Here is a 71,371-nt window from a genome sequence, read left to right on the forward strand (position 1 = left end):
AGTAGAAACCCCGTGCTTCAAACCACCCATACACTCAATATTGGCAATCACACTCAGTCCAAGCCAAATGGATCCGATCATTGCCTATTTGGAAAATCAAGTTCTGCCTCTGAACAGACGCGAAGCACATAAGGTCCATTGTCGAGCAGCCAACTACTTCTTGGATCTGAACGACAATTTTTACAGAAGAACATTCACCGGGCCTGACTTGTGTGTTGTTCATGAGGATCAGGTAGAAAGCGTCTTGGATGAGCTCCACTTTGGTAGTTGTGGAGCATATTCAGGCGGACGAATGATGGCCCAGCAAGCGTTGACGCAAGGCTATTGGTGGCTCTAAATGGTCAAGTAGTCAGAAGACTATGTGAAGCGTTGTGTTCGGTGTCAGCTGCAAGCATCGCTCATCCACCAACCTGCCTTCCCTCTCAAGATGATCAATAGTTCGTGGCCGTTCGCGGTTTGGGCTTTGACATCGTTAGCAAAATGCCAAAGGCACCTGGACGATTCGAGTACATGGTCCTCTGGAAGCACATTATTTCCAAGTTCGGGGTTCCCTACGCAATTCTTTCGGACAACGGTTCCCAGTTTGTTGCAGCGGCCATCAAGACCTTTTACAGGAAGCGCCACATCACGATTCACAACTCGTCCGTGGCCTACCCACAAGGCAACGACCAGGCCAGGGCCTCCAACAATACTATCACTCGGGGGCTCAAGCGACATTTGGATCGAAAGCTTGGACTCTGGGTCGAGAAGCTCCTTCAGGTTTTGTGGTCTTATCGCACAACTCCTTGGTGATCCACAGGCCGCACTCCATTCTCCATGGCTTATGGCATGGAAGCTGTCCTTCCTCTCGCCACCTTGATTCCAATGGCACGAACAGAGAACTTCATTCCCGTGGAAAACAATGCTCTTGTGGGTGCCGAGCTTGACTTCCCCGAAGAGCTTCAGGATAATGCCAATCTTCGGCATGCCGCGTATCAGCAGTAAGTCGCTAGGGGCTACAACAAGAATGTTTGGACTCGTCCATTCAACGTTGGTGATCTCGTTGTTCGGATGGTCACCGAGGCAGCCAAGTTGACCAAGCTCAAAGATCCGTACGAGGGCCTTTACCAAGTGGTACAAAAGATCGACCATGGCATTTACAAACTTGCTGAGATGGATGGCACATCGATTGCTAACCCTTGGAATGCTCAAAAACTCAAGAAAGTTCCACGGATAGCCTTGGTGTCTTCCTGTTCTCTTTCGTTTTATTGTTCGCTTTTATTTTTGTTCGGAATGTAAGCCTTCGGGTGTTTTATTCAATGCAAGTTTCTCTTTTCTTTGTTTCCTCGGATTAACGTTTAGTTTGTCGGGTATACTATGTATCCCGAGTTACAGCCTTCGGGCTCAGGCCCTTTCACCCAATGATCCTTCGTTTGGGATATTTGTTTGCCTTCGGGCCCTGGTACTTTCACCCAATTCTCCGTCGTTAGGAGAATTGGTTTGCCCTCGGGCTCAGGCGTTTCTATCCCATTCCTTTGTGTTCGGAATAATTTTTTGACCTTCAGATAAGGTGGTGTTACGCTCAGGAATTGCATACGGCGAAATCCTCGTAGCCTATTACTCTTCAGCATCCTCCCGATCGATGGGGCTCGGGACTCTGTGTTCTTTTACCCATTCTTCTACCTTACTGAATTTTTGATTTTTTCCTCGGCCATCCACTAAGGCAGGGGGGCTACTATATGGGTAAACATGTAAGCACCAAACAATTAGGATGCCAACACAATACACCTATCACATCCAAGAATTATCAAAAAAATGAGTAAAAATAGTTGTAAATTTAGCAAAACTTTCATCAATTAACTGGGGCATGGCGGGGGGTGCATCATTCGGTGCCATCCCCTAAAAAACTTCCTAAACTCACTATCGAGGCGTGGCAGTGATAGATGGTTCGGTGCCACCCTCAAACCTGTATTAATTACATACTTCGATGTGGCTAAGGCCTAATGTTTGGCGCTGACCGTAACCAATATCCGAAAAACAAGTTCGAAAAACTAAAACAAACTAAAACTTGACGTTTTAAACTTCGGAAGGAGGAAAGACTGGGGAAAACAGCACAGGTTTGCCGAGGGAGCTTGGATGTTTGTATCGTCAATAGCAATGGCAATCGGCTCCTCAGTGTTTGGTCTTTCTGCTTCGATAGGCACCAAGGCGGAACTTCAACGAGAGTCCTCCTCTCGTCATTCGATTCAACTCCTGCATCGTCCAGGCCCCGATTGTAGCCAAGCATGAAGCTCTCCTGGTGCTGCGTCTCCTTGATCTCTATCTATAAGGCCAAGAGTTGATCCGCAACATCCTCTTCAGCTTGATAGTAGCCCTTATCAAAAGACTCTTGTAGTTGTTTCTTCAACTCTTCCTCCATCTCTTTCCTCCCCAAGGCTCTTCCCTCAACTAATCCTTCGTCCTTGCCGTCAGCCCTTGTTTGCTCGGCCGAATCTTGAAGCCCCTAGATCAAGTCATTGAGATTTGCAATTTGTAGCTCTGGGGACTACCGAGTAGCATTGGATTGCTCCAAGCTCTTGTTATAGTCTTCGGCCAAGCCCTGGTTGTATTCCACCGACTGTTTCAGCAACTTTGTTTGCTTATCATGTTTGGTTAGGTACTGTTGAGCACTCATAATGGATTGGGTGGCCTGCACAATACAAGTTAACACTATCCGAGGGAAAAAAGAGTAGGCAAACAGGAAATTTATTGTAAGTATGGAGAGAACTTACCCTCCCAACATAGAAGTAGTAATCGCTCAACGCGGCCTTCAAGGAGAGGGGGTTCTGGATGTCCCTCGGGAGAGCTAGCCCAGATTGGAGGGTAAAGGCTAGCGATGGATCCTCCTGTAGGCTATCGGACTTCAGGACCTGCTTCTTGTTGGGCATGATGAAGTTCAGGATCCAAGGTGTATTGAGATCCGAAGTAGCCTCTTTCTCTCTCTCTCTCTCGGTATCCTTCTCTCTCTTTTTCTTCGCTCCTCGGAATGCCACCACCAATTCCTGACGCTTTTGAAGCAGTGGATTTGACCCTCTTGCTGGTCGGTGCATCTTGTGAGGAAAAAGGGGGCGGAGAGAGGATGTTTCTGTGATAACGGGGGAGTGGAACTTTTTGCCTCGGAACAGAACCCGAAGCCCCCGAAGCTCCGGACTTCTTCCTCTCGGCCTTTTCCTTCTCTTGCCTCTCTAGCTTCTCATGGAGGACAGCCTTCATGCTTCTAGGAGGCATCTCTTCTTCTTCTGCTTCTTCTGAAAAAGGTATTCCCCCGATTGGCTGACGCAAGACTCTGCGAAGAGGTTTGTCTTTGCCCAATCGTAGTTCTTCGGGAAGCTCAGTCAGATCTACTTGGGGAGCCTCTTTCTTCTCTCCTTCGTCAGTTCTCTTCCCTCGGATCCTTCCTCCGTAAGTTGTTTCGTAGTCAAGGATTGTTGGGGCTTCCCTTTCTTCCCTGGGGATTGTAAGAAGGGCCGAAGCAAGCCCACAACCCTTTGCTTCCTTTAGGAGGTCTCTATTGAGTTTGGAAGCATCTGCCGAGCACAAGAGGTTGAAGAACAGAAACAACAGCAGCTATGAGTAATAACAAACATGACAGAAAGAAATAATGAAAGCTACCATGTGATCTATGCTTACATGGGTTACTCCTACGCTTAGCAACTTCAAAATGCCCATATTCCCCCGGAGGATACTGGTAATTTCCCCGAACTTCAACATAATCTGAAACCTACCTCTCTGAGTCATACATTCCCTCGGGAATTATTTTTTCCATCTTCCTACGGGAACACAAGTAGTATCAAGAAAACCTTGCGTTCCGAGACATCATATAGTTTTCAAATATATGGTGGGCTTGGAGCCTGAACATCTTTACCTCAGCCAGTTTGATGATCGAGTGAATGATGCAGTACAAGTTTACACTCAGTTGGCATGGGGTAAGCTCGAAGTGGTAAAGGATCTCCCTCAGGACCCTATGCCTCGGGAATCTGAGACCTCCCTCGGTGATGGCCATCAAGGGAATCGTGATGTGTTAATCACTAAATCTTATTCGGTTACCCTCGATGGTCGAGATCGCAACGTCGTCCGAAATTTCATAGGTCCTCTGAAACAGGGCAATACCCTTTTGGTCTTCGAAGCACTCCCAGTAGGGGCAGGGGTCTTTTCCCGTTCGGTCGGGAATAATGTCGGGATCTAAGGTGACGATTTTCTTCTTTTTCTTCGATGCCTAGGAGGACGATTCACCGCCGGCCCCAGTTTCCCCCTCAGCCCAGCTCGTTGAGGCAGTGGGGGTCTCCTCGTCAATTGTTCACCTATCGGACTCGCCCTCTTCGGCCCCATCCTCAGCCTTGGCATCCTCCTCTTCCTCTTCCTTCGGATTCTCATCACCTTTTTTCGAAGGTTCCTCGTCTAGGTTGATGATGTCTCTATCTGGTTCTATTGACCGAAGGAGAATTACCTGAGCTGGGAAGTCGATCCCTTTGATCCCCTCAGATTCTTGGCCATTTTCTCTGGTGCAGTAGCTCCGAGCAAGATGATGAATGGCTACGGAGATCTGAGGTGCGACTCTTTCGAGGTGAGAAGAATTGCTTTCCACCGAACGATATGACTCACCCGATGAAGTTGAATCTGACAACTCCATACCTAAAACACAAGTGCAGCGGATAAGACCGTCAGCGAGTTGCATGGTCAAAAATTCTGAAGTGCCTACGTTCGGTGTTCTAATCTTACCGAGCGTTCTATAGCTCTCTCGAGCGACGATATGTCAAACGGGGACTCCGACCGAGGAACTCTATCGTGCAACGGAAGGGATTTGGGATTACGTTCAGATACCTATGTGTCTTGGGATTTCAGAGCCCTAAGTTTTGTTCGGGGTCATTTGGTAATATATCATTAATATTTCCCTTTGGAAGAACACAGGATGTTCGGAAGAACACAGGTTGAAGATGTACATGTGCTCGGAAGAACATATGAACATCTTCAACGTGATCTATAGTGTACAGGCGAACAAACTAGTCGAAACGAGAGTGAAAACCCCATTTTCAGGTCAAAACATACACAAAAACTATCCAAATGCTGAGAAAATCATGGAGGATCGAGAAATACCTGAACAAAACAAGAAAAATCTGAAATCAAATAGCAAAAATCTTTGAGATTCAAGCGATTTTTGGCGATGAACAGGGGCACACCAGTTGAAACGATCGAGTTCGAGAGAGAAAAAGTGATTTTCTCTCTCCCCATTTCGCCTTTTATACCTAGGGCGGAATTCGAAGCGGTTCTGAGCTTCCAGCCGTTGGATTTGAGCAGGAGACTGATGTGTCGTTCAATGGTCGACACGTGGAGACTGATAGGATGCACCATACCATTACCCAATAGCGTTATGACGCATGGCAAATTTGAAATCGGCGGTTACAGAAGCATTAAATGATAGCCTAGAGCGAATCAGGCGCAAAGTTTGGATAAGCTTTTGTTCGGGACAGCCCATTCTTCGGTTGGGTTTAGCGTTCGGATATTTCGTAACCTTGATATTTATTGTTCGGCCACTAGTTTTCAACTCCTCCTTCCCAACCGAGCGTGGAAAGCAGGAGTTGAGGGGTTATTGTAGTGGGCCGAAATATCCGAAGGTTCAAAGGGGTCATAAGGGTGACACCACTGTGGATCCATCGTTCAGTTGTCTCAGTTCATCTGTATGTCAAGACACATCTTGACATTCCATATCATACGTTTCCTGAACAAAAGGTGGACCCAGAGTGTCTTGCCGAGCTTCAGCTGTACCTTCGAGCAGTAAGGCATTCGTTTCGTTCGGTAAGCGTAACCATCGCCCGATGAAGTCCCCTTGCTAGGATCTTTTAATGTTCGGCGAAGGCTACTTATGCTCGGTGAGTCATATTTCGTTTAACAATAGCTTCACTCGGGCAGACGTTCGGACACCGCCTTTGTGGAACATTCTAGAAGCTTCCAGTGATACGCAAGTTGTCTTTTCTGAAAATCAAAGTGACATCTCTGCTTGATGTGACATGCCTGACATTGACTATTATGGCTCTGCAAAGCCTAGGAAGCGGCGCTCATTAAATGACTTTGACACGTGACGTCATCCGAGCATGGCGACATGCGTGAAAGGCGGAACCGACTTGCTCAGCACTCTACATCTCTGCCTATAAATAGAAGAGTACCCCTCCTAGGACAAGGGTCTGAATTCTTCTAAACCACACTTCTCTTTCCCTAGCAAATATTTCTTACTAAACTTCTTCTTCTTCCTCCACCTATTGACTTGTTCGTCAGAGCGTCTTCCCGGAGGAACACCCCCTCTCCGATTCTGCAGGTACACGAAGGTCGATACCACTTCACCACGGTTCAACAAACGGGAAGAAAGGCTCAAGAAGATCACGGTGAAATCAGGCCCCCACAGAATGTGAGCTTGAAAACGTAAGCATCGAGTCACATTTAAAATGTTACGATGTTTACGTTTAGCAACGCTATTTTGTTGGGGCGTATCGGTACAGGTTAATTATTGTAAAATCCCATTGTCATGAAATAATTTTTGTACCGGATGGGACAAAAAATCAAGGGCATTATTTGAACGAAAATATTTAACCTTTGCATTGAAATGTGTTTTGACCATGTTGATAAAAAATTGAATCTTTGAAAGAGCATCCGATTTGTAACGCAATAAGTACACCCAAGTATTACGTGTGCAATTATTGACTATTGTAAGAAAATAATGAGCCCCATAAGTTGAAAAAGTATGATAGCCATCACTAATATCAACAAATATATCAGCAAAAGGGACAACACTTTTATTGAGAATTAATGCAAAAGTTAATCTAGTGTGTTTACCACGCTAACATGCATCAAAAGGAGAAATTTTATTTATGCGACAAAAAAAGGAAGGAGGTAAGCTAGTAGGGGCTGGATGGCCTAATCTTTGGTGCCATAGAGTAGAGTCATTGAACAGGATTGTAAGGGCGGTGGAAGAGGAGGTGCAGAGGTAATATAAGTCATTGCGTGCCTCACCTGCTTCAATCACAGTCTTCGATTTGAGGTCCTGAAAAAGTCAAAAATTAGGAAAAAAAGAAAACAATGCACTTAAGGTCACGAGATATTTGATGCACAGATAATAAATTGAAACAAAAACTGGGTACGTGTGATACATCATTAGTGTGATGGAAGGAGTGACAGTTATATCTCCTGTATGAGAGATAACATGAGTAGAACTAGAGGCAAATCAAACTGGCAAAATATTAAGAGCAGCTATATATGAATTAAAAAGAGATAGGTGAGGCATCATGCATGTGAGACGTTAGAAAAAGAATTGGTATTACCAGTTGAAAAACAGATGGATTATCATAAAAGGCATATGCTTGGGACGCCTCGGTGGGACTCGAGTGGGGACTAGAATCCAAGAACGACAACTGTGCTGCATGATTGGTCCGGCTAGTTGACTGATTCGAGATACGATTGAAGAACCAATCTGGATATCCAATGAGTTTAAAATAGCCCAACTTGTAATGACACGTACGGTTGCAATGAGTACAAAAGGCATTTGGGTCATTCCGAGGTTAGATTGGTGGGTTGGGCTGCTGGGCATGTTGTGAAGAGACAGATTAATGCATGCAATAGGTTGTGGTCAATTAGGTTACTGCTGTTGGCACTGGGGGGAACCGGATAGAGGGGAGATTCGTGTTTGATTCTGCGGGAAAAACCTTTGAGATGGTGAGTTTCTTAGCTGCCCATAGGTGGGTTTGGGGCCTTTGGGCCAATTGTGTTGGGGCTGAAATCTTTGACTGACATTGCCAAGTCTTCTTGTGTCGGTTTACTGGTGTTGATGGGTTGAAAGATTTGGGTTTGTTCTTCTGAGATCAACAAGCCATGAACCTTCCCTTGGTCGGGGAGCGGATCCATGGCAAGAATCTAAGAGCGAAGAATGTGAAATGGTTCCTTGAGGCCCATCAAAAGTTGATATATACGTTCCTTCGACACTATTTGATGCCATTTCCTAGCAATGCCACACGTACACTCCGGAAGCGGATTGATACCATCAAGTTGATCCCAAAGCGTCTTGAAGGTATTATAGTAAGTAATTTGTGATATCAAGATTACCTTGTTGGAGATTAGAGAGTTCCCTTTGAATTTTGAAGATGGTAGCATTGTTGCCTTGAGTAAACCTTGACTCAAGGTCACACCATAATTCATATGGCGTGCGGCAACTGGCCAAACTAGGTGTGATAGTGTTGCTGATGCTATTGAGCATCCATAAGAGAACATTGTTGATACGCGTTTCCAAAGGGGTTGAATGTCTGGATCACTTGGGTTTGGCAATGAGTTGTCGATGAAGCACAGTTTATTTTTCGCGCAGAGGGCCATGGTAACGGCATAGCTCCAAGACCCATAGTTGGTGTGGGTCAATGCAATATCGACAAGAGGGGTGCGAGGATGATCTGCGGAGTGCAGAAATTAGGGAGAGGAAAGGTCAGTGTAGAGACCCGTAATTTTTTTTTTAAAATGTACGGTGTAGATATATCTGGTGGGGTGTATGTACAATATAGGATATAGGCGTAACCATGTGAGAGGTGCACGTGTGTGCGTTTGTGGTGTGAGTGCATGGGATAATTTTTTCCACCACTCCTTCAATTATTCCAAGAGAACTCTTTCCCTATTTCATTCTCATCTCACTCTTCGGCTCTCTCCCTCTCTCTTCTGAGTCTCCCTCTCTTTTTCTCTTAACCAAAAATCCACAAAAACCACTTGAAATCTATACAAACCCACCTCCAATTTGTCTTCTATACGCGATTCCGACCTTGAATCTTGTGGGTCTTGCTTGGAGAAGGATTCTTCGGTTAATTTTAAAGATTTCGCAGTCTAGGGCTTGGATAATCTTAGGGATCTTGCTCTCCGAACTTGAGGTAAGGATTTCTTACTCACTTTATGCGTTTATACGATGTTTATGTGCCTGGATCGTGCTTATTTTTGTTGATTGAGCTGGATTTTGAGATCTGCTATAGTTTCTGTTTTCTACTCGTACTTGGTTGCAAGTGTCGCACGTCGTTCTCCTTTTTGCACGCGCGAGTGTGCTTCCTGGCAGTTCTTCGTTCTCATTTGCTGAGTTAGGATTTGTTGTTGATCATTGTTGAGATTGGTTCAAATCCAAAAGCTATGAAAGTCGCCTGCGAAACCCAGTTCTCTATCGGTAGGACTCTATTCCCTACCGGTAGGCTGTGTGTTGATTTTATCGTGCAAATCTTGTCCACCGTCTGCCTCCTATTTGTACCGGTAGGACATCACTCCCTACCGATAGGGACCCTGTTTTATACACTTGTGTTTTAAATCAATCTATTCTCCTATGTGAGGTTCTAACCCTTCATTATTTTTTCTTATCATTCTCTAGCGCATAATGTAAGTATCGTCGTGAAGGGAATGTAGCATAAGATTGATAGGAGTACTGTGGGCTATAAGGGGTAAGGTGGTGAGTGTTAGTAGACATGAGCTTATCTAGTGATCCGATGGGTAGTACTGTGATTCGTGTCCTCTCGACTCGTAGAATCCTTTAGATTCCTTTGGCATACGTTTTACAGACTCCAAGTGTAGAAACTAAAGATCGAGTATCGTAGAGTTTAGTCGTGGGTTGATATGTGGTATGTGAAGGTACAGGGTTGTACTTTGTGGTACGGTGAGAATGTGTGTATTCGCTTATATGCCTTATAATAGATTGTTGGTTTCGTAATATCATGTGATTGATTAACTGGCTTTGGACTTGATTGAATGGCTTGATATTTATGAAATGGAAACATGGAGTAAATGTGAATACCAAACAGACACAATGAGAACTTGTCACAAACGCATGGACACTGTTGATTTCACCATGGACATTCGGCGAGGTTAAAAGAGGAGTAATGCTGTATGCGTATCACTTATATGTGATAAGTCCCAGAGCATATAATTGGGTTTCACTTATTATGTGATATGTCCCGGAGCACGAGCGATACATGTAAAAACCTTGATTGATGAGGTATGGGATCTTGAGAAAAGAAAGAAATATTGGTTTTACCAAAGTGATTTGTTTAAAGGGAAAAGGATTTTTCTATTAAAAATCCTCCGGCTATTCTTGAGCGAATCGACGATTTTCGATATTCGTGCACAGAATCAACGGACTCCGGCTATTCAAGCTCGACTCAACAGAGCTTGACCATTATTGTCATGCCCTCGATTTTCAACATAAAATAAATAATCCATTTCAATAAATGATCCTCGCCTATTACAGATAATACCCCAAAGAGAGTTCCCAAAATGATCATTTACAAACTAAATCCCCAAGTTTAAAAATTTACAATATTGGCACTATGGCCCAAATTTCATAGTAAGTTAAAAAGAGTAAATTTAGAGGTTACATAATATCTGAAATTAAAAGACGTCAAATGAATTTACAATTTCATCTTTCCAATAGATCATACAAAAGACGATGAAATCACTTCTCGGGCAGTTTTCAAAAGAGATGAGATCAAGCATGCACACCATGCACTCCGCATCAAGGTCCTTGAGATACACCTGAAAATGATAGGTTGAGCTACATTAGCCCAGTAGAGAATTCTATACTTAAGCTATATGTAAATACGATGAGACATGCTAAAAGAATGAATGATTTCCAATGAACGATTGAAGATACAAAAGGCACAATGAACCGACGAACAACGACTACGGAATTCAATACGTCTTATAGATATGCCTAGCCATTCGTACAGTAACTAAGAGCAACTTTGAGCACAAATCAATCTAATCAGCCCAATATTGTTTCTCAAATCATTTTAAGACTCCTCAAATGAATACCACCTTTATCTTTCCTCATTTCTTACGATTTACCATCAAGCGTCTTTTATAAAAGAAAACATTTCCTTTTGGTTGCCAAAATAACTTTGAGAAAACTTTTGACCCTTACGGGTCAAGCTCCATTGATTCGCTTGAATACCGGAATCCGTTGATTTGTGCCCAAATACCGGAACCGTTGATTCGCTTTGGAATACCGGAGGATTTTTTCATAAAAATCCTTTTTCCAAAACCAAATTCCTTTCTTTTCAAAACTTTGATAAAATCCCTTTGTTCGATAGTTACCATCTCAAGCAACAAACAACTCAAACAACAACACGGACTTCTATAACCAATCATAACTTCATCATGTGCGACATTCAAGCGTACTACCACCCCTTGCATTACAGTGAATTCTCTCCACCTGGGTTTCTGCATTACCACACCTTGCGTTGCGGGCCCTCTAGAGTCTTTGCATTATCACACATTGTGTTGCAGGACCCTTAATTCAAAATTATCAACTTACACATACGCACACACATTACCAATCCACATACAAGAAGACAACGTTCCTAAGGTCACATTCTTTCATTCATCATCACACAAGGTATGACAAACTCATAAACACGTCCCCTTATACATAAATAAATACCTTAAGCTCACGTTATTCCTCTAAGTCTATCACGATATCCCACGTCATGCGTCGAACCCACTAATGACTTTACAACGCACCACCCGTTAGGTTCTATCCTAAAATTTCGTAGAACGAGCACCAAAGGAAGTTTGAAAGATCAACAAGACAAATGAGGAGGATACAAATTACTCTATTACCGCTTAAACTATTTGACAGGCCCTTATCAACCAACTATGCACCCTACGATATACTTTACGGCCTACGATATTCAATAAAGACTCCATAGTACGTTTCTCAATGTACCAATCATTCCGTCATGTTATAGCGCTTAACAAGTCTATATCGATCATTGAGACATGCCACAACATCTACTTCAATCAACTAAAAGCGTAAATAACATACGAGTATCCTAATCATTTAATTCTTACACTTTTCTAAGTTACGACGAGAGCCCAAAGAGATCGATCAGTCAATGAAACTTTCGAGGTATGAACAATTGAGTTTGGAAGCGATTCAAAGGTGTTTAGATAGTGCTAAAAATGATCGGGGTTCAAACAAGCATGAGAAGAGCAAAACGTGTCAAAACTGTCCAGAAAACAAGGGGGTATCAATACCCCAAAATGAGGTATCGATACCTGGACGGCTGCTGTCCAGAAAAGGCTGGGATATCAATACCCCGTTTTAGGGTATCAATACCCTGGAATTTTTCAGCGAATTTTCAAACTTCAAAAGGTAAAACCCTAACAACAACAATGAATCAAGCCATGATCTAAGCACACAATCAACTCATAAACACATAGAGAGAGTAAGAAATCCCTACCTCAAGCTTACAAGGCCGAAACCCAAGATCCACTAGCGAGCCCTAGCTTTGAAACTCGAAATCCTCCATGAATACTCCTCTTCGAGCTCTATCCAACGAATCACGAGCTTGAAATCACATCTAGGAGGTGGAACGGAGATTGATAACCATGGGTTTTGAGTTTTGGGGTGAAGTTTTGTGTGATGGAGCAAGAGAGAGAGAGAGGGCCGAAGGAGAGGGAGAGAGTCTGCTGGAGAGAGAGAGAGAGATGAGGGAGATTTTATGATCTCTTACAACACACACACCCCTTTTATACTAGCACCCAACTCAATTACACTTACACTCCCTCAAACAACAATCCTATCATTTAAGCCCCAAATCAAATAAACTCACAATTTTTCCATTTATTTGGCATTCTAGCATTTATAAAACCTTTAAACCATTTTTGAATAATATAGGTCTCTACAATTATAGGTCACGTATTTCTATACATTACACCTATTTGGAAACAAAAGAGATTTTAATGACTGATGATAATCAGGAATGGGATTTGGTGATGAAATGAGAAGTGTGAAAGATTGTGAAATTGCATGAGATGTGATGAAATGGTACTAAGGCCATTGTTGATTTACTTGGAATGATGTAGGAATATTGATGGTCCTTGTTTGATGTATGAGTAGATAGATCCTTCATATAGGATGTCTAGAATTCTTGATCATAGTGTGCTGTTGTTGACAGTCTTGTGTACTTGGGCTTATCTGTCAATACTCACTCACTCTAGAAACATAACTCATTGTATTTTCATATAACTTGAGTATAGATCTCTTTATTGGGCACGTGGTTTGCTCAACCCTTCATTATTGCAGGTATAACACAAGGGCGCAGGCATGGAGTGTTTGGAGTGCATGCAGATATCACTATCAAAATCTATTTTTTAGAAGTTATTCTAGTATCATTGTAAAGAAAACCGTACTGAACTGTTTCATTTATTTTTAGAATGTTGTAGCTATTAAACAGGTTTATCTGAATTTGGAAATTGTAATGTCTTTTGGGGTATTATCTATATTATCGCGAGGATTTCAACTATCTAAAGTTATTATTATTTATGCTGAAAATCGAGGGTGTGACAGTCAGAAATTTACTTCAGAACCTTTTCTTGAGCGTCGACCATGTCGGGAAAGATGGACAGCAAGTTGAGGTTACCTTCTTCTTCCAATTGTGGTGAGATTGATTTACGTGAAAAAGGAAGAGCAAGAATGTAAACCATTCTCTGATACCATGATAAGAAGACAATTTGTGATGAATATCTCTCTGTTTCTTATTGATTTCATTGACAGAATACAACCACATACACTGCCGGCCCTGACATTTGGGTTGCCCAATCCCGATCTCATGCTTGGTTGCCCATTTAGTATTAATTCATAAAAAAAGAAGAAAAAAACAAGTAAAGAAAAGGTTAAATACCTAGACACCCCTCGAACTATTCATGTTTGTCTCGCTTGCCCCCTCATAGAATTTTGCCTATGGCCAGACCCCCTCATTAAAGTTTCCATTTGGAGGTGTATGGAGGTATTCCTGAACAGGCTCAAAAAGAGCCCGAACAAGTGGTACGTGGGACCACGGAATAAATAAAACAGGATAAGCCGCCATGGAAGGCGGTGGTTGGTGATAAGGTCCGCTGACATGAGAAGTCATTGGACTAAGCAATCTGTGTGGCAGATAAGGACCAAAGACATGAGAAGTCATTGGTCCAAGCAGTCTGTTCTGCAATAAGCAGGTGGAACAGAGCAAGAATTTTTAAGAGAGCAGATGATACAGCAAAAGGAGCACTCTAGAAGGATCCAGAACAATAGTATTCTAAAAGGAATAAGATCCCAAGAAAAGAGGACCTAGGGAAGATACCCAACGGGAATAGGATGTTCGGCCAACCATGGAAAGGAGTCCTAAAAGGATTAAGGCAATAAATAGATAAGGGAATGAGAATCCAGAGGATCCTGGGTTTCCTATACGTGATAGGAAACATAGGGCAACAAGGATGCTTGGGCAATAAGCAAATGTATGCCTATATAAACAAGGTTAACCTAGAGGTAAAAGGTACACAACATATTACATTCATACTTTCCTACTGATAATTAGGGTTTATACCAGTACGTGATACTAACATAGGCATCGGAGGGCCTTTGCCTTGTGCTCACCTCTTGTCTGTTTTGCAAATTAAGGTTCTAATGACGAATTAGGGTTCCGGTCAAGAGGCACGAGTAGCTGTTAGATTCGTGTGCTGTTATAAGCATCATTTGTTTTTATCCACTTACAGGAGGACCTAACTCCGTTGGATGGAAAGAATGAAAAAACCATCTTGCCCTTACATATATATATACCTACAACAGTCATTCCTCACTTCTCTCTCTGTGTCAATTGAAATCCAATTGAAATCCCCACCAACATTAACGCCATCCACCTCCACCTCTTCTTTGCCTCTTTCCGACCACCATTGCCACCCACCACCACACTATTTGCTGCGATTACACGACGTCTTTCTCTGACTCATCCTCGTGCATGATGACAGAAAGAATCCTTTGAGTCCTAGGGCACAGAACCTTCTCAAGTTGAAGAGGTTGCGTCGGATGCAGAAGAGAGAAAGAGAGGAGGGAGGGTCCAGAGAGGGTGGTGAGGGTTCTGAATGAGTTGTTGTTGAGTTGGGTCTGGATCCAGTAGAGGTTTTGGATGTCGGACTTGGAGTTGTGATCGGAGTCGAGGAAGAGAATGGCAGATTTGTTAATGAGGGGGTGGAGGAGGGCGATGCGGCCCTGGCGGTCGCCGGCAGCAAGGAGGGGAGGAGAGAAAGGGGTGGTGGGGGGAGGAGGAGAGAGAGGAGTGGGGCAACCAACAGAGGGAGGTGAGGAAGGGGGATAGAGAGGAGTGGGAGGAGGGAGGTGATGAGCTGGAGGGAGAGGGAGTGGAGGATGGTGTGGGTGGAGCTGTTGGTGAGGAGGTTGGAAGGGTGGGGTAAATATTAGGGGCAATATAGGAATATTTTATTATTTTTGTAATAATTTTGTCCAAAGAAAATAAAAAAAATGTTCAATTATTAACCGCACTCTTCAGCTTTTAATAGTATTGGTCACACGGAAAAAATAAAATGAAAAAAAATTAATAGTAGGAGGCTTAAGTAAAGAGAAAAAAAAATTCTATGAACAGACAATATTAGTTAAACCCGATCGATAGTCTGAACAATCGCTAAATCCATCTGTTCCAATTTTCACGTTTGGCGCATTTAATCAATTGGTTCCGATAGATGACAGATTGATAAGTAGATCAATTCGTTCCAGAGTCAACCGGTTCCGATAGATGACAGATTGATAAGCAGATTAATCCTTTCCAGTTTAGCTCAACACACTCCACTCTCAATTACAAACAATGATTTCTTTCACTCTAATACTCTACGGACTCACTTCACTTGGAAAATATTAAAAGAAATTACAACTCAATAAATAATGGAAGACAAGTAAATGTGTAATTTGTCAAATGAAATTACTAACTAAAAGAAAGTGCGGCTTTTTGGAGTTAACACAGTACGTTCTGTTCAGTGTGTGAGTCTTGTGGTGGTCCTGGCCTTATGCGAGTACTCAAGAGTAGTTTTGATTGGTAATCTGCTCGAAATTATTATGTTTTACTATTGTTAGTCTTGATATTTGGTTGTACGTAGTTTGGCAGTTTTCAGTAGCTTTAGGTTTTAGTCTAAAAGTGTATAGTAGTTTGTCTGTAAACTACTGTAGCAATTATATATGTGTTACTGTGTAGTGATGCATGCAGTGATGTAAGCAGATGTCTTGGCTGCCTATATATAGTCGAGCTTCTCCCCGTTGTAAATCAAGTTAAGGGATATATCAGTACAAGTTAATAATATCAGTGTACTCCTCATACAACTCTACTCTAGTATTCTCTCTCTCTTGTGATCCTAACCTACTTCGTGTTTGTACCCACTTAGTGTCTGAAAACTTGGTATCAGAGCCATGTCTTCCATTCTAGCTTAAACTCTCTTCTGGGAACTTCTTTTCCAAAACTACTTCAAATCTTTTCTAAAAGAAAAACTTGAAGCGTATGCTCTGTGGTTGCCTTCACAGGATCCTCCACATCAGAAACTTCATCAACTATTTTGGTTAAAAGAATTTTGTATCAGTGGGTTAAAGTACCTTGAGACTTTTGGCTATTGAGCGGTGTGTCTCGGTTTATCTACCCTAGTATACAGAATTTTATTAATCAAAATTTGGTTGAAAATCTATTCGTTGAAAAAAAGAAAAAGGTTTGTTGTACTGAAGAAAAGGAGAACCCAGAATTCTACTCTTAAAAATGAATCACCTGTTTACCACCCACTCCTCTGCTTCGTCGTCCTTAGTCCCTTCATGTTCTTCCACCAGTAGAAATTCCTCATCTTCCTCTTCTAATCTTGAGTACTTATATGAGTTTGAATACCTACCTGATGATAGTAAGGTTCCTCTTACTGATCTCCCTTTCCTAAACCCTTATAATGCTTTTGTCAGACCACAAACTTCTGAAAAAAGACCGTCACCCAACTTTTCTCCACAAAACGCCCAACCTCCGTAAAAGAGTATGTTCAAGCCTCTAAATTTGATCAGTGCTTTATAGCAGCTACAGAAGCTGAACAACTTTTACCTTTGGAAATCCCGGTTGATTTGCCTCGTCTTTGGCAACAACAAGGGTTTACCCATCTTCACTTTGGAGCAATCAGACTTGCTGTCACTTTTCATGGTAGAAAAGGTTTACCTGTTACTTCCAGACTTGCTCTGGTCGATACCAGGTTTCTACAGTATTAGCACGCATGCATCGCTACAGTTCAAACCACTCTAAATGCTGGAACTGTGATTTTTACCTTCTACCCCAATTTCAACATGCCATTAGCAGATCCTCATCTGCTATCCGCTTTGAAGGTTCAAGTCCAAATTGGTGGTGCCTCCCAAATCTCCTCCACATATGCCGCAACCCTTCACTACCAAATGGTCTACCGTCTCCAAAACCATGCCTTTGACATGTCCTTACCATCCTCCACAGATGAAGCCCTTTTTCTCACCATAAACGCACCTCACCAAGCTTCTTGTGTCCATGTTCCACGACAAATTTCCCGTCCTGAGCTTCTCAAGCTTCTCCCAGAATCTTGGGTTACAGCTTTTTAGAAAAACCAAAACAAGCCCCTACCTGTCCAATCCTCTAACCCAACTTTCATCACCAAACCTGATGGTACCGTGGAAATCACTTTCCCAAAAGAAATCTCTGCCTCATCTTCAACCCATTCTATTATTTTTCCCTCGAGAATTAACATGTTTGTGGATGGTTCTAGACCTGGCCCTCCAATTAAATATTTTGAACCCAGTAGCCTTCCAGTCTTCTATTTCAAAAATCCAGAAACAGGTCATTGTTATTTTGATACCTGTGACTGTGATGATTGTCTAGAAGACAGTCTCCTAGAAGATGACGAGGATTCTGAAGAACCATGTCCCATATATCCTTCGTCACCTCCCACTCCTTGTAAATCTCCACCTCCACCTCAACCTCCATCTGATGATGGTTCGTCGAGTCAACCGAGTGGATGTTTCATGTTCACCTCATCCCCTTCCTGGACGGAAGCAGATTTTCCTCCTTTGGAATTTCATAATTCCCAAGAAAGAACGACCCATCGGCATAAAATTCCAGACTCTACTACCATTCTCCCTGATGGTAGTACCAAAGCAGTGTCAGCAGCCGAAGCAGCAATAAATTGGCAGTCAGCAAATTCTCTGGCTCAGAACAAAATTCTTCAGAGAATTGCTAACTCCCAGCAAAATTTGGAGAATGCAGTTCATAAGAAGTTATCAACCTTGGAACTTCTTATCAGAGATTTGCAGCAGAAAATACAGAATGTTCACCAGGAACTTCTCCAGATGGCCTATGCCAACCAAGCATTTTCAGCAGCTTTTTACCATAAGGATGCTGAAATGAAGCATCTCAAGAACCAGCTTCATTCTCTCCAAGCTCAGCAGAATTTTCAGCAAAAAAGCCCGTTTGATATGTTCACATCTTCTTCTCAACAAAGTTTGTTTGGGTATCCTCAAATGTCTCAACCCTTACCTATAAATCCTACTTCAGGATTTGGTGAGTCCAATATTTTTGGGAGCTCATCAGCTTTTCTTCCTCCACCAAAAAGACCATCTCCACCAAAACCTCCTTTCCTAAAGCCCCAGATAAAACCTGTCCAGCCTGTCCAGCCTCCAACAATTCCGTCTCCACCATCTACATCTACACTTACCCCAACAACTTCCACTCCCTCCAAACCATCTGACCCAAATTCCAAATCACCTCAGCTAATGGTTCAACCAACATCTAGCCCTGCTAAAAATCCAATCTCCACTCTCCTACATACCTTAGCCACTATACCTGAACCAACCATTGAGTTAGATTCAGATACTGAATCCACAGACTCTATGCCCATTCCTCATGTTTTCATGATGAACCCTGAAAACCCAGAAGAACATGTTGAAGATCCCATCATTGAAGAAGGTCCTGAGTTTGAAACACCCCCTGAAATTCCAACCTTTGATTCCTTCTCACATTCCAATATGCATACCCAAGGTTTCTCTTTTGACACCATTCCCCCATCAAAATGGTTGGATAAACTTTATGAGATTCATGCTTGGTGCACAGCTGCTATGCTCTCTCCTAATGCTACACTCAGTGATGTCATTACTAAGTGTACAGCAAAATTCCTTGGCCGTCTCCGTCAATGGTACTTAGCTCTGGGTGAATACCGACAGCTACAGCTCAAACAATTGCCAACCCTTGATCAATTCATCTCAGTCTTGCATACTGAGTTTCTTGGTGACCACAACAACACAAAAGAGTTTGTTCGAGAGGAATATCTCAGCATGAAGTGCTGTTCATTCAAAAGGAAAGATCTCGAGACTCACTATGACCGTATGTCTCAGAGATTTTATCTTCTCAACGGCATGGATGATGTCAATCTCAAGCAAGCCTTTCTCAATTCCCTTCCAGAACCATTGGGAAATGAGACAACAAGATTACTTCAGACAAAAGGATTGACGCTGAATGCAACATCTCTTGGTGGTATTTACCAACACTCTTTAATTGCCTTGGAAAAATTGTGCAATCACCAGAAATTCCTCAGAACTCTTGAAGAACAGGGAAAACTTCTTGGTAAAGCATGTGACCGACCCGACTTATCCATAAAATGCAAAGACAAGAAGTGCACTTGCTGTCCTTCATACCGGAAGTCCAAACACTTTCAGAAATGGAAGTTTCAATCTCCAGGCAAGTTTTCAAAGTTTCCAAAATCTGGCAAGTTCCCTCGCCGGAGAAAATGGAAATTTTTCAAGAAGAAAAAGTTCAGAGGGCAGCGAAAGTCTGATCGCTGCTACATATGCGGAAAGAAGGGGCACTATGCAAAACAGTGTCCAAATAAGGCAGCAAGAGACAAAATGGTGAACTCTTTGGCTCTCGTTGATAATGACTTTGAAGATGCTGATATCGAATCTCTGTTTTCCATCGAAGATGAAGCAACAGATGAAGCAGTTCTTGCATTCACTTTTGATGACTTAGACGATTCAGCAGAATCAGATGACTCTTCTGATGATCCTGACTCATTCCCTTATGAAGTCCAAACAATTGGGTTCCCCAACATCATGCTGGCTCAGCCTTTAGCCAAGGTCAGAATCTTGCTTGGAAAATATGAGAAACCTATATCAGTCATCGCTTTCTTTGATACTGGTGCAGCAGCCTCCATTCTCAACCCAGCAATCCTTCCCAGGTCCTACTGGCAGTCTTGTTTCAGACCCTTTACAGCAGCCAATGGAGAAACATTTGTTATCACTTTGATAAGTAAGCCTGTTTCCATTCAACTTTTTCCTGGATGCACCATAAAACATCAAGTCTATGGTTCTGATCTCCCAGGGAAAGATTTATTATTAGGCTTTGATATTCTCCAAAATCTCAGCAAAGTTTCCTGGCTCAAAAAAGGTTTGAAATACAAAAACTACTTATTACCCTGGACCACCCAACCAAATCTCTTTTCCATAGAAACTTTCTCCACCATTAAAGAAGCCATAATCCAAACTTCCTGTGCTGAATCCCATTCCCAGTTCCTCACCAAATGCTCTAACCCACTTTGGAAAAATCCAGATTTCTTCATTTCTCTTCCCTTTAAGAAAAATGAAGACATCAACCCCACCAAAGCAACCCATCATGGAATGAACCCAGAACACTACCAGCTTGCTCTTCAAGAACTCCAGCAACTTCAATCAGAAGGTTTGATTGAGCCCACAACCTCTCAGTGGGCATGTGAAGCATTTTATGTCAACAAAAGAACAGAGCAGATAAGAGGAAAGCTTCGCCTGGTTATCAACTACCAGCCTCTTAATCATTTTTTGCAGGATAACAAATTCCCTCTTCCTCGGAGAAGTGTTCTTTTTGCAAACTTGCCTAAAGCTCAAATTTTCTCAAAGTTTGACCTAAAAGCAGGTTTTTGGCAGCTGGGCATCCATCCAGATGATCGTCCCAAAACTGGTTTCTGCATTCCAGATCACCACTTCCAGTGGTCAGTCATGCCTTTTGGATTGAAGACAGCTCCATCCTTGTTTCAAAAGGCCATGATTCGGGTATTTGCTCCAATTCTATCCTCAGCCCTTGTCTATATAGATGATATCCTACTTTTTTCTCCAGATATTGAGTCTCATGTTGTCTTACTACAAATTTTCCATTCCCTAGTCCAAACCCATGGCATCATGCTTTCAGAGAAAAAGATGTTTCTTGCTCAACCAGAAATTGATTTTTTAGGGATGCACATCTCTAAAGGTCAATATACCCTCCAGCCTCATATAGCCTCCCAGCTTGACCACTTTTCAGATGAAAACCTCACAGTCAAACAAGTTCAGCAATTTCTTGGAATTGTTAACTATATGGCTGATTTCATCCCCAACCTTGCTCAATACCGTACCCCTCTCTCAGCTCTACTAAAGAAAATTCCTTCTCCCTGGTCAACCCACTGCACTAAAGCCGTCAAAGACCTCAAAACCATAGCCAAAACTCTTCCACCATTAACCATACCTTCAGAAGGAAAGAGAGTCCTTCAGACAGATGCCTCTGATCTATATTGGGGAGCAGTTCTTTTGGAAGAAAATTCAGATCAAAAGCGCAGAATTTGTGGATACAAGAGTGGTGCATTCTCTCCAGCAGAACTTCATTACCACTCTACTTACAAAGAAATTCTGGCAATCAAAAGGAGCATTGAGAAGTTTGAATTTCATCTAATCGGTCATCATTTCCTAATTGAGACTGATATGATGAGTTTTCCCAGCATGCTCAAGTTCAAACAGAAGCACCTTCCAAAGGCACAGTTACTCAGATGGGCAAATTGGTTTTCCAATTGGAGTTTTGATGCTGTTCACATAAAAGGAAAAACAAATGTCCTCCCTGATTTTTTATCAAGGCTCAAAAAAGAAATCAACCAGTTTTCCAAAACAAAACCACATCCCTTTGTTCCTGATTGTTTTCCCATGATTTCCTGTTTCCATCCGATCAGTTTTCCTGTCCACCTTCAGTGTCATCTTTTAGAGTTAACCCTTCTTTCTAGATGTGTCCAAATGTGTCAAAACCTTCAACATCTCTGTATTTTCAAGTATGGTCTTGATGAGTGTCCCATAAAAGGTCTACCTTTTCATCCTGTCTATCCTTTCCTTACTCCGTTTGAAATCTCCTACCATAATGTTTTTCATTTTAAGAAAGAAGCTTATCTTCTCTTGTGGTATTTAGTTGATGTCTATACTATAAGTATCTTTTTTAATAAATCAGCAGTCTTGGTATATCTGGCTCATGCGGCGTTCAGTCAAGTCCATCCTCCAGAAGATTACTTCCTGAAATTTCTTTTGCTCTTTGGAAGCATACCATTCTGGCAACAGAAATTCAGGAGCACCCCCAGCAATCCAGATGAAGATCTCCAGTTTGCCTTTTGGACAAGTCGCAACAACAGGAGTCACCCTAATTCAGATGGTTCTATCACCTGGCGAAAGGCATATCACACTATATTCCTTTCAGCATATCCAGTGACCCAAGGAAAGTGGATCGACAGTGGAAATTATCTTGTCATAACCCGAACACTGTGTTCACTCAATGGATTGGCACTCTCAGACGTTCCCTCATCTCTCCTCCATTATGAGTCTGCAAATTGGAAATTCAATGATACTTATCCGGAAGAATGGCGCCAAAATATCCGCTATCTTTTAGATCAGTATCACCTCACAGACAGGACCGAAGACTCTTCTGGAAATAGTGAATCAGAATAACACCAATGTGTTCAAGCCAGCTGTCCCTTTTTACGTTCTATAAAGTTTCAGCCTTTTCTGAACAGGGTGAAATTATTATGTTTTACTATTGTTAGTCTTGATATTTGGTTGTACGTAGTTTGGCAGTTTTCAGTAGCTTTAGGTTTTAGTCTAAAAGTGTATAGTAGTTTGTCTGTAAACTACTGTAGCAATTATATATGTGTTACAGTGTAGTGATGCATGCAGTGATGTAAGCAGATGTCTTGGCTGCCTATATATAGCCGAGCTTCTCCCCGTTGTAAATCAAGTTAGGGGATATATCAGTACAAGTTAATAATATCAGTGTACTCCTCATACAACTCTACTCTAGTATTCTCTCTCTCTTGTGATCCTAACCTACTTCGTGTTTGTACCCACTTAGTGTCTGAAAACTGGACAAAAACAATGATAAATTGTTGAAGTTTGTGAGACCACCGGCCACAGCTTTTTGTCTCCATGGATCCATTGGTTTCTTTCTTTCTTTCTGAAGTTGTCCAAAAAGTGTGGTGTGGTACCACTGGCGGCCCAACATAATTGTGGGGTTGTATACATCCGGTACCTCAAATGACTATCGTAACAGTTGAATATATGTATCTCATAAACATGAACAACATACTAAAATTCCAAATGTATCGGATACGATCCCACCATTGAACGCCATGATCATCACCTCTTGCTATCAAGACTAATATTCAAGTATTTGGGTCTATTTCAAATTTTCAAGTATTTGGAGCCAAATGTACCAACTGAGGCCAAATCAATTTCCTCCTCGTAGATCTTTTGTCTCTTGTCCACCCCCTCTGCTCGCGGGTGTTACCATCCTAATGTCCCATATCAGTTAAGTATGGGCTTGACCATATACATATAAGCTTTTGGGGCACCCTCCATTTGTAAGTCGGTTTTCAAGGGTGAATTCTACCTTAGGATTTGTATCATTGGTATCAAGGCCAACCGCCATGTTGCAATTCGACTCGCGGAGGGGATGACCTATAGGCGGGATTAAAATACTTAAAAGTATTGAATACTGATAGGTGGGTGGAGCCATCAAAAAAAGAGAAAGGGCTACCATTAGGTCAGTGTCGATAGAGTGGACCGCCTTGGACGTCGGTTGCGGAGCGTGGTGATATGTTACGATCCTAATGTCCAACATCGGCTAAGTATGGACTTGGCTATGTACATATAAGCTCTTGGACACCCTCCCTTTGTAAGCCGATTTTCAAGGGTGAGTTCTACCCAAAGTTTGTATAGCCGGCCACATCATAACATTAATAACAATAACAATTTTTCGGCCCCATTCCGCAACGCGAAATAAGTACTTATTTTTAAAAAAAGCAATTTCAAGCTCAAAAATGATAAGTTTATTGAAATATAAAAATATACAATATAGATCTTGTTTGAAAGATCCCATTAAAATCTTTAATACGGTGTAAAAAAAATTGAAAAATTATTTTTCATTTGCATTATTTTTGAGTTTGAAAATATGAAAGAAGTATTTATTTTTTAAGAAGGTGTTCTGGAACGGGCTGAAGTACCCTTGGAATTTACTCCTATTAAATCTTTTTGTTTCTACCCCATCTGCCCAATTTACTTCAGCCGAACGCTATCTTCTCTCTCTCTCCAATAATTGTGCGGTAGTATTGAGAAACAATTGGCAAATGCTGCTGATTATCCCTCAAAGGTTTAATGCTATGTTGATTATATTATGCCATTTTTTAATAATGGCATAACACTTGTTATGTTATTTTTAAAAGATTTCATGCCTTCGTGTAGTTGTGTTATGCTTAAGGATGGAACCAAGGCGGTCTAGTGACGGCGGCCGTCACGACAAGAATTTTAGAAATTGTAATTATTATATGTATAAAAAAATTTATCCCCAACATATATAGTCTCGTCACTGCTAGATTTTTTTCTTTATTTTTTGTTATATACTAGTTCTAAATCTTCTATTTTTTTTTTCAAGAAATGAGACCCAAAAAAGTATTCTAAATCTAAATTCAATGGGGCTAAGTAAAATAATATATTGAATGATGTATAATTAAAGGGAAAAAGATCCAAACTTTAACCCTAAAACAACTTAACCTAAAAAATTAAAGTTAGTCTTTTTTCGTACTCCTTATACAAATGACAAATATTATTTACTATAGTTTTTGTTATGTTATTTTAATTTTTTTGTAGAGTCGATAACTATTAATATTATAATACATCTTTTTTATTTTTTAGTATACATTTCGTTACTATTAGGGTAAAATCTTGATTCCATCCCTGGTTATGCATTCGGGTGCTTATGTTAAAAAGGTGTTATGATCTAATATAGGTGTAATAATAAAAAATGCTATGTCATTTTAAAAAATGATCCACATAATGACATAACATGTTATGACATTTTGTGATTTGTTATACCGGTATCTTAAAAATAGAGACACCATAACCGAAACAATTTTTACGTTTCAAAAGATGATTGGAGGTGGGGTTGCCACTTGCCACTATCTTCAGCCGAATGCTATCTTCACATGCAGCACAAGTGTCCATTCAATAACAATTGCCAAAAGATAAATAAATAAAGAGCCAGTCATACTCACATGTAACTTTACACCCGATTAGAGCAACTGAGCAACTCCAATAGACTATGCAAAATGTCTAAAAAAAAGTGACATTTATCTGTTTTATCCCTCTCTGTTTTTGTCCTCTCCACCCATAACGTGAGGGCGGGACCCAATGGAATTATCTTTACAACAATACTGTTCTACTTTGAGATTTACATGTCTTCTTTTAAAGTTCTCAAAAAGTTTAACATTAAGAAATGGTAGGAGTAATAACTTTAGTCTTTGGTTGAAGACATTCGTGACATCAACTCTCGAGTGGTTTTTTTTTTTTTTTCCTTTTCTTTTGGGTTCTTTACTTTTCAGCCTCAACTTGAAACAAAAGATAAGCAGCAGAACTCCAGAACTCCAGAGAGAGAGATGGCTGAAACTATTGCCCATTCTCTGATGGAAAACTTGGAGGAGTTAATGAGCTTCAAGAGAGATTTGATTAGGGAAGAGGAGGATCAAATTGCCTGGCTTTACAAGGATCTACAATTGCTAATAGCCTTCCTTAAGGATTTACAGATCAAGTTTAAAGACCACGAAGGAGCGAAAAACCTGGAGGCACGAATTAGAGATGTGGTGTATGAGGCTGAAACAGCCGTTGACTTGTTCATAGTTAACACTGCCTGGAAGGAGAAGGAGGATATCATAACGAAGAGAATGGAGGAAATTGGCATATCAGAGAAAACTGGTCACGATCGCTCATTAAATCTTGGCCATGTCAAGAAAGAGATTGAAGCAATCAAAACAGAGGTGAATAAAATGTATGACAAGAGGACACAGAGCGTGCAAATGGTTAATAATGTCGAAATTTTTTCGATTGATAGAGACGCATCAAGAGCAACAAATAATAGTAAATGTGAGGGGGAGGGGGAGGGGGAGGGGGAGGGGGAGGAGGAAACAATGGTGGGATTTGAGCAGGAGACAATGATCTTAAAGGAGCAACTTACTGGAGGTTCGAAGCAGCTTAAGATCATTTCGATTGTTGGGATGGCTGGACTAGGTAAGACTACTTTGGCTACAAGAGTGTATAAGGACCCTTTGGTGGCATACTACTTCTATATGCGAGCTTGGATATCTGTTTCTCAAGAGTACCGAAAGAGGGATTTGTTACTTGGCCTTCTAAGTTGCAACAATCAAATCAGCAACCCTATTAATGATGAGGTATTACCTCAAAGTTTGTACAAAAGCTTAAAGGGAAGGCGATACTTCATCTTGATGGACGGCATATGGGATTATAAGGCCTGGTTTGATTTGGAAAATTGTTTTCCAGATGATAACAACGGAAGTAGGATTATGTTCACTAGTCGGCATGAACATGTAGCTTTCTCTCCTTTTTCTCTGCGTTTTCTATCTCTTGATGAGAGTTGGAATCTCTTACGACAGAAGATATTTCAAAGAGAAACCTGCCCTTCAGAGCTCATGGAGACAGGAAAGCAAATAGCACAAAAGTGTAAAGGACTACCGCTTGCAATCGTTGTGGTAGCGGGAATTCTTAGAAATGAAGAGAAGAGTCAAGAGCGGTGGAAGCAGGTGGGGCAAACGTTAAATTCACATATGGCTATGGACCAAGAACTATGGACTAAGACAATAGCACTGAGTTATAACCACTTACCTCCTCACTTGAAACCGTGCTTTCTCTACTTTGCAATATTTCCAGAGGATTACCAAATTCTTGTGTGGAAGTTGATTTGGTTATGGGTTGCTGAGGGATTTATAAGAAAGACAGGTGAAAAAATCTTGGAGGATGTAGCGGAGGAGTACCTGAAGGATTTAATCAGTAGAAGTCTTGTGTTAGTTTCCAGAAGAGGGTAAGACCGTCGAATCAAAGCATGTGGTATTCACGATTTGTTGTGTGAATTTTGCCTCCAGAAAGCCACGGAAGAGTGTTTTCGCCAGCGGATTATGGGTAATCTACTTGTTTCGTCTTCTTCTTCTTCTTCTTCCTCGTCCTCGTCCTCGAATTCGAGTACTCCTGCTCGAAAGTACACCCGCTCTTTGTTCCCCTTCCACAGTAGTTTAATGAGCTGGAGAAACCCTGTTTTCCATTTCAAACTTCTGAGGGTGTTGGATTCTCTCCTCCCATGTGAGATAGAACAACTAGTTCTGTTGAGGTACCTGGAGCTAAGTTGTGTCACGTCTCTCCCAGCTTCAATATCCGATCTGTGGAATTTAGAAACCCTTGTCGTTTCTTCATTTCTGTTGATGTCTGGTTTTTACTTACCCCATAGTATTAGGAAGATGGTAAAATTGAGGCATGTACGTGTTACTGCACGTTTGCATGATATTGATATCGAAAGTCCAGATAACCTTGTTGACTATCCTTTATTCATGGATAACTTACAAACTTTGTCGTGGATAAATCCTTGGTCTTGCACAGATGTCTTGGCTAGGTCTCCTAATCTTAGAAAGTTGGGACTCCAAGTCTCTGAGTGCGGTTATACAGATGGGAGATTATCTCTACTTCCAAATTTAGACTTTCTAAACCATGTCCAAGAGTTGAAGGTCTCTACGTTATTTATAAGTGGGCATTATCTTGCAAGAGCTAAGTTTCCCCCAAACCTTACCAAGTTAACTTTGAAGGGGATCTGTCTAAATTCTGGTGACATGTCGACCCTCGCCGAGTTACTACCCAACCTGGAGGCTCTAAAGTTATCGCATTTTACCCTCGAAGGGTTATGTTGGGAAGCAAGTGGGGTTTTCCCTAAACTCAAGTTCTTGAAATTCGCATCAATTGAGATTTTGTGGTGGGTTGCCTCCAGTGATCACTTTCCAAGTCTTGAGCGACTAGTGTTAGAACGATGTTCTCTGCTCGAAAAGATCCCATCTGAGATAGGAAATATACTGACGCTGAAGACGATTGAGTTACATGGGTGGGGCAACCCGTCTCTTGCTTCTTCTGCCAGGCAAATTAAGGAAGAGCAAGATATGGAAACTTTATGTCCATCTCAAAACCAATTAAGTGATCACCCATTCCACTCCCAAGCAATGTGGGATTCTATTTCCTTAACACAAGAGAGTCTAGGAAACAATGGCTTGCAAATTAAGATGTTCAAGTAAGTCCATTGATTCGGCCAAATTTTGTACTATATGTTTTCCCATTTCCTTTTATGCATGCGTTAATTATGTTAAATATTGTTTGCAATCATTTTTAACTAGTTTCCCTGGTATATATTTTCTGAATTGCATGAATACAGAATACCGGCTCCTAGGTTTCATGTATGTAGGTCTGTCAAAGGGCCGAATCCGATCCAGATCCAACAAATTCGAATTCAATCCTAATCCGATAGTGCTAATTCGAATCCGAAAAACTTGGATCCGATCCGAAAATCCGAATCCGATCCGAAAAAATTTTTACTTCAAAAATTTTAGCAAAAAAAAAAGATTTTTTTTAAAAAATATACAATTTTTTTTTCAAAAACAATTATTTTCCAAAAAAAATAAAAAATTGAAAATAAAAATACAACTTCTTAGACATTTTTTTTTCAAAATAAAAAATTGACAATTTTGCTAAAAAAATTTTAAAAAAATTTAAAAAATAAAATTCGGATCGGATTGATAAAAGATTTAACCCGATCCGATCCGTATTTGGATTACCAGATTTGGATTATCAGATCGACGTTATCGGATTCGGATCAGATTTTTCGGATCAGATCTGGACCGAATCCGGTCCATTGACAAGCCTACATGTATGCATGCAATTAGACAAATCATGAAAAGAACGATGAATGCCATTGCAGACTAAAAATAAAATTAAAAAGTTATGGCTGCTGATCAGTGTTTTATTGCATGCAGGTAAAGAAGGGGATGACACAATGAAGCTCAATCACTATCGAAACGAGGTTTGCTCCTCTCTCCCTAGCTCGCTTTTTATGAAGCTAGATTCTTGAAAATACTTTAAAATTTGCTGTTTTGAAAAACATTATGAGTGATAAGTAGAAAATAACCTCCCAAGCTCAGTCCAGACCAGGAAGCCTAGCGCAACATGAAGGGCCATGTAGGGGACTTAGTGACATGGAGTTTAGCTTGAAGAATTGAGCTCAGTGGACCAGCCTAAGGGCAAAGGTCATCCCAAGGTCAGCCCAAAGCAAAGAGCTCGTGAGCACAGCCTTAAGGGCTCGAGCTAGAGTCCTAAGAACATGGAATCTAGCCTATAATAACTAGCCTCTAGTCCAAGGACGGAGGCCAGCTCACGAACACAGCTCATAGAAAGATACCGAGCTCAGCTCACCAGGTGAGCTCGAAAAATATGACAAACCTGCAGCCAGACTTATGAGACACTCCATGCAAGAGGTTCGTACAGTCGAAAAGACTTAGAGAAGTCGGACTCTTATTCCTCTTCTAGAATATCCAAGGCCTTATCTCATCCAAAGAGATGAGGCTGCGAATCCCAAGGGATAGCCGTGAGAAACCCATGCACGAAGGGAACTCAGGGAGCAACCACAAGCCTTATCTCCTCAGAAGAGGTCAAGCCACAGTCCATAAAGGATAACTACAGAGATCCGTCCATCAATTGGACTCCTAACCTGATAAGCAGGCACAAGAGTCCAAAGGTGAAGGGACTCCTCAAACCTGATAAGGACCTAAGAAGTCTTAGGTAAGGAGGACACTCTAACCTATTTCCGTCATGTGCGGATAAGCCCAAGAGGTCCCAGCACCGTAGGGACTCTTAACCTGATAAGCAGGTACAAGAGTCCAAGGGTGAAGGGACTCCTCAAACCTGATAAGGACCTAAGAAGTCCTAGGTAAGGAGGACACTTCAACCTATTTCCGTCATGTGCGGATAAGCCCAAGAGGTCCTAACACCGTAAGGACTCTTAACCTGAGAAGCAGGTACAAGAGTCCAAAGGTGAAAGGACTCCTCAAACTTGATAAGGACCTAAGAAGTCCTAGGTAAGGAGGAAACTCCAACCTATTTCTGTCATGTGCGGATAAGTCCAAGAGGTCCCAGCATCGCAAGGATTCTTAACCTAATAAGCAGGCACAAGAGTCCAAAGGTGAAGGGACTCCTCAAACCTGATAAGAATTAGGGGATTCCTAAGGTAAGGAGGACACTCCAACACCTATTTATACCCGCCACGATCGGATGAGACTTAAGAGTCCCGGTCCCAAGGGATTCCTCCCAAAATGCCTATATAAAGATCACACCTCCACCTCACAAAGGTACGCAATGCAAAATACTACAGAACTCATACTCAGTCGATACTCTCTTCTAAAGCAGATCGACTGACTTAGGCATCGGAGGGGTGATGGCGACAGCCACGCTGGTGCCCATAGCTTTTTTGTTTTGTATTGCAGGTCGTTAATCGAGCATGCGGGAAGCCGTTTCATCCGCTGAAGGACTAGGTGGACGGTTGAGGAGCACCTCCTCCGGAGGTGACCAAAAACCGCTTCATCAATGAGAATGTGCTACAAGCGTGTGTGAATTAAGTAATTGCACATGCATGCAACTTCCTACATTGAGGTCTTATATGCCCTTGAATGCAGCAATAATCTTCAAAGAGTTTACCTCAACTGCCCAATTTGGACCCATCTTTCTAATCTCTTCTCTTCTATATCCTACAAAATACAATGTTAAACTCTCATACACCACACCATATATTACGTACATTGCAATCAAAAAATAAGTCGGCAAAACAAAAGGGCATTTAATTTAAACTGATCGACCTCTCTAAATTTCCTCTCTTTTTTTTAATTTTAATGGCATAGAGGCCAGAAGAAACACAAGGATTTAAGACTTGCAAATTGCAATAACAAGATAAATAAGGGGTCCAAATTTGAAGAACGTACGACACTTTTTCACAGTGGGGGAAAAAAAATGAGCCACCTTCTAGGTATTTCCCTTTGAAGTTTGTCTCCCTTTTTCTTTCTTTACTAGCGTTGTTTCCGTTCGATACAAAAAACAACACTCAATTTTGTTGTTGTTGCGTGTATTGAACGGACACAATACTAGCGTCCCATGACAAAAATATTGAAGTTAACTTTTGAGTTAATGTTCTGTGCATCGTATGGGAACGACGCTGATATGATTCCTTAAGCAATGGGTCGAATGTCTCCCCTATGATGAAAAGAATCCCAATACTACCAGGGATTCTGCTCGAATAACATTTTCTCGAAAAAGCGTCTAAACAAAGAAAATGGTCCCATGGAGTGTTTGACCAATATATTGCTTTTGAATAGTCTAAGATCCCGTACGCTGATTTAAGAAAAAGTCAAACTATTTTAGAAAAGTCAAACATTGCGTATACCACCTTTCAACGTAGCGTACACCAAGTTTGATAAAAAAAAAAACTAATGTCTTGTCACTATTACCAGCAAATGCACATTGTGTGTTGAGACCTCCAACAGAGGCCATACTGAACGCCTAAACCAATGGAAGAAAATCCCATTTGCCAATCAAAAGACCATTGGCCATCAAAATTTTCGAAGGCGAAAACACCAAGACGAGGCGGTTGACCTTTTATGAGGCGAGGCGGCCTAAGCCTCTAGGCATTAAGGCGGAAGCCTTTGAAATTTTTATATTTTATTTATAGAAATCAGATTAATTAACAATACCATTAAAGAGGTAGTAGTGGTTTGGTCATACAAAGGCCCTAAACGTATCAGAATAGTAAATAGAATTATAAAAAACAACATGTTGAGGCGTAAAACAGTGTACATTACTGTATCCAATCTTTAAAAGCACTCTAAATCGTCTTGCAAATATGCGAAAACCCTTCTTCTTTCGCCTCTACAACTTATAATGGACCAACTCTTCACTTGCTAATGTTGATGTGATCACACTTGATTACATGGACATGCTTGAGCGGAACAACCCAAAGCAACACTAGTAGAGGCAAGACCCGACGTTGGCGGATCAGTCCAAAAATCCCATGGTCGATGCGAAATGGCCCAATTTACAAGGCTCCTCGCTTTGGGAAAATGACAGTTCAAGACATATTTTGATAATTAATACCCGCCAAGGACAAGCTAAGAATATTTATTAATGCTGAAAATGTCCTTGGCGGATATTAATTATCAAAACACGTCTTTGACCGTCATTTTCCCCATCGCTTTGCCATGATGCATGTAAGCTCTTTTCGGGTGTTCGACATCATTTGGGCCTCCAAATTCTTGATTTTGCGTCTTAGAGAACAATTAAACGGTCAATTACTTGGTCAAGGCATGTGCCATTATTGACTTTTTCAATACCCCTTCTCCCTCTAAAAGTTCTACCGCCTCTCTCTAACCTACTCTCGCCCTTCTTCAAATCTGCCGCCTGGGGGCGGAGGTGCCTCCCTCCTCCCGCCGGGCTTCTCCCCCAGACTCCCCTTCTCTCTTCTCCCGTTTCTTTCTCTCCTCTTCTTCCTCTTTTTTATTTTGCAGGTGAGCGTGGGTGTGGTGGATCTCTGTGGCTGAGCTCTTTTGCCGGCAACTCTTCGATTATTTTTGGGACCGGCGACATACGACGGGTTCACAGCGGTCTTAGTGCTTCACAGCGGCCTTGGTGCTTCACAGCGGCGTCGGCTCCGGCGGCTTCTCCAGATCCTCCCTCTCTCCCTATCTGTTCCGCCTCAACTGCTTCCGTCCTTTCTGCTCTCGCTGCTACTGGTTTTGCTTTTTGTCTCGATGGGATGACCGTCGGCGTTTCTGTTGGGTTTTGCCGATTCTGCTTAATGGCCAGGTTTCATTTCTTCGGGGCTCGGCAAGGTTGTTCTCCTCCATCGATCTCTCCTGTTGAGGTTGATTCGGTCTTCTTGCCTAACGGTGAAGTGAGGAGGCAGCGGCAGGTCGCTTTGGCCAGCTGCTCAGGTGGTGGTGCACGGCAGGGAGGAGCCGTGGGTTGGGTGTTGGTTTGGATTAGGGTTAGGGTTTGTTTTAATGGGCTTAATATGTTGGGCTTTGTCCCTTTATTTGGGCTTCTAGGCCTTTTTTAGGTGTTGGGCTATGACCCAATTGTGCTCATTGTTTGATCTAGGCTTTTGGCCTCTTAGGTGTTGGGCTTTGTCCCTTGGGGTTTCTCCTTGGTTGGTTTCTTGCCAATCAAGCGATTGGGTCTCGAATGGGCTTTTCTTGCCTTTTTCTTGCCCCTTTTAGTCTTTGTATCTCTCTCAAAGATTAATAAAAAAATTTGCTGTTCAAAAAAAAAATTACTTGGTCAAGACAATTTCGTTTTGCCCTAGGTTTTTACTACTAATTATGTTTTTTATTCTAGTTTCAAGATTTGAGTATCCGTTTTTAGTTATTTTCTTATTTTCTTTAATTTAGGCTTGATTGACAAGTATTGCCTTTCCTTATCCTTTCTTTGGCAGATTACCTAGGTTGTGTTTCCTTTCTTTCTAAGTTCGTTTAAGATTTTCCATTACAAATTGTTGGGGAAAAATTACAAAGTTATTGACGAATTCCAGATTACACATTCCATTAACAATATAAACAAATTACATATTGCAAGTTGCATGAACAGAACAAAAAAAATACTGAAATATGTAATACTGAATCGAGCCTCGAATCAGTCTCCTTAAAACAGATTCACCGTCTCACTATTGGGTGTTGGAGGTTCACCGGCGTCTATCTTCAAGAATAGAATGGCTAGACCACGACTATCGGAACACCACCAGAAAGCCGCCTTGGCGAACTGAATGAACCTCTGTCTGTCTCTCACACAAGAATGATGGTTTCAGAATATAGAATGACTATGAACTCGTGTGGAACTTCTAAAACTAGGATCCAGTTTATATTGTAGACACCTCTCAAACGGGGCATTGCCATATAGATTGATCATGTTCGTTTGGTTCCACTTCATAAACCAAGTGTAGGGAGATATTCCCGAACAGGCTCAAAGAGGGCCCGAACACGTGGTACGTGGGACCATGGTATAGATACAATAGGGATGGTCGCCGTGCAATACGGTGGTCGGCGACAGGGACCAGTGACATTAGAAGTCAATAATCCAGGAAGTCTGTGCAGGGCCTTGGACCAGTGAACATGAGAAGTTATTGGTCCAAGGGTTAGATAAAAAAACCAGTGACATATGAAGTCATTGGTCCAAGAAGTCTGTTCGGCAATGAGAAGGCCGAATAGGAGAAGAAATCTGGGGAAAGCAGCCTCAAGTGCAAGGAACACTCTGGAAGGTTCCAGAAACAGTGGTATTTCGTTAAGGAATGAGATCCCGAAAATGTAGGATCTGGAAAAGATACCCAACGAGAATGGGATGTTCGGCCAGTTATGGAAAAGAGTCCTAAAAGGACTAAGGTAATGAACTGATAAGGGAACGAGAATTCAAGATATCATGGGTTTCCTATATGAGATAGGAATCCAAGGGCAACAGAGATGCTTGGGCAGCAAGCATCTATGAATCTATAAATACGAGGTAAACCTAGAGGTAAAGGGTACGCAATACACAACACTTTGCATTATACGAGTTTCCTACTAATAATTAGGGTTTATTGCTAGTACGTGATACTAACTTAGTCATCGGAGGGCCTTTGCCACGAGAGGCAAATGTGCGCTCACCCCTTCTCTGTTTTGCAGATTAGGTTCCCGACGACGTGCTAGGGTTCCGATGAAGAGGCACGAGAAGCCGTTACACTCTTGTGCTGTTTCAAAGCCTATTTCGTTTTTCTCCACTTACAATTGGCGCCGTCTGTGGGATACGAAAGAGTTCTCTTTGAAAAACGACCATGGTGGAAGAAAATCCAACGACACTGCTCGACCCAAAGAATCTGCTAGGCGGGGGCGGTGATAAATCCCCACCAGGGGCTCCGAGAAAGCCTAAAGGCAGACATGGGAGGAAGGCAAAAAGCAAGGGTAACCCCATGACCGTCCTGGATGGCTCCAAGAATAGGGAGGGCAGGACGACCACGGAGTCCACACGGAGGAGTAAATCCCGCCGTGAAAGGGAATCAGTTGCACACTCACGAAGCATGCACAACAGTAAAGATATCCTCGACAAAAAGAGGCAGGAAATCGAGGAGTTTGCTCGTTTGATCAAGAAATGAAAGCACGAGATTCGAGAGTTGGAACGGATCCGAGAACATCCTAAGGACTCTGGACTTTCACGAAGAAATTCCAGGGGAGACAGACATGCTATGGTGAAATACAAGAAGGCTCTTTCATGAGACAGAAGGAGCAGAAGCAGAAGTGTAACGACCCTGATTTTTGGTAAATAAAAATTTCGTTAGATATTTGAATTTTATTTTAATTACTTGAAATTTGCTTTTAAGATTCCTTTTAATTTCTAATAATCCATCATAATTAGATTTAAGACTTATAAAATTATATCTTTTCGCACCGGACAATTTAGTCCTTTTTATAAAGACAAATATGCTTATAAAAGCACTTGTATATTTTCCTAATGAGTAAAATAAAATCTTTCTTAGCTAGAAAACCTATTTGGCAAGTAGAATTAGCTTCCAACCGATTAGTTAGAGAAATCTAAGTACCAATTCAACCTAGTTACATTCTCCTAACCCTAGATGAATCATTCAACCCTCCTTGAACCTTATAAATCTTTTAGACCTAGGGAAGTAATCATTATACTTCATGACTAGTCATTTCAAGACCTTACTTATCATCATTACCTTCTACCCATTGGATAATAGTTCTTAGGGTAATTTTTATCCTTTGAGTAATAGAAATAAGACTTCCTATTGTCTAGAAAATAATGTTACCATGGACTTGTCTAATCAAGACCAAGACCAAGTTTGTTCTTCCAAATAACCATGATTATATATTGTCACATCAAGTAGCCCATAATTCATCATTACTTCCTTTCTCATTCCTATAAGTAACCTTGACATACATATACATATATACATATATGTATGTATATCACCCTAAAAAATTCCTAGAAAGGCTACTTGGAAGCCTTATTCATTCTTTTGCATTGACAAGTCACTTTCAAAAGCCAACCCTTTAATCATTTCACTTTTCATTGACTTGTCATTTTTCCCACTCATCATTGTGCTTTCTTAATCAAATCACTTTCCTAGAAAGTGGATTGCTCTTTCTCTTAATTGAAAGGTCACTTTCAAAAAGATATTTCTTCCAAAAATATTCCTTCTCATCATTTCCTCTTTAACCATTGCGCAATAGTTTGTAGGGTAATTTCTATCCTTTGAGTAAAAGGAATAAGACTTGCCAATGAATACATAGATTTGACAAGACCTAGACTTGCCATGCATGCAAGCCTTACCATAATCATAAACCTAGCTAATCATTTTCTTTTTCCTTGCAAGTAAACCCTCCTAGGACAAGACAAGGCCAAAACCCTTCATGATAACATGTTCTTACACCTAGATTGGATTGACATGGCTTGGACATGTTTAAAGGTGAGATTTGACAACTCAATGGAACAAAAAAATGAGAGAAAAGAGGGGGGGGGTTGGCATAGTGGGGGAGAGGGAGCCCAACATTTTGCTATAAATAGCACCCCTCACTTGCCATTCAACTCCCACCTTCCATCCTTCAACTTCTCTCTCTAGAAATTCTTGTGTTTTTGCCTTGTTATTGCTTGTTCTTCCTCTGTTCTTGAGTTCTTCTTGAAGTTCTTCAAGAAACTCATCTAAGACCGCCACTCGACCACCCTTTCGATCCAAAAAGATTAGTAGTTAGTCAAGAACTAGTTTCAAGAGAAACCTTTTCTCTTTCGAAGCTACCGAAGCTTTCCATAGGAAGTTACTTCGTTCGATCGTCAACTTACTTGTTCATAGCCGCCCTACCGCCAAGAAGAATGGTAGAGTTCCTTGTCCATTATCCCAAAGTATAAGTATATCGTATGTTTGAAATAAAGTAGATTATCCTTACTCACTTCTCTAAGTATAACTATAAGTTGTATATTGCTTGTACGTTTGAAATGCATGTTAGTTAATAAACTTATCTATGCTAATAGAGGTATGAATATGTGGAATAACCGACTTTTACTCCAATAAACATATGTTGTTTTGAACTTCCCAGAAAGGAGGAAAGAACGGATTTTGAAAGATAGGAATTTATCGTTTGATTGGAAATATTTGTATTTTGATCTTAGGATGGTTATGAGCATGTATATATGTTTACTAGGATTTTTGTTTGATGCGTGATAAAGCATAAGTGGTTTCCACTTCAAAGGTGTCCATCCATGTGACACTATGCTTTAAGTATGTGGTACTTGTTTGAATGTGATTCCGTGAGTGTGAGCATGATAAAGTAATATAGAGTTGGATAATCTTGCTAGTTTAGTTTCAAGATTACAATGAATGATTTATGATTACCTACGTGAAAAGTCCTACCGCGGAGTCTTTGTATGAAAACGAGACACAAAAATCGAGAAAGTAGAAACATGACACCTAGGGTATGGTTAATGAAAAGATGTGTTTTGAAAAAGAGAAATGGTTTAAAAACCACAATATGGCCGGACATGATAGCCCATTGTGTGGGGTGTGTGTGTGTGTGTGTGTGTGTGTGTGTGTGCGTGTGCGCCAATGGGAACCCGGGACGACGGAACCATTGTGAGGATACTCAAGAGACCGAAACGGCGGAACCAAGGTTGGGTGTGTAGCTTGGTTATCCGCAGAGAGGAGCCAATGCAAAGTTTTGTGTGCTAATGGGAACCCGGGATGGCGGAATCATTGTGAGGATACTCGGGAGACCGAAATGGTGGAACTGAGGTTGGGTGTGTTAAAAATGATTTTGGAAATGTTGATTTGGTAAATGAAAGGTGAAACCAGTGAGACAGTCTACGAAATGTCGCATAGGAGAAACTCAGAAAACCATGGACACCAACTTTAGTTTGGATAGTGAATGTGGATGTGTCATTGTTAGCTATTTTGTCAAATATGCATGTACCATCTAGAAATCGTTAATTTTCAGATCTATTGTTTGTAAGTTAAGGGTTTGTGGGTATGGATTATTCTATTGAGCTTTTGTAGCTCATGGTATTACCTTTGGTGACCCTGACATATTATATTGGTGGCGACGCTAGTATAATGTGTCAGACCTTGTAAATGAACATGGTGAACTCTACACCTTGGAAGCTTTTGGAGCCAAGGAGCTGGCTAGGATGGAGGAGCTGGCAGAGCAGTAGATAGGAACCTTAGTTTCCCCTTCCGTGTTATAACAAAAGTACTCTTGTGAGAGTTATGATGTAATAATGAGCCAGACTCTATTTAAGTTTCCAATGAAAATGTTTATTTAACGTTCCCAAAATTAGGGGCGTTACAAGAAGTCTTACTCCCAAGAGGAATAAAGCTTCTCCACGAAAAAGAAAAAGCCGAAGTAAAAGCCGAACTCCAGAATGGCGAAGGGCTTCTTCTAGAAAAAGAAGGAGCAAAAGCTGGAGTCTCACCCCTGAGGAGGGAGAGACTAGGAAACACCACAGGGATAGGTACGAGAGACCTGATTCCGATTGGGAAAGGAACGCTCCCAATAAAATGAAGGAACACGAGGAGGGGACCATGTCTGCATGAGAAGCAGCATGAAAGGCCCTCAGCAATATAGCATCCTCCCCATTTGCAAGGAGGTTACAAGAGGCAAGGTTGCCGAGTAGGGTGAAGCACAGAGCGTTCATCCTCTACGAAACGAATATTGATCCCGTGGCACACATTCAGCATTATCAGCAGGCAATGTTTATGCACAACGGGGATGATGCAATCATGCGCAAAATGTTCCCATCGAGTTTGGGAAAAGTGGCTTTGTCCTGGTTCCATAAGCTAGGGCCGAACACCATACGAGGATAGAGGCAACTGGCCGAGGAATTCACTGCTCGGTTCCTGATGAGCAGAAGAGCACCAAAGACTTTTAAGAGCCTCTCCGTTATGAAGCAAGAAGAGGACGAGCCGATCAGGGACTATGCGAAAAATTATTGGGAGACTTTAACGAGATTGAAAGTTGCAGTGAGGAGTACGAAATAACCACGTTCAAGACCAGGTTGCCTGTTCGGGGGGAGCTGTGTAAGTCATTGAACATGAGTCAAGTTGGAACACTGGCAAAGCTAATGGAACGGATAGAGCAGCATGCCAGGAACAAGGATGACCTACTCCGGGAAGACGGCAAGTAGGGATGGCAATTTCGGCCGCCCCGCCCCGCCCTATTCCCCGCCTCAAATGGGTAGGGGATTCGGGGATTATTTAGGGATCGGGTAGGGTATGGGGATAATTTTTTAAAAAAAGTGGGGAACGGGTAGGGGGTGGATATGAGTTAGTACCCGCCTCATCCCCGCCCTGCCCCGCCCCATCCCCGCCCCGGTAGCCTCCTATATATAACAATTATATTATATTTATATATACATAACTTATTAACTTAAGGTTCCCCGATCCCCACCCCTGACCCCACTAACCTAGTATACATATACATAAGTTAGGGTTTCCTTCCCATTTCCCACTTCCCAGTCGGTAGTCGCCACTCTCCATCCAGTTCCCAACTTGGCTACTCCTCTCAACTCCGGTAATCTCTCTCTCTCTCTCTCTCTCTCTCTCTCTCTCTCTCTCTACTGAATCTTGATTCTTGACTGAACACTGATATAGAAATCCAACCCCAACCTGGTATTAGGTGCTGAAAACTTCGGTTTGAAGTGAAAGGAGAAACAGAAGAGCACACAAGAACTGGTATTTTGGACTCGTAATGATACCCATCTCTCTCTCTCTCTTGATCGATCGATCTTGACTCTCATTCTTGCTCGTGTTCTTTTTCCAGGTTTCCTGTTATGGAGAAGAAATCGACACACTTAAGATCCCCTCCATCATCAAGGTATCTCTCTCGATCTTGACTCTCATTCCTTTTCCTGATTTTTTTTTTTGATCCGAATTCCTTTTCCTGATTTGAAATACAAAAAATAGCTAGAGTTGGAAAAATGGTAAGGGGAACCACGAACAAACGTTGGTCTCTGTACTTTCCATACAACATGTTCAATTCTTTGTAGTTTGATGGCATTAACCCACTGGGTAAATGGAGCCGAAGAAAAAAAGATGAAAACATTGATCGATGTTAGTTTGAACAGTTGATGTATTGTTGAATGAATTTTATATATGTATCAATTCAATATTAGTACCAAACAAACAAGGCAGTGGAAGTCATCAGCCAAGAAACTAAGTAGGTTTCAAGAAAAAAGCAGCATTCTGATGTGCAGTAGTTGGACATGTTCATCTATTCCGAAATCTCCAAAGAGCTCTAAATATTTCCATAAGTAAACTAGATGGCCAAATGGGTCATTCACCATTTTTCTCTCTCTAATTTATAGTTTCTGTGAGAAGTTATGGCATGGTGTTAGATATAATTTTTGAATGTAATGTATGTTGTCTTGTAGTCTACCACTTCGGGAAACTCGCTCGCTGTCAGCTCAAGTGGAATAGAATGAAATGCGACCACCAACACTTGGTAGCTCACAAGCTGAAACAGAACCAGAAACAGAGTCATCAATTCCTGTTATTGGTCAAGTTGAGTATAATTCTGAAGGTGATGAAGTGGTGGATACAAGTAACTTAAGGAGTGTCCAATGGCAGAATTTTCAAAAGATCAAAGTTACAATGGGGGGTAAGGCGCAATATAAAGCAAGGTGTTTGTATTGTAATAAAAAGTTATGTGCGGAATCTAAGAGTGGAACAATACATTTGAAAGATCACTCGAACTCTTGTTTGAAAAAAAAAATGGTTGATAGTAAGCAAACATTTTTAACACCTAGTGTTATGATGGGGGCGGGAAAAAGTAGCACACTCCAAGCTTATGCCTTCAATCCAGATCATGCTAGGAATCAACTAGCTCACATGATAATAATGCATGAATACCCTCTTAGCATAGTGGAACATCGTGGGTTTAAGAGATTTTGTTATGCTCTACAACCGTTGTTTCATGTGGTTTGTCGAAATACTATCAAGAAGGATATTTTGATGATATATGAAGTTGAGAGGATGAAGACAATGAGGCTTTTGGAAAGAAACCAAAGTAGAGTTTCCTTCACAACGGACAGCTAGCAATCAAAAAAGAGGCTTTATGGTCATCACGGCACATTGGATCGATGATTCTTGGAAATTGCAAAGCCGCATTATTAGGTAATACATTTCTTAATGCTCATTACAGTTCGTACATTAATTTTATGCTACTTTTTGAGTCTTGGAATTTTATAAATATATTTTACTTCTTTCAATGATTATAGTAATTGTTCTATTTAGGTTTGCGTATGTGCCTTGTCCACACACGGCGGAGGTATTGTCTGAGGTTATGATGGATACATTTTTGGAGTGGAATATTGATAGAAAGTTATCTACTTTGACAGTTGACAATTGTTCTACCAATGATGCTATGATTAATCTTTTGTTGGAAAAATTTGGAAGTGATCATATGTGGTTTAAGAGTTTCTTTCATGTGCGGTGTGCTGCCCATATTCTTAACTTGATTGTGAAGGATGGTTTAGATGTCATTAAGTCTTCGATTGAGAAGGTTAGAGATAGTGTTGCTTATTGGACAGCAACTCCAAAAAGAGAGGAGAAATTTGAAGATGCAGCTCGCCAATTGAGAGTTTTTTGTGGTAAAAAGTTGTCTCTTGACTGTCCCACTAGGTGGAATTCGACCTATTTGATGCTTTTAACCGCCATTAAATATAGGAGTGCTTTTGGCCGTTTAAGACTCAAGGATCCCCAATACAAATGTTGCCCAAATGATGATGATTGGAACATGGCCATGGATATATGTGAGAGGTTGAAAGTATTTTACGAGGTCACTTTGTTGTTTAGTGGGACTAGTTATCCAACTTTGAATTTATTTTTTAAAAGTGTGTGTGAGATCAAAATGAAATTGTCGGAATGGGTCCTTTGTGAGAATTTTGTGGTGTCGGACATGGCCTTGAAAATGATTGAGAAATATAACAAGTATTGGGAGAATAGTCATGGGTTTTTAGGAGTGGCAGCCGTGTTGGACCCAAGATTCAAACTGTCCTTGATTGAGTATTATTATTCAAGTATTTATGGGGAGCGTGGTGATGAGATGATTGAGAGCATTAGGAGACGTTGTTTTGATTTGCTTACGATCTATGAAGGCAAAAACAAGAATGATGGCGCATCTGCAAGCAAGCCACCAGCCTCTACCACAGAGGTGAATAATTTTGATGGTTTTGAATTGTTTCTTAACACGAAAAAGAAATCTAAATGTGCACATGTGCAATTGGAATTGGATCATTATTTGGAGGATGATTTGCTACCGAGACATGAGAGTTTTGATATATTAGCTTGGTGGAAATCTAGTGGCTTAAAGTACCCTACTTTTCAAGCCATAGCTCGAGATGTGTTGGCCGTGCCTGTATCCACTGTTGCATCAGAGTCCTCATTTAGCACAGGTGGTAGAGTGATTATTCCAAATCGAAATAGACTTAATCCTAAGACTTTGGAAGCATTAATGTGTACTCAAAGTTGGTTGGCTGCCCTTGAGAATGGAGGTAATTTTTGATTGTCCTATTAGTTATTTCTCGTCATACTTTTATTTCCAATTGCTATTTGCTAATATCGTATATGTCACTCGTTTTCTTTTATATTTTAAGGTGAAGCAACAATACCGGGAAATCCTTTTCCAACTATCAATGATGATGATAAGGACGTAGAGGAATGTGTGTCTGGTGTAAGTTGTGTAACATATGTTGGTGTTGATTGATCAAGTAAGAGTTGTAGTTATTGATTCTTGTAATGGGGTTACAACTAGTAAGTCGTGGTTTATGGTCCTCTTTGAAGGCTATGACGATTTCCATAAATAGTTTGATTTAGGTGACCTCAGTTTCTCTAATTCTGGTGTAATCCTTATTGTTTACAAATTAGCATAGCTTTTAAGTGTTGGGCTCCAAACTGTGAAACTTTTCTTGAATATTGCTACTTGACATGAGAAGGTGTTCCTTATTATGATTGTAACTTATAAAGCAATCCAGACTTCGATCTGAATGACTTAACAAAAATGTTTCCACCCATTTTTAAGTATTAGGACTGTTTGAAATACCATATAAAAAAATGGCACTATCTCTCTTAGAGAGTTAACATATTTCGTTTTTTTGTCGTATTTTTTATCACTAATCTGTCCTATCCCAATACAGTCAGTTTGGCAATCAGATTTTCAATTTTCCATGTGTGACCATCCACTCTGAACACTGACCATATTTTTGCCTGCACTGTTGAATTGGAAGAATTGCTACTTATTATCAGACAGGACAACTTATTTTCTATGAGTTAAGATGTTTTTTCGGCATTCATTCTGCTAGTATATTCAAGTACTGATGCTCTTGTTTCTACTGTCTAGGCACTTCAAGTTTCAAGTTTAGTAACTGCATATGCTGGGAATCGACTGTTTGTGCTCCGTTTTTGAGAGTTCCCAATGCTCTAGCTACTGCTCTTGTTTGTTTGAAACTGTTTGTATTTCAATTTGGTTTGTAATGCACTATGGCAGCAGCTGTGACTGTTTTAATTTGGTTTGTAATGGCTACCATAATGACACTACGGTAGCAGATATGTGACTCTTTTTATTTCGATTTGGTTTGTAATGGCACTATGGTTGCAACTGTGGCTGTTTTCCTCGGCATTTGGTTTGTAAATTGTAATGGCAGCCTAGATTTTTTTTTCTTTTCTGGAATTTAGTTTCAAGGTTTGTATTTTCTAACGGCTGGTGACTATTTTCTTAAAAAGTTTTGGAATCTTTGGATCCCCGATTCCCCGTGGGGATCCCCGATTCCCCGTTTAGGGCGGGAATGGAGGGTAGAAATAAATCCCCGGTGGGGATCGGGGCGAAGATGGGGATCAGGAGGAGTTTGGGTTCGGGGATTGGGGACAGGGATAGTGGTATCCACCCCCGACCTTCCCTGTTGCCATCCCTAACGGCAAGGTGGTTGCCGAGCAAGCTAAGGGGCCTGCGAAGAAGGTAGTTACGCCAGAACCCAAAACCTACCCAGAAATGAAAGATTATGGGCAGGCTAAGAAAGAGCCGTATAGGGAGAAACATACCCCGGACCCCAAGTCCTTCTTTTTAGTAACTACGGTTTAGAAAGAACCAATATACCAGGTTCTTTATCGAATAAAGAACCGCCCATTTTTCAAGTGGCCCCCGAGGTTGGAAGGGGACAAAGATGCAAGGAGGGCTACAAGTCAGCATTGTAGTTATCACAAGGATTGGGGACAAAGATGCAAGGAGGGCTACGTGACGAAGAACTATGCAACGAGGGCATAGTCTTCACGGATGAGGACCTGGAAGAGTCCAGGTGCCCCATAACGATGCTTTGGTCATAACCCTACTAATTAGGGAGTATGACATGGAGAGAATCTTGGTGGATTCGGGAAGCTACACGGAGGTGCTGTACTATGATGCATTTAAGAAGTTAGGACTGACACAGGCAAACCTGGTGCAGTCAATAACTCCTTTGGTCGGATTTAGTGCTAGAGCAGTTTGGCCATTGGGCAAAGTAACACTACCTGTTCAAGCAGGAACAGTGATGCTACGAACCGACTTCTTTGTCATGCCCTCGATTTTTAACATAAATAACAATACCATTTTAAATACAAATCCTCACAATAGTACATACGATACCCCAAATTACAATACAGTTGTTTTTGAATCTCACAAATCTGTCAATTGATACAGTATTCCAAAATAGAGAAAATAGTATAGTGCAGTTGATTTATGAAGAAAGACAAATACTTCAGAAAATATCTTTAGCTTGATGTCTGCATGCACTTTACACCCTCCCAGACTATATCCTTATAGTGTACCTAAAAAATGATAGATTGAGCTATACTAGCCCAGTAGAAAAATCTATACTCATGCTATATGAAAATGCGATGAAGTATGCACAAAGAGTGAAAGAATTCAACAAGTGAACATGAGAAACACGAGTTTATCACAACGGAAGACAGACTACGGCCAAAGAGTTCCAAACAGCTTGTAAGTATTCCTAACCGTTCACACGTCATGTAGAAATATTATTAAAATCACATCAATCAAACGTACTCACAATAGGTTCACAACCATTTCGACACTTCTCATAATCTCAACCACTCTGCATTTCCACCCCTTGCGTTGTAGTCTGCATTTCCACCCCTTGCGTTGCAGTCAACATCACCCATTATTTGGGTCTCTGCAATACCACCCCTTGCGTTGCAGTCACTTCCTCATTCCAATTCTCAATTACAACCATTCAAATCCCAACGATCATACAACTCATTCAACAAACACTTCTCTAATCTCATGACACAATAAGGCACGTCAATCAAACTGATTTATAGGTCAAACACGCATCGACAATCACATTTCAAAGTATTCCAAACGATCAATCATAACAGAACATCGACAGACAAATCAGTACACGCCTTTCTCTCTTAGTACATCACAATATCGTACCGACTCCATAGCGACTCTACAACATACTACTCGCTAATATTGATTCCTTAGATCTCGTGGAACGAGCGCCAAAAGAGTTTGAAGGATAAGTGAATCATGCAGACACGCATTACTATGCTACCACTCGGATCACTAGAAAAAATCACGTCTACCAACTATACTTCCCATAACGTCTCACTTAGCTTTTGGTACTCCTAAACAACCTTACATCACATATTCCATTTACAACGACACTAAGATTACGCTTAATGGGTATCGAAGGAATTTGAATGATCATTAACTCATAGGAACTCGAGTAATCAAGCTTATGGATGGTTTAACGATGTTTAAAAGGTGTTAGAAGTGATTGGGAGTCAAAACAGACAAACGGCAACGGACCAAAACTGTCCCAGAGAGCAGTCAGTGTTCGACAATTCATTAAAAATTCCACATTCAATATTTTTCAATGATTCCAACGCCAAAAGATCACCAACTTACCAGTCTTTAAAACCCATAAGGACCCATAACCAATAGCGTCATTTAGCTATAACAAACGATGAAAAAAAATGCAGCCCTGTACGCTGCCCAAATTTCCAGATTTCAGTTCAATCTTCTAAAAATCACTATAAATCGAGTTCTTAATATTTTTTAGCGATTCCAGTCCCAATAGTTGCGCGATTGAATGAACTTTGAAAGACGCGAAGGAACCCTAGTCAAATCTGCACTCCAAGGGTGGTTAAACAGGGGTTTACCGAGGCTACACGAATCTGTCATGCAGCATGACAGATTGAGATACCTCCACTCAAACGATCATAACTTTTTGTGTACCAAGAGTTTTAAGACGATTCTGGTGGCAAATAAAATCTGACTTCAAGGCCTTCGAACCGATATAAAATTTGCATAAAACGGACATCGAACGAGGAAGTTATGGCCGTTCGAAGTGGGCTGAAACCCAGAAAACAAGACAGATTGCAGACCAGTATTCTAAAAATCACCATAAATTCAATTCTCAACGGTTTTGAGTGATTCTAGCAGCATTAGAATGGGCTCTAAGTCTACTCTATTTCATACGAAGGAACCAAAATTTAATTCCGAGCTTAAGAAGGCATAAAACCCCAAAAACGAAGACCCTGTTCTGCAGATTCTCGGAAATGGAAGAAACAACCTCAAACAACGAAACAAGGCACGATCTAAGTACATAAACACCGTATAAACACATAACGAGAGTAAGAAATCCCTACCTCATGGGTTTTGAGCAAAACCCGACCCTTTGACCAAGTCAACCGAGCTCCCACGCGGTCCGATCAAGATTTTTCTTGGATATTCGGAAAGCCCGTGCTCCGTACAACAACTTTAATTCTTGGACTTCATCCGGAATCACGCTCTAAGGTGTTGAGATCAAAGAGAGAAGAGAGAAGAGAGGAGAGAGTTTTCGGAGGAGAGGAGAGAGAGACTGCCGAGGGAGTGAGAGAGAAAAAAAAGAATGGAGAAATAATTCTCCTGGGGAGAATTATAGAAGTGGGGAGCAATCCCCCGCTTCTCGCACCACACACTCACACGTGCACCCCTCACACAATTACCCTTATATCCTCCCACAAAGACGTCACACCGAATATCCGTACCGTCTATCTCGACGGGCCGTACGTTAACAAAAGGAAAAGGAAAAAAACATATGGCCTCAAAAATACGGATCTCTACATTCTTGGTGGTAGATGTGCCGTCTTCTTATAATGCGATTATAGAAAGAACGTGGTTGCACAAGATGAGGGCAGTTTCCTCCACTTACCATCAGATGGTAAAGTTTCCTGGATCTAATGGTATTGAAAGAATTAGAGGAAACCAGAAGGTTGCACAGCAGTGTTTGGTTTCTATTATCAAGAAGGCACCCAAAGCAAAATTGGTCCAAGCCATCAAGGTTCCAGACTAAACGACCATCGAGGATGTCGGAGGGAACCCCGCCGAGAAAGTGGTGGAAGGCTTGAAAAAGATTCAGATCAACGAGACTGATCCCGAAAGGTATTTCCTGATTAGGGAAAACCTGAACAAGGAAGAAGTGAAAGAGTTGGTCGGGTTCCTCAAGGAGCACGTAGATGTGTTTGCTTGGGTACCCGAAGAGATGCCTGGGGTGGATGCAAACGTGATTTGCCACCACTTGAATGTGGATCCACAACATAAGCCCGTGATGCAGAAAAAGAGAAGATCAGCCGTACAGCACGTAGACGCTATTATCGAGGAGGTTGACCGTTTGCTAGAAGCAAAGGCCATACGAGAGGTCTACTACCCTGAGTGGTTGTCTAATACTATGGTAGTGAAAAAGAAGAATGGAAAGTGGCATGTTTGTGTCGACTTCACCGACTAGAACAAGGCGTGTCCAAAGGACAGTTTCCCTCTCCCAAGGATAGACCAATTGGTGGATTCAACAGCAGGGTATGGGAAGATGAGTTTCTTCGATGCATATCGAGGATATCATCAGATTGCTATGTACGGGCCCGATCAAGAGAAGACTCCCTTTATCACACCAAGAGGGCTGTACTATTATAGTGTCATGCCTTTTGGTTTGAGGAATGCTGGTACAACATACCAAAGGTTGGCAACAATTATGCAAAAGAAGTTGCTCGGCAAAACTATGGAGGTGTACATAGATAATATGGTGGTCAAGAGCAAAGAGAGGCGGGACCACATAGCTGATTTGAAGGAAGCCTTCGAAATTCTGAGAGAGTACAAACTGAAGCTCAACACCTCGAAGTGTGCGTTCGGAGTAAGTTCAGGGCAGTTCTTGGGTCACCTTGTGACCATAAGAGGGATAGAGGCAAATCCCGACCAAATAACAGCTTTGCAGAGGCTCCAAAGTCTGAGGACCATGAAGGAGGTCCAAAGACTAACTGGAATGGCAGCAGCCCTTAATAGATTCATCAGTCGGTCCAGCGATAAGTGTCGGCCCTTTTTTTAGTTGCTAAAAGAAGAGAAGGAGACGAATGGGGAGCAGAATGCGAATAGGCGTTCCAAAACCTGAAAAAGTACTTGGCAGCGGCCCCACTCTTGTCTACTCCTGAACCGGGTGAGTCCTTAATTTTGTACTTAGCAATCTCTAAACATGCTGATAGTGCAGTATTACTGAGGGACAAGGGATCCAAGTAAATCCCTGCCTACTACGTGACCAAGATGTTGTTGGATGCAGAAATGAGATATCTGCCTCTAAATAAATTGGTCCTGGCATTGAGGACAGCAGCAAGGAAGTTGCCCCATTATTTCCAAAGTCACAGAATTGTGGTTTACACTGAGTTTCTGTTGAATCTTTGCTACGAAAGGCAGATTTCTCAGGATGTATATCAACATGGTAGAGTTGAGTCAGTACGATATTGACTACCAGCCGCGCACTGCAATAAAGGGGCAAGTATTGGAAGACTTTGTAACAGAGTTTTCTCCTGTAGTGGCTCCACAGCCTCCTACGAGAAAGGAGCAGCCAGTTGAGCCATCAACCAGGAAGGGTAAGGCACCTGCCAAACAGGATCCCTTAGAATGGAAACTATTTATTGATGGTTCCATATGCAATACCGGATCAGGGATTGGGATTGTGCTTCCCCACCCCCCTCCCCCCCGAAGGAGTAATGATGAAATTGTCCCTTCGACTGGGTTTCAGTGCTTCTAACAATGTGTCAGAGTACGAGGCACTCTTGGCAGGGTTGAGAAGTGCAAAAACCCTGAAGGTAAAAAGGATACGAATATACTATGATTCGCAAATCATGGTGAACCAGTTGTCCGGGGAGTATGAGGCTCGGAATGAGAAAATGGCAGCCTACATGGAGGCTGCCAAGGATCTACTAGACACTTTTGAGAAGGTGTACATTAAGCAAATAAGTTCTGGGCAGAATGCCCATGCAGATTCCCTTGCTTGGTTGGCCGCAGCTGTGCCAACAGAATTCAAGAGAAGGGTGGCAGTAGATTATCTTTCTAAGCCGAGCATTGAAAGGAGAGTGGAATTGGTCTTCGATGTGAACCAAGGACCAAGTTGGATGGATCCAATAGTGAAGCTCTCGGGACACTCCCCACGGATAAAAAAGAGGCTCACATGATAAAGACAAAATCTGCACAATTTTGGCTGTCACTCGAAGGAAAGCTGTACAAGAAGTCCTTCATTGGACCGTACTTACTCTGTGTGCACCCCGAGATGGTGCAGAAGTTCCTCCATGAGATTCACAAGGGAACATGTGGAAGTCATGCTGGGGGCAAGTCCATTGCCCATCGAGCCATCACCCAAGGTTATTGGTGGCCGCACATGCAAGAAGATACAAAGGTGTACGTGAAGATATGTGAGAAGTGCCAAAAATTCTCACCAATGATCCGAACATCAGCCGAGGATCTGGTGCCATTGACAAGTCCTTGGCCATTCGCACAATGGGGGATGGACATCGTGGGTCCACTCCACAAGGCAACTGGGAACAGGAAATTTTTGTTGGTAGCAACAGATTATTTCACTGAGTGGATTGAGGCAGAGCCATTAGCTAAGATCACTGAACCTATGATAGAAAGGTTTGTGTGGAAGAGTATTATTACTCGATTTGGGATCCCTTATTCGTTGATTACAGATAATGGGTCCCAATTTCAGAAGAAGTTCAAGGCCTTTTGTGCCCAATATGGGATCAGGAATTATTACTCGACCTCAGCCTACCCACAGAGTAATGGGTAGGCAGAAGCGTCCAACAAAACTATACTTGACGGGATCAAGAAGAGGTTGGACAAAGCAAAGGGGAAGTGGCCCGACGAATTGCCACTGGTCCTGTGGGTGCACCGAACAACTCCAAGGAGGTCTACGGGAGAGACCCCCTACTCATTAGCATATGGAACAGAGGCTATTATTCCATTAGAGGTACGTTTGCCGACCAACAGGATCACTTTGGTTGAAAGTGGAGGTAATGATAGAGCCCTGGAAATCGAGTTGGATCTAGCCGAAGAACAGAGAGAAAGGGCTCTGGTGCATTTGGCCTCATGTCAAGAGCAGCTGATGAAAAGCTACAACAAAAGTGTCCACCCACGAGAGTTTGGTGTTGAAGACCTTGTGCTTCGTAAGGTGCTCAACAACACCAAGGTAGCCAATGAGGGCAAGTTGGGGGCCAATTGGGAAGGCCCATATCGAGTAACAGAGATAGTGGGCATTACGGCTTATAAGTTGGCGGACCTAGACGGGAACCCGGTGCCAAGGCCCTAGAATGTCCATAATCTGAGGAAGTTCTTTGTTTAAAAGACTTCAGTTTGATTTTTCATTTTGTTTTAGGATGCACATCGTGATTGTGTGGGAATTACGAATAGAATTCCCTTGTTTTTTAGCTTTTGTTAGTTGCAAGGGGTACGCGTAACGCCCCCTTAAGTTTTGAATTATGAATAAAATTCTATTTTGGTGAAAATACGAAGCTAGTCACTCATTCTTTGTCCTCCCTTCGTATTGGGGAGCAGAGAGTTGGTCCCAGGAATGAGCAATCTTGGGTTGCATACGAAGAAATGCAAGGAATAATTCCAAGTACGTGAAACCTTGGAATGCATACGAGAACATGCACAATTCTGCCAAATATGAATACATTTGGGCATTTGTCTAAGTACGAGAAACTTAAGAGTATAACCTAAGTACGAATACACTTATGAATTGGCCCAAGTACGTGAAAACTTGGGGAGCATACGAGAATATGCAGATTTATCGAAGTACAAATACACTTAGAAATTTTTTCGAGTACGAAATACTTAGAGTTGCATACGTGAACATGCAAAATTATCTAAGTACGCATATGCTTAGAAGTTGATCCAAGAACGTGACCACTTGGGATGCATACAACAAACAGCTAAGTATGAGCAATACTTAGATGGTTATCCAAGTACGAGCACACTTGAAGAGCAATCGAACAAGTTGAGAATGAAATACTTAACTGTGTACGAAAAAACACACCAAGTCTGCCAAGTACGAAACACTTGGGCGAGCAAGCACAGTACAAAAAGTGTGTATGAATGAATGCACGAAATTGGCCAGGCACGAAGGGCCTAGGTCTGTAAATAAATCTGGTAAGGATTGAGTACGGTTGAGTTATACGAAGAGACACATGTGGGCACCCCGACCGGCGCGCGCCCGAGAGAGTCGCCACCCGGATTTTTTTTGAGATGGATAATCTGAGAAACCGATGACTCGTTTTGAAAAAAAAAGGCAAAGGATTTTGGTCTAACAAAAAACGTCGAGACTTTGGGTCTGGGAGCCACGTTACGAATGAGGAAGGTTTTGTCGAAAAGCACCCCACTCACCCGGTGAAACCGGTCTCTACTAAACATTTTCAAAAGGGAAAATCTTCATGAATCTTTTGGAAAATAAAGCTCTTTAATAAGCAAGTAAGAGGGGAAGGGACATGGGAAAATATATCACGTTGACGTGCACGTGGTGCTGTCTGTACAGATGTGGTAAAGATGATGCAGTGCATAAAAGTAAAGACAAGCTTCTTGACAAACTGTCTGGATCGCTGTGATCTCCTTCACAGCATACTGTAATGTCACGCACGGCTTTACAATATGTCGTGCGGGGTATTTGTTTTGTTATCAGTCTGTCATCAGCTCTCAGAATATAACTTTCAACACTTTTGATAGGCATCCGAAGATACTCAGTCATTAGATCACTTTGGAACGGTACCATTTCATCAAGCCATGGACATAAAACAACTTTTAGTACGTTTAATCGCTTGTGATGATCAAGAAAACTTTGTTTATAAACAGAACATGGCTTGTGGATATGGTTTCATTCTGAGAACACTGATAACTGGTTTCTTAACAACAGAAACAGGCCTGATGAAAGATAACTTTGATGCAGACAGTTTGAACAAGAAAAACAGTAGCTGATGAAACGCCGTGAGTCTGAACACACTACGCCGCACGATGTATTGATATGCCGCGCGGCGTGGTGCATTCAGGACAGTGGCTGTTTTATCTTCTAAAATTGATTTTTAAGTCGAAACTTAACCAAAGGGGAAACCTTGACAGTAGAAAAAGCTCCCTCAGGGCCAAGACTAAGCTTAACCCAAGGAAACTTGGTTTTTACCTCTAGTCTTGAGCTTGGATGAGGATGGATGACGATGGATGAGCGTTGGTAAGGTCGGTTGAGGAAAGAGAGGTGTGGATATGTGTAATAGATGGGTAAATTGGGTAGTTGGGATCTTAAAGTGAGTAAAAGGACTCACTTTGAGAAAGGGGAAGCCCAGAGAGTGTTTTTAGAGCAAACTTTCTCAAGACTTGGAAGTGAAGAATGGGTGTGAAAGCATGATGAGAGAGAAAGAGGGTTTAAGGCCCCTTTCCCTTGAGTGGAGGGGTGTATTTATAGGCAAGAGCCAAGGATTTTGAATTCAAATGGTGGAGGTATTTTCTGGGCGGGCCAGAAGTGCCTTTTCAGCTTAGCTAACTTGTAGCTGTGGCTCAAGTGGGCGTAGCCGACAACTAGCTGAGCCAGTCAGAACTTTACTTGAAATGTCGTGCGGTTAACCTCATGACTGCGTGCGGCATAATGAACTCTATTATGCCGTGTGGTGTAGAAGTGTTCCGTGCGGTATTATAGGTCCAGTCCAGGGCTTTTGGGCTTTTGGTTTGGGCTTTGGGCTGAAGGAGTCCTTTATCCAAGCTCTCGAAGGTCTGAATTGGGGTGTCTACAGTAGTCCCTCTTTAACGTGACTCAGACACCATTGATTGGTGCAAGTGACACTTAAAGAATAGGCATCCCAATCCGTTGCTCTAAGATCTTTAAACGGAGACAAAAAACGAATGAAAACCATAATGCAAGCTAATGACGATGGTGGTCGTGCTTTTGGAGCTTCCTACGTACCCTGTGTGCGGGGATCAGACCAACGTAGTTCATTTGGGACAATGCAAATAAAACGAGTCCCGGAGGACGAATTGTAAATTCATGCAACCAATTCGAAAAGGTTGAGTGCCTTTGATGCTGAGTGTTGTGAATTAACGTAAATAACTGTGTGCGTGTGAGACGAGCCCTAAAAGGGCGTAAATCCAAGACGAGTTCCTTCGGGGCAAAATTCGGGAATTCGAGACGAGCCCTCGGGGGGCAGAATTCGAGACGAGCCCTCGGGGGGCAAAATTCGAGACGGGAATTCGAGACGAGCCCTCAGGGGGCAAAATTTGAGACGAGAATTCGAGACGAGCCCTCGGGGAGTGCAATTTTGTTCACCCTCCTTAAAAGAGGGTGAACATTACCTTCTCTCTCATTGGTTGAAATGGCGTGGACCCCACCACAAGTGACGTCATGCTTACCATGCAATACATTTTTTGGTAAGCATGATATCACTTTATAGTGGGGTCCATATCATTTCAACCAATAAGAAGGAGGGTAATATTCACCCTCTTAAGTGGAGGGTGAACAAGACTCAACTCGCCCTCGGGGGGCAAAATTCGAGACGGGAATTCAAGACGAGCCCTCGAGGGGGCAAAATTACGGTAAAATCCAGGGGTTATTATGACGACCCCTGGAGGACGAACACAGTAAAAAACGTGAATACAGCGGGTCCCCGGGGGACGAAAGATTCTACGAGTCCCAAAGAATAGTCAAAGCACAATCTTGCTAAAGGATTTTTCTGCAAGACGGCTGGGATATTCGAGTCCCAAGATGATTTTGGTGGCTGGGTTGAACAATTTCCAAGAAAAAGGATTTAATCATGCAAAATCAGAATGTCGTGCGGCCGAGCATGACACGGCGCGGCGTTTCAACTTCCCATGCAACTCTTCGATTTTCGAGAATAGTCGCCTGGTTTAAGGGTGCCTATTAATGCAGGCGTGCCCTTTCGATGGTCAGAGCCTCTTTAAAAGCATGGCGGTGCCCCATTCCATGCACCGTCAAGAAAAATCTCTCAAATCTCTTTGCTTTCCTTCTACATTTCTCAAAACAGTTTGTTCTCGAGGTTCAAGCATGACGGACAATGACTTGGCGGCACGGGTGGTTTCCCTCTAGGCCGAGATGGCCTTTTACCAAGGAGAGATCGAACAACTCAACACACAGATCACGAGGCTTATCACTACCATCCGCACCCTTCGCCGGGCGGTGTCGAACTTGCAAGACTTCGCCTTCGACCAACTAGACGACAAGCACGACCCAGAGTATGCTCCGGAGCGTGGGCCTGACGATACCACGAAGGATTCCGAGGGGAATCCGAATGGTTCGGATGACCGCTCGGACGGTGGAAATGAGGCTTCCGGTGAGGGGAGTGATTGAGGCTGGAGAAGAAGAAGGGGCAGTAGGATTTTTCTTTTGTTTTCTTTTTCTTCTCCATTTTTTTTTTGACTAAGTGTATTGAAAATCCCTAGGTTTTATGAATGAAAAGTCCCCTTTCTCTTTCTACTTCTGCATCCAATTTCTGCTTTTTGAACAAACTCTAGTGAATCGAAACGATGATAGCCTTAAATCGTCAAGAAACTGTCCAGAATTCGAACTGTTAAAATAAGCGAAAATGCCTTGCGTAGCTCACGGAAAGACGCACGATATGATGAAACAAAATACCCTGTATGCCTGATCATTACGCCGCGCGGTTTGATCGAAATGCCGTGCGGCACTATGGGCGGAGAACCCGATCCAGCTTTGATCCTAGACAAACCGGTTTGAGGGGGGGATATACGGGTGAGGCGGTACGCCTCACACCGTTCAAAAATTTCTCTCTCGTGCCCTCTCTCTCGATCACTCTCTCCTCTCTCTCTCTCTCTCTTTCTCTCTCTCTCTCTCACAACGTCTCTCTCCCTCTCTCATAACGTCTTTCTCTCCGCTCGTCTCTCCCTCTCTCTGTTCTCTCTCTCAATCACTCCCTTTCTCCGACTATCTCTCTCTGATAGTGATCATGGATCGCAGTGGCGATGTATCTGGTGGTGATCAACCACCGAGGGTCGAGGTTACTCCACTTTCGGTCCCTTCGGAGAGTGACACGGTGATCAGGGAGGCTCGAGAGACTTCAGGGGCTTCGGTTTTGGCACCCATGGCCGAGGAGGCCACAGCCTTGGCCACCGTGGTGGCCGGCAGTGGCAGTGGCAGCGGCAACGGTAGTGATGGCAGTGGGGTGCTAACCGGCTATGGCCAGAGCGCAAAGAGTTTGGGTGCAATGGCGTGAAGGAATGAGGAGGATGCTGCGGGTCAATCGGGGGCTGTCATTGGTTCAGAGGAGAGGGGCACGGAGGCCAAAGGTGGTGGTGGTTTTGACCAAGCAGAGGAGGAGACGGAGGCCTTTCTTGTGAGAGAGCCTCGGGTCGACTTGGGGAAGGCTCCCATTGTCGAGGAGGAGCCGGCGGAGGAGCAAGGGATCCCAGCTATGTTTGTAGGTAGTGGAGCAGGTGCAGGGTCGTCACGCCATATAGGAGTGGGTGACTACTTAAAGACGGCGTCCTTAGAGGACTTAATGGAGACACTACGAGGGGTTCCTGGGTTGGCGGAGGCTTTGCTCGAGTCCCGTGGGAGGGAGCTCCGGGCCGAGCTCGAGACTGGAGCGGGCGAAGGGCCATAGGTAGAGGAGGAGGTTTTGGTCCCATAGAGGACCGTGGTGGACGAGGCGACTGCGGTCTTGGGGGAGGACCATCCTTTTACCGAGGAGTCTTATGTGCCACTTCGGCACGCGGTGGTGCCTTCGCTCCTAGACGCCTATAGGCCTGAGAGAACCGCCTACGACGAGGCTTTGGTTTTGAGGGACCCACGGTAGCACTTGTCCTTACGCCGAGATGAGGTACACTTTGACATTCATATTTCAATACAATGTACTATGCTTTTCAATTTCATACTTTCGAATATCATGCTTATCCTGAGCATCATGCCTGTTTACTGAATATTATCCATTTGTTGTAACAGGCAATCATAATTTCGTGCTACGGGGGTGCGGCCGATGTGCCGAAGTTTTAGGAGAGACTCTCGGAGGCCTCGAAGGAGATGGTGAGGGTGGCTGGTTTTGGAGAGTTCGTCAATGTGCTGACGAGGCCAAGTAATGATCGCCAGGTAATGAGGGCACTCGCCGAAAGGTGGTGGGACACGACAAACTCGTTCCACTTCTCTTTCGGTGAGATGATGGTGATGCCATTGGACTTTGCGGCGATCACCGATCTGAGGGTTGGAGGTGACCCTATCCCTTACGACGCTGCGGCAGGGAGAGACCCCGAGATTCAGAGGCGTCTCCTAGGGTACTGGCTGAGGGCAGAGAAGAGGGATGCGCCGTACACTCAGCTGTTGGAGTTTTGGATGGAGCCCCAGGGGGGTAGGGTTCAGGAGGAGCAGATAGCGAGGTGCTTCTTATTGTACGTGCTCGATGCATCTCTGTTTCCTAACAGACGCAACCGAGTACACCTGTCTTTCCTGCTGGCCCTGAGGAATATTGGGGAGATTGCCCGTTTTGACTGGGGTGGCGCGGCTTTGGGGGCATGCTACGCCTTCATGGGGTCTCTTTCCCGAGGAGCAGGGAAGAGCCTCAGAAGCTATTGGTGAGTCTGGGAGGTATATCTCGAAACCTTGCTTTTTAGTGTTAGCTTTCCATTTCATTCATTGCATGCCTTGTGCTAACTCTTAATGCTTTGATTTGCAACTTTGGACGTACGAGGTACTGGATATGTACCTGTAGGGAGGTATTCCCGAACAGATAAAGTAATAACCAAGCGCGTGATACGAGGGATCACGGGTTAAACACGATAAAAATCACCATGAGCGGTGGTCGGCGATATGGATCAATGGCATGAGAAGTCATTGGTTTAAACTGACTGTTCGGCAGATAGAGATATACCATTACATTGGTCCAAATAGTTAAACAAAGACCAAGTTACATGAGAAGTAGCTGGTCCAGGCAGTCTATTCGGCTACGAGAGAGCCGAACAAAGGAAAAGAACTCCAATCAAGTGTTGTAGCATAGGGAACATTCTGGAAGAGTCCGGAAACAGTGGTGTTCCGTGAAGGAATGGGATCCCGAGAATATAGGATCCAGTAAAGATACCCAACGGGAATGGGATGTTCGGCCAGCAATGGAAAAGAGTCCTAAAAGGACTAAGGTAGTGAACTGATAAGGAAACGAGAATCTAAGATATCCTAGGGTTCCTATTGTGGGCATGCGTGCCCGTTTTCGGAATTTCCGGATTCCGAGACGCGAGGCAAGGGGCCCGGGTCGAGAGAGCGCTTTTTTAGCTGGACGTCAAGCGCTCGCGAAAATACAGAGTCGCCACTCGGGTTTTGAAGGTCCGACACCTAAGGAACCGTATTTCGAAGCACTTGCCGCGCTGATTGATTTGAAAAAGTTAAGGAACCAGTCCGTCATAACCATATCTGGGTTCGGGAGCCAAGTTATGAGAAGGGAAGGGTTTTACGGCACCCCTCTCGCCCAATCCGGAGATCGGTCTATACTTAGGCATTTGCGAAAAAATGTTTGTTTGCGATTCTGTTTTGATTAGTCAATTCTTTAGCCATTTAGGCCGGGGGAACAGTTTAAGGGATTAAAACTGTAACAGTTTGCAAGATGTGATAGATAGCATGGATGAATGAGATGACAAGTAATAAATGGACTGAAGTTCAAAACATCGATCATACATCAAGACAGCGCTGTGTATGATTTCGGCACAAACAAATAGCAAGCTTACATGCGTGAGTTCGTCCGCATGCAAGCAAACCATCGCGCGACATAACCATATACTCGCGCGAGTATTGATGCTTCACCAATGGTTTGAATTTCATCCCCTTCTGGGCTCTGGAAGGACCAGTGCTCACCCAGGTGCAAACCAAGCAGTTTATAGGTACCTGAAAGTAAACAATATTACAACAAATAGACGGAAATATTATATAAACGCAACCCCTAAACAGTGGGGGTGTCTAAACGGAGGCCAAGGCCAAACTGCTCATGCAAGGGCAGTCCCTGGAAGACACAGAACCATCGCGCGACAGAGTGAGACAGCCGCGCGATTGTTCAGACTGGACTTCCAGGAATTGCTTTGCATACTTAGGGCTCTGAGACATGTTCAGGAGCATCCCAAGAGCATTCCAAACCAAGAGGTGCTATAAACTAAGCCAAACAATGATTTTCAACATGCAAAACAGCAAAGCAGTGAGCTAAAGCTCCTTAAAAGACTTTTAAAAGACTACAAACACAATAATAAACTTAAAGACCAGGGTCCCTTCCCCATGTGGTCCAATCTCACGCAGACAGAATTGTCGCGCGAGTATACGGGACCATCGCGCGAGGGTTTCCCAGTTAACAGCTCTTGAAACTCTGCCAGCTTTAGGGCCAGAACTGGTATCGATTACCAGCCTTGACCCTGCTAGCCCCCTTCAGGGGTTCGAACAGTGAGCAGAAAGATATTATACCTTTGCTTGAGTGTCTTGGAGATGGCTTGAATGATGAGATGGTGAGATTTGGAGGGTGATTATGTGGGAGTGAATGGTGTGAGATGTTTGTGCTTGAGTTTGCCTTCTTCTTTCTTAGAGAGAGATTGTTAACCCTTTGCAAGGAAGCATGAGGGGGGTATTTATAGGAAAAGGGGGTTAGTGGATGGCTAACCAAGGCCTTGTAACCAGCCAACAATGCTGGTTACAATTGCTTGGTGGAGGAGAGGGTGGCAAAGGTGATGGGAGAATGGGGGGTGAGGTGGTGCAAGGGGAGCCCCCCCAGAACGCTGTTCAGCCGAGAAAACGGGGTCACATAGGCCTGTAGCCCCCTGACCACCATGCAATCTGGGTGAAAATGACAGGTGTTGACCATCGCGCGATGAAGTGAGAGCATCGCGCGAGGGTCCAGCCAACCCCGCGAGGGTCAATGGTCAAAGCTTTGACGTTGACCACCACCTGGCAGACGGACCATCGCGCGAGGGTCCTAGCTTGTCGCGCGACATTCAAACCAAGGTCCAGGTTTTGATTAAAGGTTTTAGGGCTAAGGATGGGTTCCTCACATGCCAAACTCAAGCCATTCCAAGTTCTCGAGACTGTTTCGACCTGATTCATCATCGGGGAATCAAGAAACCGAAGAACAAAGTAAAACGATCGGGAAGTCAAATTGGGGTGTCTACAGTAGTCCATCTTTGACGGCACGCGGAACACCATTGGCTGGTACGGGTAACGTCAAAGATTTCTAAACACCCATCCAATCCACCCAAAAGCCGATTTAAACGAAAAGTGCTAGCAAGTATATACAAATACCGTGCGCCAACGAATCGGGGGGCAGATTGATTGCTGATCCGAATTTGGACGGATAGATCGTCGTTGATTGATAATCGGACGGATGGATCGTCGCTGTTTTGATAATCGGACGGATAGATCGTCGCTGACTTGAAATTGGACGGATAGATCGTCCCTGATTGATATTGGACGGATGGATCGTCACTGTTTTAATGATCGGGCGGATAGATCGTCGCTGACTTGAAATTGGAAGGATGGATCGTCGCTGATTGAAATTGGACGGATAGATCGTCGCTGTTTTGATGATCGGACGGATAGATAGTCGCTGGCTTGAAATTGGACAGATGGATCGCCGCTGATTGAAATTGGACGGATGGATCGTCGCTGTTTTGATGATCGGACGGGTAGATCGTCGCTGGCTTGAAATTGGACGGATAGATCGTCGCTGTTTTGATGATCGGACGGATAGATCGTCGCTGGCTTGAAATTGGACGGATGGATCGTCGCTGATTGAAATCGGACGGATAGATCGTCGCTGTTTTGATGATCGGACGGATAGATCGTCGCTGGCTTGAAATTGGACGGATGGATCGTCGCTGATTGGAATTGGACGGATAGATCGTCGCTGTTTTGATGATCGGACGGATAGATCGTCGCTGGCTTGAAATTGGACGGATGGATCGTCGCTGATTGAAATTGGACGGATAGATCGTCGCTGTTTTGATGATCGGACGGATAGATCGTCGCTGGCTTGAAATTGGACGGATGGATCGTCGCTGATTGAAATTGGACAGATAGATCGTCGTTGATTGATAATCGGACGAATGGATCGTCGCTGTTTGATAATTGGACTTTACACGGGCAGACCACTGCTGGGGATATAAATGCGCCTTGGATTTTAAAAGTCATCAACTCACAATAAATCTCAAAATTGTTGCAGCGCCTAAGTGAAAACTTATGGGCTCTTAAGGGTGGATAAGCATGATTGGGCCTATCCAGAAGCTGCATTGGGCCTGGAGGCCCAACCAAACCATCGCGCGACATAGTCATACCGTCGCGCGAGGGTTATCTGTTCAGGCCTGGGTCTGTTAAGAGCCCAGACCCGGCCCGGACCTGCTTTCTTCCATACAATCTACGGGGACGTTCGAAAACCGCTCACAGCAGTTTCGAACTCCCTCCAATACTATTCTCTCCCAAACTCTTCCTCTCCAAACCCTTGATTTCGTCCCAAAACCAAGCAAACCCACGTGCATATCATCACCCATGGTGGATCACAGCGATATTCGAGGTAGTGAACAAGTGGTTGATCGTCCGGAGGACGAGGGAGGACCAATGGAGATCGAAACAAAGAATCGGCCGCGAGCGGGGGCTGCCGCAGACGCCAGTGCAGAGGCAACTAGCGGTGGCGATGGCGAACAAGGTCACGAGCAGGAGGCGGTTGGCGACGAGGATCGTCGCGCGACGCAGTCAGACCGTCGCGCGACGATGGAGGTCGGGGCCTTGACTGCTGGAGTCGTGCAACTGGACCCGAGCGAGGCCGTAAGTGGCTCGGTAATAGTTGGCGGCACTCTCGAGGGTGTAGGTAGTGGAGGTACAGAGGGTGGTGGCGACGGGCCAAGCGAGACTCCGCCAAGGGACCCGGCGAAGGGCAAGGGCGTGGCGGCCGAGGAGGAGGAAGCCACGGAGGTTCCTGAGGAGGAGGTACTGTTTCGGCCGGGGGCCACGTCATCGGGCCACAGGCCGATCACGAGACAGGATCTTGCGGAGTTCCTGAGTGACGAGAGATTAGCCCGGCTTCTGGAAGAGGATCCCATGATTGGGGCCGCCGTTTTGGAGGCTCGAGAGGAGCGAGAGCGGGAGATAGCCGCTTCAGAGGCTACGGCGAGGGCCGAGAGGGTGAGGGCCACTGAGGATGAGGTTTTGAGGGACGCGGAGGCCGAGGAGCGGGTTGGAGAGAGGGGGGAGGGACCCAGAGTGACAGCAGTGTCAGAGGCGGAGGGCTTGACTCGTGCTCCGTTTTCAGCAGAGGGGTACAGGTCACCAGTTCCACACCTGTTTGTACCGTCAGGTTTTGCGGCATACAAGCCACGGCAAGCGGAGTACGACCCCGAGCTCGTTCTGAGAGACCCCGACACCCACATTTCGAGCAGCTGGGCTGAGGTAAATTTCTGAAAATCCCTCATTTACTTTTGTGATTACCATTTTAATACAACGCATGCTGCTTACGTACCGAGAAACATAGGATGATCCTTTGAAGTAGATACGAATAGTGACACTATAGTTTCACGTTGAATGCCATGCATGAGACATAATAACTTGAACCAACCATCTGCTGCCAAGTAGTATTGATTACCTAGAACTTGAGAATGAAAGCCTCACATGCTGATATATTTCCTGTTGCTTGTTTCCGTGTCTAATGCAGGAGAGAGCGAGACAGAGGGACATCCGGGGTTTCGGGGGCGCCTGTAGCTCCTTGGCGTTGTACCAGGGTTTGCCGGAGAGAGTGAGGCAGTTGGTGGATATGGCAGGCTTTGGGGAGTTCATACAGACCCTTACTCGGGCCAGGAATGACCACGCGGTCTTGGTTGCACTCGCAGAGAGATGGAGAGATACCACCAACACTTTCCACCTACCGCTCGGGGAGATGACAGTGACGCCTACTGACTTCGCGGCGATTACTGGTTTGAGGGTTGGAGGCGACCCTATCCCGTTTGACTCGGGCATTCAGGAGGATGAGGCGGCCCTGGAGTGGTTCTTAGGAGAGGTGCCCAAGGTTGAGGAGGGGATGGCGAGATATGGACAGTTTACCCGGTACCTTGCAAAGGAGGTGGCGACGGAGCAAGAGGCGGAGCAGATGACCCGAGCTTACTTGCTGTACCTTTTTGGTGCCACCCTGTATCCGAACAGGCGCAGCAAGGTCCACCTATCGTACTTGCCTGCATTGAGGGATCTGAGGACGGCCTCACGCTTTGACTGGGGAGGAGCTGCGCTTGGTGCGGCTTATGGTTTCATGGGGGACTCGTCGAGGACTGAGATGAGCACTGCTGGCTACTGGCGGATTTGGGAGGTATGATCAAAATTGAGTAAAGCACATTTTCCATTATGTACTTATCTGTTTGAATACATAAACTGCTTAAATATATTCCTGCATTGTACTAATGATTTGAACCTTGATAACTGTGTAGCTCTGGGCCTATGAAGTTCTGAACATGTGCCGTCCAGTGACAAAGAGCCTGGACCTGGGGATCCTCCCACGTGCTCATATCTGGAGCAAAAAGAATATGGGAGAGAAAAGAGGGCGAGGCGACCTGAACGGCTTCAGGGTATACCTAGACGAGCTCCGACCCTCACAGGTATGACACGACTTCATCAAATATAAATATACATCCCTTTTATTGCTTTAATGCTGTCGCTGACCGACGTTTGCATCGCTTGCTTGCGCAGGTAGAGTGGGATCCTTGAAAAGTGGCAGAGTCAGAGCCTGAGTACTTGGCCAGGAGCAGGGCCGTGACGGCGAGCAGAGTGCTGCTGGAGTTGGCTTTTGGTTGGCAGTGGTACTTGGGTGACCGAGTGACACGCCAGTCGCTTGGCCACGCAGGGATCCAGGTGCCCGGACCGCTTCCACCACGGGCCTCACACACAGGGGAGTACACGTTGGCCGAGCTAGAGATCTTCACGCGGCCTGACACTGACTTGACACGCTACCTGCGTCCCGGCATGGACTATGCAGTTTACCAGAGAGAGCGCTTGGCGGGGCCGCTGAGAGTACGAGAGTTCAGGGAGGTCCGGAGTCAGGCCCGTGGAGCTGCTGAGGAGAGGAGGGCCGTCGCTGCGAGGCAGAGCAGCGGCGAGAGTCGCGCAAGGCGGGGTCTGAGTGGACCTGTGAGAGGTGGGCCACCAGAGTTGACATGGCATATAGCTGTGGTGGATTCTCAGGGCAATCCGGCCGAGCTACACCTAGTTCCTGCCAGAGTTGAGCCAGCGCCTGTCACTGTGCCAGTAAGGCATCGTACCCTTCATTATTGTACTTCCATAAAGCCTTGAAATATTGCTCCATTACTTACGTTCAAGTTATCCTTGCAGGTGCCTAATGAGTGGGCGAACGAAGCCGTTCGGCGTATGCTCGCATTGGAGAACGTGATAAGGCGGGCGGCAAGTGGCCTGCCTTTGGACTTGCGATACCCACCACCGGCAGCTCAGAGATCTCAGGTATATACCCTTCAAAGAAACGATACATTCCTGCATTCGATACTTGACATATGCATGCTTTGTTCGATACATAGTGTACTTTAATTGCCGTCAACTTTGAGATAGATTGTACCTGCTTGCAAACATACAACATATAGAATGTATACTAAATGTGCAAAATTTTTACAATGCAGACACAGGGACAGGCGGCTCCTAGGAGGAAGAGCGCGAGAGAGCCTCCACAGAAGAAGCTAGCAAGCAGGACTCCCGCTCCTCCACCTACTACTAGACCACAGACGCGGGGCGTACAGCCACCCGTCGCGAGCGAGGAGGCGGCCCGAGAGGCCGTGGCGCGCGCAGAGGAGAGGTATCAATTGAAGATGCGCCAAAGGCCCTCGCAAGATGAGCCGGTCCGCAAGAAGCGGCTGATCCTGCCCGAGGATTCTGAGGAAGAAGAGGAAGAGGAGGGAGAAGAAGAAGAGGAGTACGAGGAGGCGCCTGACAGCAGTGGTTCAGACGACTCAGCCGATGACCCTGGTTTTAGACAGGATCCTAGAGAGGGAGGCGGCGACGACGACGACGACGGGGATGGTGACTGGTTCAGGGAGGACTGAGGGCTACTAAAAAGCCTCATTTGTCTTTCCACATCTTTGATTTTTGCTTTTGGGCCTGCGTGCCCGCGTAGATAGATGGAAGGCCGGAGTGCCTTAGTTGATACTTGATACATGTTCTTGGGGCCTATGCGCCTTTTTGATTTGATGGGCGAGTGTGCCCGAGCTGACATGTTGACTTTTGACCGGCCGAAGCGCCGCATGCACAGTAGTATTCCTTGTTTTGACATGGATAGATATGGATTAGCTATAAAATTTGCATTTTCAGCTCATTTTACTCTTGCAATGAACTTAGAATAAATAAACGCTTGCCACTAATACCATGCTTGCATTGATAATGTACCGAGACTGTTCACAAACGCACACATACGTACGGACAGAACTAATCTCAGAGAAAAACGAAAATGTACCCCAGGATACGGTCAAGATACGAGGGAATGGAATATTGGACATTTAAAAGCCAAAACCTAGAATATTCTAACTTGGATAAAAAGAACACTTTCGTGAGGTCATGTATACACAAAATGACTCAAGAGAGCCGACGGACTCGAGGAATACCTCCCGAAACGCAAAATTGCCCAAAATCCTTACGAAGGACACAAAAGGGACACGAGATGGGAAAACATGACTCTATTATGTCCCGGACTGAAACCGACACCTCCGTACAGTCACAATAGGTCACCATGACCTGTACGGCTTGAGAGAAAAAGACACGACCCTCCGGAATGAGTTTCGACCTTCCGAAACACACATTTGGCCTTGAAACGAGCCACTGAGGGTTCAAAAACCTCGTTAAACGTGATATCTCGAATCCGATGCTTGGATATGGTTGCATATGCTCACATTGACTTGCCGGAACCACAAAAGTTGCAAAAGTACCCTTGGAATAGGACGCGACCAAAATTGGACAGTAGCTGGTGAAATCTGTCAAAATGCAGACTGAACCATCGCGCGAGGGAGTGAGAATGTCGCGCGATGGAGTGGATGGTTCTCACTCGCGCGATGGACTGAGACCATCGCGCGATGGTTGGGCCGTGCCAGGCCACCTTATTTTGACCATCTCAGATTTTTGGACGTCCAAGCCTCGTCATCAACCTTTAACTGCTCAGAGTACTTCAGGGGGGGCAGTGCAGAGATGCCCTCACTTTGGAGAAGAAAACGCCACATGGCATGGATGTTTGTACTGGAAAGGGACGACACTCTATGCATTCTGCCTATAAAGAGGCCAATATTCTGCAAATGAAAGGCATTCCTCCCATAGTTTGAAAGTCCCACGAGGAAGCAGAATGGCAAATAATCTTCCGGCCTTGATTAGCCCTTGGCTCACGGCCTTTGTTGCTGGAGATTGGTTGTCATTCCGGTTTCACGGGCTGGCCGCATTCCGTTTCCTTCGCAATGTGAGGGTCCGTCCAGAGTTTCTGAGGGCAGCCCTACAATTCTGGGACCCAGAGGTTCACGTATTCAGGTTTGGGATTAACGAGCTGTGCCCAACCGTGGAGGAATTCCAAGCATACCTCCAAGGAGTTGCCTCGAGCGTGATTGTCGTGCCGCCTTATAGGAAGAGCATGCCAAAACTGTTACAGTCAAGTCTTGATATTACTAGAGGAGCGGCCAAAAGTTTGCTAACTGGAGGGCAAATCAACATCATGCGCCTAATGGAGTGGTATGGGCCAGAAGCGGACGTAGAGAATATAGCCGCGCAGGCTCGACGTCGATTTGCCCTGGCAATTGGCGTGCTGGCTGCTTATTTACTGGTATCTCCAAATGGGCAAGTCAACCCCATGCTGGTGAGCGTCGCCGCTCAAATGGGTGCCCGGAGAAATGTGGTACCACTGGTTCTGGCAGAGACACTCATAGGTTTGGATTTGGTTTCTTCCGGCCAAACAGACGTGTTCGGCGGTAGTCCACTACTACTGCAGGTTAGCTTAGTTCTCACTCAGCTCACCTTTTTCCGGCTTTCACACGTTCTGTTTTTACCTCATCTCTCAGCTAAGGCTATATCGAAGCTCCTTGCTTGTCTTTTCTCTCAAGCTTTATGTAACTTCTCACTTGTTTTTCCACTCATGCAGCTCTGGTTATCTGACAAATTGGGATTGCTCACAGCACCGGAAGCAAATTGGCGTCATCTGCCTGGTCGAATGCATCAGCGGGGTATGATCTATTCGGAAATGACTGTGCATCAATGGTGCGCATTTATGAGAGAAATGCTACCGAACGAGATCACATGGCGGCATGAAGCTTTAAACATTCCAGACATGGCCCTGAGTTCTGCAGGATTTGAGAGAGTAGTGATAGCTGGGCTGACCGCTTTCACATTCTACATCCCCGGACGCATCCTCCGTCAGCTAAGAATGAGCCAAGGACTCCACCGAGCTGGGACTGAAGATTTCCAAGTCCCCGCTTTCACTGCCCAGAATCTGAGGGGGTATGAGCACGACTGGGGCCTGCGGCAACTCGGAGGAGCTGACCCAAACTTCAGCACGGAACTTACGCACCGATATCAAACATGGCTAAGAAGGGAAATCGCAAGCAGGCAAAACAACAATTGACTTCTGACGAATCCCGGTGATCTAGAATAAACCGTGAGCCTGTTAAGGCCTCGAGCACTTTATTCTGTTTTTATGCTTTAATCTTTTTAAGACTGCTCAGCCTGTGTAATAGAAGTTATAATTTGAATAAAAATGAAAGGTCGAGAGTTTTCCCCTTTTGACCCAAGTGTTGAACCGCCGTGTCATCCTAGCATCGGGTCAACTCCTGGTAATGGGAAACCGTGGATCAAGTTGAAGGATTGTGACCGAATCTCACGAAGAGATTGCCTACGTATCCCTTTTCAGAGAATCAGGTCAGCACGTAGTTCAGGCTAAGGTTCACTCGAGTATTTTAACTCTCCTTTTACGCTCTAAATTTTGCCTAGTGCTGCCACTTCGGGTTTTCAGCCTAGCGAGCTTTGATTGATGCCTATTTATTTTTGCCTAAACCGCCTTCTCAGGTTTTTGGTCTAGCAGGCTTGCTCTAATTTTTGCTTGGAACCGCCCACCCTTGTGGTTTTCGGCCCAACGAGCTTCTTTCAGGGATAGTATCGTTTGAGTTGATCCAGGTTAACCAGAGAGCTGAATTCGTTACCGTCAAGATCAATGAGCTGAGCCGCTCCCCCAGAAAGGATGGTCTTAATGATGTAAGGTCTGGAACGTTTGGGTCGAAACTTGCCACGGGGGTCAAAAACTGGTGCCTGAATCTCTTTCGTAACCATGTCCCCTTCGACCAAGTCTCTAGACTTCACTTTTTTGTTGAACGCCCGGGCAATTCTCCGCTGATACCCCTGAACATGATACAGGGCCTGAAGCCTCCTTTCATCAAAAAGCATGAGTTCAACGAATCTCCCACTGAGCCATTCAGATTCCGAGAGTTCCGATTCTACCATAATCCTCAAAGATGGCACCTCAAGCTCTATAGGGAGAACTGCTTCCATCCCGTAGACCAAGGAATAGGGGGTTGCCCCCGTTGATGTTCGAATCGACGTTCGATAACCCCAAAGAGCTAAAGGCAGTTGCTCGTGCCAGTCCCTGGCGGACTCTGTAGACTTCTTGATGATTGTCTCGACATTTTTGTTGGCCGCTTCAACCGCACCATTTGTTTGGGGACGATAGACCGTTGAGTGATGGACTTGGATCTTGAATTCTTCAAAGAGCTCCAGGACCCTGCCTTTGAAATGACTCCCATTGTCTGATACGAACGCTTGCGGAACCCCATATCGGTAGATGATGTTTTTCCTGATGAAGTGAGCGACTTGAACTGCTGTTAGGCTTTTATAAGATTCGGCCTCCACCCATTTGGTAAAATAATCTATTGCCACGAGGATGAACCTATGACCATTTGATGCGGACGGTCTAACCATGCCGATGACGTCGATACCCCATACAGAGAAAGGCCAAGGCGAAGCCATGCCAAATAGGTTAGAGGGTGGAACATGCATTAAATTAGCATGAATTTGGCATTTGTGACATCGCCGCACATAATCTACACACTGAGATTCCAAGGTAGACCAGAAATAACCCTGGCGCAAGATTTTCCTAGCCAGCATGACGCCGCTCATGTGAGGGCCACAGACCCCCTCGTGGATCTCCTCCATGATTCTGACGGCTTCGGCCCCGTTGACATAGAGCTTGTGCATTCCGCAATGAGACCTCCTATATAACTTTCCCCCACAAATGATGTACTGGGCAGCTATTCTTCGCAATGCAGTCTGATCCTTCTTGGAGGCCTCAGCCGGATACGTGCCATTCTCGACGAAGTTCCATATGTCATGGTACCAGGGTAGGCCATCATCGACATCATCGATGGCGTTGACATATTGATAAGTGGGGCGGTCCCGTTGTTCAATTAAGACTGGGCGGAGTTTGACTCCGAAGGGTAGTTCGACCATGGAAGCCAAGGTTGCGAGGGCATCGGCAAACTGGTTCTTCAAACGGGTGATGTGGGTGAAAGTCACTTTGTTAAAGCGAGGAATTAGCCCCTCCAAATCTTGATGATAAGGTTTCAACCCCTCTTCACGCACCTTCCAGTCCCCATTGGCTTGAGATACAACGAGATTGGAGTCCCCGATGACTTCGAGTCGTTCAACGCCGAGCGTGAGTGCAGCCTCCATACCCACGATACAGGCCTCGTATTCAGCTTGGTTGTTTGTAACATCGAAGTTAAGTTTGAATGCAAGCGGAATATGAGAACCATCGGGGGCGACTAGCAAGACCCCGATCCCAAATCCTTTCTGATTGGCCGCCCCATCGAAGTACAGAGTCCAGACGTCCTCGACAACTGTTAGCACCTCCTCATCTGGGAACACGAAATCTGCATCTTCCGGTCCATCCACAGGGTGATCAGCCAAAAACTCAGCGATGGCTCGCCCCTTTACCGACTTCCTCGTGACGTATTCGAGGTCGAATTCTGCCAGAAGGAGCAACCAGCGTGCTAACTTACCAGTGAGAGCCGGTTTCTCAAACAGATACTTGAGTGGATCCATTCAAGAAATCAATTTCACTGGGTAAGCCAGCATGTAGTGTCTCAACTTCTTAGAAGCCCAAACCAAAGCCCAACACGTTTTCTCCAAGGCGGTGTAGCGCTTTTCAGACCCAACCATTTTCTTACTTAAGTAATAAACGGCCTTCTCAACTCCCTGGTCACCCTCTTGAGCTAGCAAGCATCCCATGGATGTAGAACTCACAGATAAGTATAGAATTAAGGGCTTTCCGGGCACCGGTGGCATCAAGACAGGCGGGTTTTGCAGATAGCTCAGAATGGACATGAAGGCAGCCTGACATCTGTCCGACCATACGAACGGGGTGTCCTTCTTGAGTAGACGAAACATTGGCTCGCAAGTTAAGGTTAACTTGGCGATGAATCTGCTGATGAACTGAACCTTCCCCAAAAAGCTTCGCACTCCCTTTTCAGTCTCTGGTTGCTTCATTTCAAGCACCGCTTTGATCTTGGATGGATCGACCTCAATCCCACGCGAAGTGATCATGAAACCGAGCATCTTACCTGCTGTGACCCCAAAGGTGCATTTCTGTGGATTGAGACGCATGCGAAACTTTCGGAGCCTCTCAAAAAACTTCCTCAATACAGGAACATGCCCTTCCCGAGTTTTTGACTTAGCAATCATGTCGTCCACGTAGACCTCAACTTCTTTGTGCATCATGTCGTGCAGAATGGTCGTAGCGGCTCTCTGGTAGGTGGGACCAGCATTTTTCAAACCAAACGGCATGACCAAGTAACAATAAGTCCCCCATTCGGTGATGAAAGTCGTCTTCTCACGGTCTTCTGGCGCCATAAGAATCTGGTTATATCTGGAGAAACCATCCATGAACGAAAGCAGGGCATGGCCCGCCGTATTATCAACCAGTACATCGATATGAGGCAGGGGAAAATCGTCCTTGGGGCTTGCCTTGTTCAAATCCCTGAAGTCCACGCACACTCGAATTTGCCCATTCTTTTTAGGAACTGGAACAATGTTGGCAACCCACGTAGGGTATTGAGAAACCATGAGAAAACCGGCGTCGATCTGCTTAGTGACCTCTTCCTTGATCCTCTGCACCCAATCTGGCCTCATCCGCCTCAACTTCTGCTTCACAGGTTTGGCATTTGGTAGTAAGGGGATTCGATGCTCCACTATTTCTGGGTCGATGCCGGGCATGTCTTGATGAGACCACGCGAAGATGTCACTGAATTCTGAGAGCAGCTCTTTGAAATCGTGATGTTCCTCTGGAGATAAAGTGGAGCCCACCTGAACCATTCGGGGATCATTCTCGTCTTTCAAGTTTATTAAAACTATTTCTTCTTTTAACGGCTGAGCATGCCTTTCGTCTTCCCTTTCGATGAGGGCACGGATTTCCTTGGGAATGTCCCCATCGAAATCTATCCCTTCATCGTCGGGGTCGACACAGTTTATATAAAGATCATTCAAGTAGTCAGAAGAGGATTCCTTCATTTCATAAGACCCTGCAGGGTCACCAAGTACAAGGGAATCAAACTCAAAGTAAAAGCCATGACGTGGAGGGCCAAGAGGCACAAATTCCGACTCAGAGCTAGACTTAGACTCAGACGACTCAACAGACTCAGTGTCTGACTCTGATACATCATCAATGCAAGTAAGGCGTGGTTTGAAAATGCAATTTTTAAGGCTACCCTTTGCTTCTGTGATGAGGGAGAGGGGATCCTTGAGGTCGTCGGAACCGAGCATGAACACCTCGGCCTCTTCAGCTTCCTTGGCCAAACCCACCTGGGAGAACTCATAAAATAACTGCTCCTAGCTCCCTTGATCAGAAGACATCAGCCAATCAGTCTTCGGCTTAGGCTGGCAAAGCTTCCTTTTGAACTCCGCCCTTGCTGGCTCTTCATCACTAGAGGACCAAGTGTCATCAGCGAAAACCTCAAACCCAGGCAGCAAATCCCCAGTGACTGA

General features: G+C 43.9%; 4 protein-coding genes and 2 long non-coding RNA genes across 6 annotated transcripts; 4 read left to right on the forward strand and 2 right to left on the reverse strand.

Moving 5' to 3' along the window:
- Nucleotides 1-14,758: 14,758 nt before the first annotated feature.
- On the reverse strand, nucleotides 14,759-18,611 carry LOC131299725 (uncharacterized). The gene is made up of 2 exons (XM_058325303.1): nucleotides 18,588-18,611; nucleotides 14,759-15,214 (listed from the first exon to the last, which is right to left on the reverse strand). Exons 1-2 carry the CDS (start codon nucleotides 18,609-18,611, stop codon nucleotides 14,759-14,761), a joined length of 480 nt encoding a protein of 159 aa, XP_058181286.1.
- A 1,112-nt stretch (nucleotides 18,612-19,723) lies between these two features.
- Nucleotides 19,724-27,000, forward strand: LOC131299726 (putative disease resistance RPP13-like protein 3). The gene is made up of 3 exons (XM_058325304.1): nucleotides 19,724-19,816; nucleotides 22,199-22,429; nucleotides 25,507-27,000. The coding sequence occupies exons 1-3, from the start codon at nucleotides 19,724-19,726 to the stop codon at nucleotides 26,998-27,000; spliced, it is 1,818 nt and encodes a 605-aa protein (XP_058181287.1).
- Nucleotides 27,001-27,087: 87 nt separating this feature from the next.
- On the forward strand, nucleotides 27,088-29,114 carry LOC131300073 (putative late blight resistance protein homolog R1A-3). Its single transcript, XM_058325731.1, has 3 exons — nucleotides 27,088-28,107; nucleotides 28,198-28,241; nucleotides 28,981-29,114. The coding sequence occupies exons 1-3, from the start codon at nucleotides 27,091-27,093 to the stop codon at nucleotides 28,982-28,984; spliced, it is 1,065 nt and encodes a 354-aa protein (XP_058181714.1). The 5' UTR covers nucleotides 27,088-27,090; the 3' UTR covers nucleotides 28,985-29,114.
- A 13,311-nt stretch (nucleotides 29,115-42,425) lies between these two features.
- LOC131300074 (uncharacterized) lies at nucleotides 42,426-43,735 on the forward strand. Its single transcript, XR_009190861.1, has 3 exons — nucleotides 42,426-42,565; nucleotides 42,668-42,781; nucleotides 43,411-43,735. It is a non-coding gene; the product is annotated as an uncharacterized LOC131300074 (long non-coding RNA).
- A 903-nt stretch (nucleotides 43,736-44,638) lies between these two features.
- On the reverse strand, nucleotides 44,639-47,174 carry LOC131300075 (uncharacterized). The gene is made up of 2 exons (XR_009190862.1): nucleotides 46,719-47,174; nucleotides 44,639-44,870 (listed from the first exon to the last, which is right to left on the reverse strand). It is a non-coding gene; the product is annotated as an uncharacterized LOC131300075 (long non-coding RNA).
- A 9,230-nt stretch (nucleotides 47,175-56,404) lies between these two features.
- LOC131299727 (protein MAINTENANCE OF MERISTEMS-like) lies at nucleotides 56,405-56,953 on the forward strand. The gene has a single exon (XM_058325306.1). It carries the CDS (start codon nucleotides 56,405-56,407, stop codon nucleotides 56,951-56,953), a length of 549 nt encoding a protein of 182 aa, XP_058181289.1.
- The last annotated feature ends 14,418 nt before the right edge of the window (nucleotides 56,954-71,371 follow it).

Source organism: Rhododendron vialii, chromosome 9a (genome assembly GCF_030253575.1).
Source record: "Rhododendron vialii isolate Sample 1 chromosome 9a, ASM3025357v1".
Taxonomy (NCBI): domain Eukaryota; kingdom Viridiplantae; phylum Streptophyta; class Magnoliopsida; order Ericales; family Ericaceae; genus Rhododendron; species Rhododendron vialii.

What these genes read in the sequence shown, in the direction of transcription:
- LOC131299725 (XM_058325303.1), bottom strand. Translation starts at nt 18,611, where the DNA reads ATGTTGGTTGAACCATTAGCTGAG. An exon ending in TGGTTGAACCATTAGCTGAG is followed by an intron (nt 15,215 to 18,587) that starts GTGATTTGGAAT and finishes CCTCACCAACAG; the next exon opens with CTCCACCCACACCATCCTCC.
- LOC131299726 (XM_058325304.1), top strand. Translation starts at nt 19,724, where the DNA reads ATGGTGAACTCTTTGGCTCTCGTTGATAATGACTTTGAAGATGCTGAT. An exon ending in ATGAAGCAACAGATGAAGCA is followed by an intron (nt 19,817 to 22,198) that starts GTTCTTGCATTC and finishes TTCTGGCAACAG; the next exon opens with AAATTCAGGAGCACCCCCAG. An exon ending in ATGGATTGGCACTCTCAGAC is followed by an intron (nt 22,430 to 25,506) that starts GTTCCCTCATCT and finishes TTTACTTTTCAG; the next exon opens with CCTCAACTTGAAACAAAAGA.
- LOC131300073 (XM_058325731.1), top strand. Translation starts at nt 27,091, where the DNA reads ATGGGTAATCTACTTGTTTCGTCTTCTTCTTCTTCTTCTTCCTCGTCC. An exon ending in CCAGGCAAATTAAGGAAGAG is followed by an intron (nt 28,108 to 28,197) that starts CAAGATATGGAA and finishes ATTTCCTTAACA; the next exon opens with CAAGAGAGTCTAGGAAACAA.
- LOC131299727 (XM_058325306.1), top strand. Translation starts at nt 56,405, where the DNA reads ATGGTGAGGGTGGCTGGTTTTGGAGAGTTCGTCAATGTGCTGACGAGG.